Source organism: Crocodylus siamensis, chromosome 4 (assembly GCF_052110815.1).
Source record: "Crocodylus siamensis isolate JL-2025a chromosome 4, ASM5211081v1, whole genome shotgun sequence".
Classification (NCBI taxonomy): Eukaryota; Metazoa; Chordata; order Crocodylia; family Crocodylidae; genus Crocodylus; species Crocodylus siamensis.
The window spans coordinates 223,243,121-223,315,209 of record NC_143398.1 but is presented as its reverse complement, the minus strand read 5'-3'; the positions used below and the strand labels follow the sequence as shown (position 1 = coordinate 223,315,209).

The following is a 72,089-nucleotide window of genomic DNA, read 5'->3' as shown; positions in this document are numbered from 1 at the left end:
TCTCAGAAAAGTAAGAATAATAATATACAATTAATACAAAGTTCTTTCTACCCCAACTCAGCAAACAAATCTATTTTGCTCCAGGGGACTGTAATTCCCTGTACCACCAACACTAGGCTCTTTTGTTTCACTTGATATGTGCAGAAGCCTTAATAACAGCTACAATGTCACTGTTCATTTGTTGCCAGTTTATAACATTTCTAGCCTCTCACCAATTGTATTTATCCATCCCTTAACCTAAATGACCTTCACCTATTACGTTTTTTTGTAATGCCTTAGGGATCACACAGGTAAGGTCTTCAAGCAAAGTCCTATCTTGGACTAACAGCTTCTCCATGAATTCATGAAGGAAACACAGTGTTTTGCCACATTTTTGTAGTAGTTGTATTTAGTTTGTACAGCTTCTCATCCTGAGCCATTGCTTAGGCAAACACAATCTAGACACTGTCAAAACCAGGACAAGCATACTTTCTATTCTTTTTAATTGAAGTGCTCCACTACAATTTTACCAAATATTCTAAAGATCATATGTGCAACCACCAAACCTCTCCCAAGACTATATTCAATATGTAAATAATACATTGTATAATAAAAACAAATAAACGTTTATTTACATTACTTTTCAGGCTTCTTAATGCAATGATAGTAAAAAGGTTAACTTTTATTAAAAGAAAGACATGAATCTTTCATATCCATGAACAATGGTGAACACCACTATGTCTAGCCTTCATTAATGTTGTTTTTGAATGTACAAAGGGTACATTAGGTAGAAGGAGAGGAGTGATCTTGCCTTTGCGTACAACAGTGTTAAAACTACTACGACTAGACTTGTGCCACTTCTGAAGTTACCAGTTGGTTTTTTTAAGAGTGCTATTTACCTCTATGTCCATTTTTCAAACTCTTCTATTGGAGTTAAGCTCAACTGTGCAAGACCTGAGTTTTTCAAGTTCATTTTCCACTACCCATGTTTTTTCCCCTAATAGCAGTAGCACTGTTTCTGACAACACATTGACTTGTGCACTGCTGTCTAACTTAAAATTAATAAATGTCCCATTTGCTTTCAGGTTGACAGTCCATTCATCTTCTTCTGCAACAGTCCTCCCATGAAGAATTTCTCTGATCCAGTACAGCTGATGCAGTCTTCTTTCTCCAGGTTCTATGCACACTGCTGGGGGTGTGAAAAGTGATGTAATCCACTGCATTTCTTCTTGCATCTTTCCTTATATGTTGGAGACTGTCTAGGTTGGGTTGGTTGTCCAAGAACATGCTTCCTGTCTAACTCTGACTTTGAGATCTGCATGCTTTTTGTTTTCTTGTACTATTTTGGATTCTTAATAATGGCTACAGAATCTAAAATGCTATTTCATTTTTTGTCCAATTCATTGACAAATTCTACTTCTCATGACAAAGGTTAATTCTGGATCTTTGATTTGTCACTCACTTTGATTTTTGTTTCTTGATTCCAAACTCAGTCTGGTGCCTTATCAGTAGGGTGACCATATTATGGTTAAGGGAATCTGGGATGTGGTAAGGGAATCTGGGATAGGGGTGTAACCACTGTGTGTGCACACATGCAGACACCCCCTCAGCACCCCTCCCCCCCCTGCAGATGAACACATACACACCTGGATGGATACACACACACACACACACACACACACACACTCCAACCCCACAACTCCCAGGAGCCCTGATGACAGGGTGGGGCAGGACAGCATGGAGGCCTGTGGCCAGGCTCCATCCCCCATGTACAGAGGCTGGACCTGGCTGGGAGCCTCTTGCCACCGCCCAAGGTCACCACATGCAACCCAGGCCTCAACAATAGCCACTGCAACAGAGCACACAGCTGCTGACAGCAACCAGCCATCCTGTAGGTGCCTGACCCACAGCCCAGCTCCCTCCCCCAACCTGCACTGCCCTGGCAGAGTCCACCCCAGGCAAGAGGAGCAATGCCCATCCCAACTCTCCCCCTCGCTTCCAGCAGCTGCTCAGCAGGAGCTGGGCCAGGAATGGAGGATGGCAGCAGCTTCTACATGTAGCAGCCAAATCCTGGCCTTTTGCTTCAGTTTACATCAACTGTTTACGGGACAGCCTATGAAATCCGGGGTGTATGATCACCCTACTTATCACCCACCCTACTTATCACCCAGTCCCCAAAATTGCAAGATAAACTCTCTATGTTAGATCTGTCATAAAGTCTTCTATAGTTCTATTTTCCTTTTCTAACCTCATTAAAAACCTCTATCAGATGTTTAATCTTGCGTGGCATATAGAACTCCTCAATTATTTCCAAGACAGATTTGTCATTTGCTTCCTCTATCTCAGGCGGTTTCAACCTTTTTAGGTGGTCAGTTGAGAAGGCAGGAGTCCCCTGGTGGCCAGACAAGTGGTGGTTGGGGTCCCCCAGCGACTGATTGGTGAGCATTCTGAGTACCCCCGAGGCCATCCCAAGTACTCCCAGGGGTACGTATAACCCGGTTGAAAACCCCTGTTTAACTAATCAGTTGGAAACTGTTAAACACACCAAGTGGTTCAGAATCATCGTTTGTGAGAAATGCACAACTTTCTGATGACATTCTTTTTTGGTGCCACTGTTTTCAGATACAGAGTGAGACTTGTTTAAATCTCTTCCATATTTCCAAAACATTTGTTCTAGAAAAGAGCTTTTACCTGCTGCATTTATCCACTCAAACTATTTTATTCCATTATTTTTTAGTCATGGTACCTTGTGTTCAGCAATCAGTTCAGCCCAAGGTGCTTGGAAAAAAAATCTATTTATCTGGGGTACATGAAGAAATTTGTCTCACTTGGGCTGCCTGCAGACGTTAAAAAACAACAAAAAAAGCCCCTCCCCTCTTACCAGAAGAAGCAGCAAGTTATTTCAACCTGGCTCTGCATCATCTGTATAGATTGGGCAATTCAGCAGGGCTTTTTGGTGCTTTTAGCTAAAGTTGATTCAATCAGCTGTTAGATAAGAGTGCCAAAAAGACCCACTAAAGTGCCTGATCTTTACAGATGCTGGGTGAGCTGGGTCCAACTAAGGCACTGCCTCTTCTGACATGTATAGGGCTCAGTACAGGATTGCACTGAATTTAAAGTAAATCACGGTTGGTTTGTTTGTTTGTTTGTTTGTTGTAATGATATCTGCAAGCAGCCCTGGTCTACAATAACATAGCTTACTTTAAGCCATTTCATCATAGATTGGGCATGATATGTGCAGATGTTCACCAGTGCTGGGAGTGACACTGGGAACCTGGTGTAAGAAAGTTGGGGTGAGGGATGGGGCAGGCAGGTCCATGAGGCATTTTGGTGGGTCCAGGGGGGTCAGCAGGTCTGGGGGCATGTTGGCTGTCCAGGGGCAGGGTGGTTGGAGGGACTAAAAATTGCCCACTCAAGGCTGGGGAGGTAGAAGGAACACAGCCCCAAGGCTGGGAAAAGCAGCTCGGCTTTCCCAGCCCCAGGGCTGCACTCCAAACATGTTTAGGTGTTTGATAGATCCGGTTAACCTGTTCCCAATCTAAGTTTGCCTGAGTAGGTGAACTATATTACACTGCCCACTTGCCTCCAGGGCTTCTTGCAGAAGTTAAAAAAAACAGCCCTGTTGGGAGAGCTGGGGGAGCAGGCAGGGGTCGGGGGGGCTGGGGGAGCTGGCAGGGGATGGGGCCTGTCAGGGGTCGCCCATCAGTCCCCTCCTCCCTTCTCTAGCTCCCCCCTCTCCCGCCCCCTACTTACTAGCTCTGAGTCTGGCTCCAGCTCCCTGCTGCAGTGGCCAGGGACTGCCCGAATCATCAAAGCTCTCCAAATCTTTCCTGAATCGATTTAGAGAGCTTCGAATCAATTCATACCTGATTCGATTCAGATTTGGGGATTTGGCCACCAAATCAGCCCAAATCTCCTCCGAATTGAATCAGTACCTGAAGCTTCGCATAGCCCTAGTGCTCATCTCTTGGACCTTCTAGGCGCCAAATGCTTAAACCATTTAAAAGTATAATTTCCTGTACCACAAAAGCAACCCATAGTTTCTGCAGGCCTAGAATTTTTTATTGTCCTGACCTTGTATAATCTAGGTTAATTTTTGTAATGACACACAGCATTTGGATGTATTTTTTTTGGAAATGATGAAATGTAAAGAGTGCCTTTGCCCTTGAAATAAGCCAAAACTCCTTCTGGTTGATCTAGAGTTTCTTTTTATCAGTATATGGGACTTCTTTTACAAATACAATGAGAAGTTAAATCCCCTGTTTTTTTTCTTTTCCCCTAGACTTTAACATAACTTTACATACTCAGATTTTAAATTCTCCTCTAACCCAGGTGGGTCATGCCTGCCATTTGGACTAGTTCATTGGAAAGAGCAGGTCCAAAAACAAGCTTCAGGAATAAGCAACTTAAATGATTGCACTCCTATTTAAATCAGTAATGCGAGACTTACCCTAAGCTCTGTTAGCCATGAAACAAGATAGATAGGCAAGTTATCATCTAATCTCTCTTCGCTAGCATGAAGGGTACCTCAGGAAGCAACTCATTCCCATTTCCTTTGTGCCCCAGCATGGGGCAACAGCAATGATACAACCGGCCTGGCAAATGGGTATTTTAAGACTTTGGTTTCAATGTCACAATATCATTGGTATACCTGAGTGAATGCTAACACTTCGATACACACTTTGAACAGTCTAATACCTGCATAAGCATAATTGTTAGGCTCTTAAAACAGTTGCTCAAGTGGTAGAATTTTCAGCAGGTTTTTATACCTTCACAGTGAAAGCAAAGTAAGTTCACACTGAACTAAGGCTGAGTAGATGCCTGGCTTAAAATTTACCAAATGCCTGTTTGTTAGCGATCTGGTCTGTAAACTTTTCCAATTTTTTATTAATGATACTTTTAGCTATTCGAAATTAAATAGTATGAAATACCATTAAAAAAAGCCTTAAACAGCAATGTACAACTACAAATATCATTGAAAAAAGTGCCCCGCTTGTCATTTCTGTAAGATACTAGGAAGTACAAAGTAGATGAAGAATGAAAAAACCAACACTAATCTGCACAATCTGCACAAATTGGAAAGAAGATATTCAGAATCGGAACTGTTATTTGAATCAAGGATTGTATACCACACTGTGCGAAGCATTGTGGCAAAATGTCATGTTGCAAATACTTATAATAAACAGGTATATGCCAACTCACACTCATATGGATTTAAAATTGAATATTAAAATGCGCTAAGGGGAGCCATAATCAAAAGTGACATGGACGGGTGTGCAAATTGCACATTGTAAACTGTCTCACTGTAAAGTGGTTCAAGGTACTGTAATTTACATGTCTGGGGTGTCTCAAGTTGAGGAACTGTATTTCCAGGACTTTGCAGTAGGGAGCAGTTGCATAGAAGCAGTAGGAAATTGCATTGCATCTTTGTGAAAGACAGTGAACTGCGTAGTATCTGCTGCTTTCCACAAATAATTTCCAAGACTCGGGGTGTATTCACATTCAGTTTCTTGATGCTGAGTGAACCCTTGATGACTAAACATCAGCAATAGTTGGTTCTAATGGTTCTAGGATCCAAGCAGTTTTTAAGTGAGAACTGCTGGGGGGAGAAAACAATTTTCCAGTAGGTATAGAAATAGAAGCATTTTGTTGACTAATACAGGCAAGGACATAGCAGGAAAATATGCAAAAATATTTTCTCATTTCCAAAACATTTTTCAAAATACAAAAATGACTTTAAGTTCAATTGATACACCAGATGCTTTTAGTCAAAAACTGAAAACCCTCAAACCACTTTTTTTTCCTATGTAGAAGGGCAAAGGATTTGAAGAAGTGTTATGATGTTGGTCAAAATATGTGAGCAAGGAAATTTTTGTTTCCTGGCACGGTCTCCATTGTATGTTAAAACTAACAGTAGCAGCTCTGGAACCAATGTGAAGAGAGAAAGAAGGTAGGGTTTGCTGGGACCCTAGAGACTGACTGGTTCGGAGAGGCTGGAACCTTCAGAGGCAGCAGCTTACTTTGTCAGATGCTGATATGAGGAGCCGCTTCTTCCAGGGGATCAGAATTTCCTCTGTCAATAATTCACTGCTTGTGGCTGTAGAAATGTGACCATGGAGTCCAAAGAGCTAAACCAAATATGTTTAATTATGTAGTTTAATTATTTTATTTATCCTGTTAGTAGCAAAAATATAGAAAAGCCGTACCATATGCAGGCCACAAGCTATGTTTTGATAAGTTAAGAAAAATAAACAGTGTTCTGCATGTAGTAAATGAAAGAGACACACACCTTAAAGGCACTCTGGCTTGCTTTCAAAATGTCCTAAGGATACAGCATTGGCTCTTTACAATAATCACACAATTGGGTTTGTAGCCTTCTCTGAGACCCTACCTTTAAGACAGCGCCATTCAGGTTTCCACATTCCAGGCATTACAAGTGCTGTTCCTTTTTATTTGCCTGTAGGTTTCTGACAATGATATATATGAAAACCTAGATGTTCACATTGTGATTTTGTTTTCTTTGCCTAAAGTAAATATTATGCAAGTACCTTAAGGTTCAAGCAACGTGTTTTTCATTTGCTGTGGCACTAAGTGTATAGGTACGCCTGACCACTAACCTGACATGTTCCCATCACTGGGGACTCTAGGTTCTTTCATCTTCTTAATGGACATTCCTCCACAGATGTCTGTGGCCTACCTGACTATAATCCTTTAAATTTTAATTCACTTTACATTTAGCCCAGTCATAAATACCATTTAGGTACCAATATTCTGCTTTATGCAATCCCTAAGGTGGTGCTTTTATTTTAATGAAGCCATTTGCAACTTAAGAGGAAAAAAAATATTCCATCTTTGATTGAATATATTTGTCAGTTTTATTCCCGACTGGCATCTTCATGTGAAAACTTGAATAAAACTAAGGCATGGATGCTTACCAACTGGGATAAAAGTTTCAGTCTGTTTCTGCCTTCAAAATTAGCTGAATAAATGGTCTTTGAAATTCAGTTTGAAAACATCAAAGTTATCCCTAACCATAATCAAGAAAAAAAATCCAGAATCAAATTATATTACAAAAGAAAAATTGCATTGGCTGTTTCCTACTTAAAATAAATGATGTAACTATAGATAATGAACCTGCCTATTGGAAAATACTTGTTCTTTAGTGTCCTGTAAAGGTAGTAACATATTGCACTGCTGATATTATGTGAGTAGCCCAATGTTCAAAGTGTTCTAATATAATTTTTTTCTCATTTAGTGCTCTATTTCTTCTATTTTGCCAGTGATCTATTTCTAGTGAATGGTATAATTATCAGAGAGTAAGAATTTGTGTCATTAGTGGCACTGCTTTATTGTTTTGTGTGTTAATACGAAAAGAAAAGAACTAAAGCTATTTCACATAATGCAAAGAAATATCTCTAACTTGGATCTGCATAGTTGACTTCACTCTGATCATTTGTTCTTCCTATATGAAATGTGGTATAATGGGAGTTCTTTACAAGTAAGGAAAACAGAAAGTCAGAGTAAATGTTTCCGTGTAGGAATCCGTAGTTTTCTAGTAGAGCCACTTATTTAACAGGCTTTGTACAGGCTGGCAGTCAAGTTGTTTTTCTCTAAAGTACTTAGATAGCTCCATTGCTGAGTGCCGCATAAACTCTTGGCATTTATTAATGTTTCTGTCCTACAGGATATTCTGATATGTAAGAATTTTTCCTCATTCCAAAATTAGGTTTGGATAAAATATCAAACAATTTTAGAGAATGAAATGTTATGAAAGTTTGATAAAAAGAAAGTGTTTCAATATGCCCTCAATGTTGATAAGTTTTCTTTCAAGCTTCATCTGTCTGGGCTATTGCAGTGCCTCATGAAAATTGTAATTCAAGTTCATAATGACCCCATTCTTCTCTGGGACTGGGCTTTTAGCTGGCCTACATTTCCCACAATGCATGACATGACAGTCATGGTATTTCCATGATGCTCTGTGAAAGATCTACTAGAAATCACAACAATGTGCAGAAACTTCATTTTCCATAAAAAGCATTTAGGCATAACATCCTAATGAGCTTTTGTACTTAGAATTCTAAAATGTTTGAGGTAAGTAAAAAATAGTATCCTCATTTTACAGAGGTGAACTAAGGCACAGAGGCACAGATCTTCAAAGGTATTTAGGTACTCAATTCCTACCACACTCAATGCACATAAATACCTGGGGGACAGAGACTATGTGACCTGTGCAAGAAAGTCTGTGCCAGAACAGAACACTCTTCTTTGTTTCAGACAAATACTCTGACAACTGACCCATCATTCTTCTGATGAAAGATCACAGAGATACTGAAGATTTAAATAGGCATTCAGCTTTATGTCACAAAAACAAAACCAAGAATACCTGTTTTTTTTCTCACTTACATATAATTTTAGCGGTTCATTTTGATAGCTTATACTATGATCCCAGATATCCAGTACATATAAGCCTGTATCTTATATTATGCTTTAACTTAAAGCAGAAAATCTCATTTCATTTCTTTCTTTATGTCTATACTATTCAGTTATAAACTGTTACTGCAGAACATAACAGATGTTTTAGCATAAAAAAGGATGCACAAGCTCAAACTGAAGAGGAGGAGGGACAGGAGAAATAGGAACTTGATCCAATAAACTAATTAGTTCTATCATCATCTCCAGAACTTTCAAAGCTAGAGGAAGGTGCATCAGTGAAGGCTGGCCACAGTTTATTTGAATTATTGTGGATTCTGTGCCTGTACTAATGATGAACAAATTCTGAGAGAGACTCACAGGCTCTGAACATCTCTCTAAATGTATTTAAAACTATATAAGTAAGGAAACAGGTCTTCAAAACACAAGAAAAGCCATACAATGGAAAGGACGCAGGCAATATGGCTGTCCAAGAAGCAAAAGGTAAGGTAATTTAAAGTACAGAGATGTCATGGCAATCGTACCCAATCGTAGCATTGAAAATGGCATAAGCTCTACAGGAGCAGCTACAAAGCACAGCTCTTGTAAATAAACAGATATTAAATGGGCAGATATGGGGGATATAGACTTGGGAGGGTTGTTTGGATTTGAAAGCAACCTAAAACAGCTCCTGGCTGTTTTACATCAATTCTTCTTTTGCAGAAATATCTCCCCCACTCTTTACCAAGATCACCTGTGTTCTACAAAGTCATGGTCATCTTAGAGCAGAACTACTGAGGGACCTTGGCAAAGCTTTCCATAGCTACAGGGACACTGGTGGTATATAGAGACTCCGGTCTATGAAGTTGCAAAGGAACCATTTACAACTTATTCTCCCACTTAAACTGAGCATAACTATTGATGCAGTCAGGACCATACATTATACAAAAAAAGAGAAAACTCTTTCTTTAAATCTGTATTACCATGAAAAGATATCATTTCTTCAGGAACAGGAAAGGCTAAACATAAGTAGAGTTTAATTGATCAGCTTGAAGACAGTGAAAAGCAGTAAACAGTAGCAGGTACAAAATGGTCCCACTAGGGCCCTGGCTGTTTGTCTTTACAAAATTTAAAGGGCCACACCCTATAAAAGCATGCTGGGAATCAAGCTTTGGAAAAAAACTGCAATCCTATACTGGGGACAAAAGGGCTAGGTAGAGACAGTCAAAAAGCCCAAGGCTGAATCAAATCACTAAATTAAATAGCCCCACTAAACTGCACAGGTTAAATTGAAAGAGAAATGAACAGACCTTTGATTCAGGAAATGCAGCCACATGCCTGCAGTGGCTCAGGGCAGAAGCCTGGGGGGGGGAGGGCACTAAAGCACAGTTCTCTTGACTATGTGTTCACTTCCTCTTCCTGCTACCCCCAAGGTCTCTGAGGTTTGCAGTCCAAAATTACAGCAGCAAGTCTCTGCAGGGTTGCTCAGCAGTAAGTTTGAGCTGGGGAAGTGGTATTTAATCCTCCTCCCTAGCCCCAGACCATAGACAGGGTTTGCCTGGAGGGAGGAGTCTCCCCTGCAGACTGGGCTGCATCCCCAGCTGAGCTTGCCCCTTGTCAGCCGGCCCTCACTGCTCCAGCTAGGAAGCAGAGGGGTGGGGCCAGCCTTACTCTCTGGAGCAGACAGCATAGCCCAGCCTGGGACTGCAGAGCATGCTGGGATGCTGGGGGACTGTGGTATAACTTGAAGCAGGAAGGTGTCTGGGACAGACATTGAATAAACTGGTTTGACCCAAACCAATTAAGTCTGCTATTACATTCAACCAGGTTTATCTTAAACCAGTTTCAGCCATTTTGAAACTGGTTTGTATACACTGAGCTTCTGTTCTGTTACAGGTTTAAACCAGCTTCTGATCACTTAAACCAGTTTATGTGTAACTTTTGTCCTTATCCCAGGGGGTACAAGGTCATCCACCACAATGGACGTGTGCTTGGAAAAGTGTTTCTTCATCATTTTGTTTAGTTTAAACATACAAACCTTGAAATCTTCCTTGCAATCTTATACAGAAAAAACTAGTCAAATATAAGAAGTTGATATGTGACATTGTGGTTGGTGTGCTTTGATAAACAGTATATCAATGAATTAAAATATAGTCATTTATGATCTATAACATGCCTATAATGCAGAAAACATATGACAATCAATAATATGCAATTTTATAGTCATTACCAATAGCATAAGCTTCAGGACAGTCCTAATGAGGGATAAATGACAGTCTTAAAAGAGATTATTTTTCTAGAGTATTAAAATAAATACTCTTTGCAGCAATGTATAAGAGAAATACTTTTTCTTGGGTACATAAGATGAGACCATAATTACCAGACTAGATTTCCAAACACGTGCCAGGATATTTCTATGCATAAAATTGTGCATATTTAATTTACATACGTAAATTCACAACATCATTTTTTGCATCATGCATTTGCATGCTAACACAGGCACTTAGACACATTATGGGCTTTCTGTGCACATTAATAATTAAACCTCATATACGTATCAGTTCTATGTGTAAATACAATACATATGATTATACAGATGACAATACACATGTACTGGCCCTTAATCTGGGCCAATACTATCAGCACTATCATTATCTCACTTAATTCTATCGAGTGAAAGATTGTAAAAGAACATTTATACTTGTTATTGATTTGTTTCTGGCAAAACCCACAATGGTTAAACACTGTACCATCACAAAGTTGTTGGCTTCAGTGAATGCAATATCTGAATCATTAAAATCTTCCAAATTTGACTCCAAATAGATTGATCCAAAAGTCTACTAAAGTCAATGGAATAATTCCCACTGATAACAGTGGACTTTGAATCTGAATCTTATTTTTTGAACATTCAAATTAATATTTTCACTCCGCACACAAATTAATATTTTTTCACTCTAAAATGACAGATAGGTTTTTAAATGATTCAAGCACTTATGAACATTGTCTTAATATTTGCTCCCTGAATGCAATCCTCCTTTTATCTTAAGGTTAGCAACAATGCAATTGTCTTGATCCTACACCCTCCCAAGAAGCCTCAGCTCTCACCAGGGGGAACTTTAACTAAGGATGAGAAAGAAGCTCATGGTGAATGTTTATTCAGTTGTTCGGGCCCCTGCTGAGACTTCCTACCAGTAATGTTGTAGGCAGTAACTGTCTGTCCTAAATTTAAAATGAATGTGTACTGAAATACTGCCGAATTTTAGTATTTACATATTTGTCTGCTGACCTTATGGGTACTGTTGGCTAATAAAACAAATGCATTTGTTGTTTTGATTCCTTATATTTCAACTGCTTAGGGGTTTTAGTTTAGTTTAAACTGTTGATCTTTAAAGATACATGTATTTGGAATAAGGTCAAGGTCAGTACATGGGTAAATCCACTTCAAATAGTAGGCTGTAGCTAAGGAGTGACTAGATACTGTTGAAATTGTTGCCACATTGACAGATATACCAGCGACTGAGTTCTCATCAAGCATATATTGGCACATGGCAAGACTGAAACAGCAGAAACTTTCTGGTATGAATCTTGATGTACTGAGATCATGAAGAAATCTGAAGAATAACTAGTGCAGAAATACTAGGCAACTCCTGAGAAAAGAAAATTCCTGAAAAACTTTGTCTATCAAGTAGGCTCATAGAACTATTAGTGCATATTGCAAGTACTTTTTCTGCGTTTAACATTGTTTTACTAGATATTCTGTACATTATGGAGACATTCAGATCCGGTCTCCAGTGGTGGGGTATTTTCTTCACCCAGCACTGGGCATTTCTCTGCCATGTGCTGCAAATCCCATGCATAGCATCCAGCAGACAGCTAAACCTACCCTTTCTGTCCTGTGTTGAGAGTTGTTTTCTTGTCCCACTATGGCAGCCTGTGCTTATCATCACCACTAAATTTGGGGCTTCCTATCATCAGCAACAGAAATTGGCAGCAGTAGGTGGTAATGGTCAGTGCAGGCTGTGTTAAGGGAGCATGAAAGCCGCCCTCAACAAAAAGGATGGTTGGCAGGGGCTCTGTGGAGGAGACTCACAGTGGCATGAAGGTCACAAACAGTGACCCACCATTCTCAAAGGCTGCCAATTCTTGACTTAGAAGGCCAGGGCCCTTCCTTTACTGTTTCTGAACAATGTCCAGAATATGACTCCAATCTCAGTTGGGATCACTTTCTGTTCCTGCAATGTTAAAAAATAATCTGTTAATATCTACTATTTTTATGGACCAAATTTCAATCAATATCAGAGGATTCATAAACTTTCAGCCTAGATGATGCGATGATTAATAACTTTTGTTATTCAAATTATCACATTTTATATAGGTACTTATTTTGTAAACTTTGCCTCTCCCCTGCCAAAACTGTTAATATTCCCCTACACACTCACACTCACACACACACTTATGTATATATAATTATGTACACAGCACTTGAATTAATTCTCACAGGCCTGACTCAGTCATTGGCCATCAGAGCTAAATAAGGCCAGCAGGATTTGGTTCTTGAGAGTTTCAAGAATGTATAAACACAAAAATGTGCAAAACAGCTATATTTACCAGTGATGCGATTTATTGCTTTCCTCTCATACAACTATAGAATGCAATCTGCTAAACTTGAAACTGCTCTTAGGTACATAGCTATTCCGTTCAACACCTAATTAATTAGGTGTTGAAACAAATTTATAATGGTTTCTGAAACTTTCTTTTTGCCCTCACAACTACTCTTTTATTTTTATTTTTTTTCTGGATTTGTAATCCTCATAACTCTTTTTTACTGCAGTTACACACAAGGATGAAAATTTAAGGGCCATTTCAGACAGACTCTGAAAGATTTTTCTTGGCCTGTAAGGCAGCACCTTTCTACTCATCAAACCATTTCTCTTTTTATTTTTAGGTCTGTGGATCATTATTTTACCTTCATCTGTGTCCTGTTGCATTTTATCAAAGTCTAAGTTCTGACTGTATTTTAACCTCTTTCTAGCTTGGAAATCTTATATTCCCTCTATCTCTAGCTTGTCTTTGCATCAGTTTTTAGTCTAAGGGGTCAATCTTTCCTTTATGTCCCTGTGGTCCACCTTATTTCATAGAGCTTAAGGACCAAAAGGGAGCAGTAGATCATCTAGTCTGACCTTCTATATCACACACAGCAATAAATTTCACCATCACCTCTTTAGGGAGCTCAATAATATGGGTTAGAATGAAGCATTTCAGTCTCCAGAAACTAAAACTACTGTGCGCCAAAAAGCTCTAACCTACAGTTGTGTAGAGAATGCATCTGAGCTCCTTGAGAGCTGAGAATAGTGTGATAGAGGCAACTAAACTTCCACTTCTTCAGAGATGAGGGATAGTCCTGTATGGAGGGCTTCTCCAGGCATAGAACATGGAAGGGCCCCTGCATTAGTGGTTACAAAGTAAGAATGAAGGATTTATGTATTTTTATCTTACTTTTAATCTGACAGTCATGGTCATCTTCAGAAAGAGCATTCTTCAATGCACACCAGAACCACCATTCCCTTGCACATATGGTTATAATGGGCAGTGACAATGGGTCACCTTATAAAGGATTATGCACCTGTAATAGTATCAAAACATCAACTATTTGTCTTAGGTAGTTCTGGAACGAAGTATTTCCTGAATGGTATTTGGATGAAGTAGGGTTTAGAGATGCCTAATAGCCATGTAGAGGTTTATTTGACCTTAGAGTCTATTCCCTCTGGTACAGAATCATAGTGGTAGCTGAGTGTTTTTAATACTCATCAATCCTTTTCATGTTTATAATCTCTTACAAATTAACTATGCTGATCATGCTTTATTTCCATTCTGCATTACCTCAGATTCCCACTGTGTCTTGTCTTTGAGAAGCAGGTCATAGTTGTGTTTAAACTTGGCAATTTCACTCCAATGGTTTGAGGTGCACTATTTTCACTTCTGGCTTTTTACCCAATGTGTTTCTACAGTTTGAGTATCTTGGAATTTCAGTTTTAAGGAATAAACATGAAAGTAAAAGATAAATTGAATCCAAAATGCTGAATTGTACTTGGGTTTAGCATCCAAGCAACACAATCTTACTTTTCCATGATTCGGAGGGAAAACTAGGAATCAGCCCAAGTTTGCATATTTTAATGAGCGTTTTGAGTTAGGAAGCCCTGCAAGAGTGAAGAAGGTAGGATTTGCATTGATTTGGATTGCACTGTGTATGAAGCATTAGGAGAAGCAGTTTGAAGGAAAACGATCAAAAACAGGAAAACCAGAAGTAAGAGAACATAAACTAGTCAGGCAGAAGAAGGGAATGAAGCAGAGAGAGAGAAAAAAAAGGGACACGTGACACCACCACTGGTACATATCCCAAACCTATCCAGATTTCTTCTGGTGCATTTAGTTTTCTCAGCACAGCTATAGACTGCAGCTGCCTGGAAAAGTAAATGAACACATAGGAACAGGATGAATGAATGTCATAAAGTACAATGATGGCTCTCCATTATGTCAGTCACACATTCATCCCAAGGTGTGCATCTGTCATCCTGTGTTTACTAGTAGCTTTGGAGATATTAAGGCAGGTGAGGTCTGTTATCAATTGTGACAAGATGGATGAAAGCATACTTGCAATGAATAAAAATAGTGAGTCTAAAAGAAAGCATATAAATAGGCTGACATGTATTAAAAGGCCATAAAATCTCATTCCTCCTATATTTTCACTGGAGTTGAGTTTTATAATGGAAGTCTTAGGCAGACAATGTTCTTTGGGTAAATGTGATATTTTTTATTGGACCAACTAAACGGTTGGAAAAATTGTTCTTTGCAAGCTTTAGGATACAAACACCCTTCTTCAGGCAGAGAACCTTGTCTGCCTATGTCCATAAATCAACACAGCTACAACCAACACTCACAAATTATGGGAGTCTGATTGTTATCTAGGAACTTTTGTTAAGTACGAGTTTTATTGCCAACTATGTCCTGTCCTATTGAATCAGTCTTTTCTAGAAAGTCTGTCTTGATTTCGTGATCACTGTCTCAATTAACTTAACTGAAAAAATTTAATATAGTTTTAAACATGCACAGAAGCACTTACACTGAGGTAATGCAGTCTCACTGAGGTAATGCAGTCTCATACAAACCTGTGTTTTTGTAGGCTCTTATACTGTTTCCTCTGTAACAAAATATCCTCTTCACCATTTTCTCTCTTTAACTTCAATGCCTCTCTTTTTTGGGTCAGTAAAATGTATATCGGTGTCATCAAAATCTTAACATTTATTACCCCATGGTCTTTACCTCATTTACAATAGTCTTTATTCTTAAAATGGAAATTGTTCCAGCTATAGAGGTCATGTTCAATTTTGTGATTAGTACATGCCAGTATTTGATGTCATTAACTTGTATTTTTTATTATTAACTACTATTATTGGTCATTATTTGTATATTATATAGTGTATACCTTTCTATTTCTTCTTCGCTAAGAGATTGACTTTTATTAGTAAATGTTTAGGATTGGGAATCCAAAAAGAAAGATGACAAAGCCGGTAGAGAAATACAGATCGCTCAAGCAAGGGACTAACAATAGAAGGATGGGGGTGAGGAGGGGAACGCAACTAGGTTAAGGAGATACAATGTTAGCCAACTAAGCCCAGGGGTGGGGGATGGGGGGAAGGGGGAAGAGGAGGGAGGGGGTTCACGAAGCTGAGAGAGAAAGGAGATAGATACATACAAACCTGTTACAATGGTCCGCAATGGTGGAGGAAGTGGTTCGAGGGAAGCGTCTCAGTCCATATAGAGTCTCATCACGGGGGTCCTCTTCAGGTGGAGCGGGGCCGTCTGTGGTTGAAGAATCCTCTCAAAGTGAAGGTCCATCAGGTGCAAAGGGGGGCACGGTTCAGGCAGTCCCCTCTGGGTCCGGTCCGGTGGCAGCGGCGGCTCGTCTGGTGGGGTCAGAGTACTAGCCCATGATGTGTTCCATGTAGATGTTGCGGGACCAACGGATGGTGTTAGACACCGTGAGGCAGTGCATCAGCTTGGCATAGCGGCGGGAGACACGGCAGGCACTCAGGACGCTCTCGTTGCTGGGGTCCCAGGCTCCAAGTGTTCCCACGATGAGCGCATCGACCATCATGTCGTAGCTGCAGCCCCTCAGGGTGTTGGACAGCGGGGCGTACTTCTCCTGCTTGTGAGCCCAGGCATCGGTGAAGGCTTGGTGCTGGTTCTCAAAGGGGATGGTGACATCCATGATCATGACCTTCTTGGCCTCTTCGTTGGTGATAACTATGTCAGGTCGCATTTGGCTCTCGCAGCCCGGGACAGTGCAGTTCACAGAGATCTCCCCCGCTATGGCCAGGATGGTCCTCACCAGGCAGTCCTGAACAGCGTTGTGGTGAAGCTGTCAGGCTCTGGAGTGTGGCTTGCAGCTGCACAGCATGTGGGGGAGGGTCTGTGCTGCATAGCCACACTGTCAGCACCTCTCGTCCCAATGACCGAAACGCACGGCCCCGTTCAGAGGCAGGCAGTTGAGGTGGGTGTGGTGGAGGAAGTGCCAATCCGTGAAGTGCATGAAGCTCCCACTGGGCATGAAGTGATTGCTAGCATCCCACTTTGAGGTGATGTCAAAGACCTTGCCCTGGTCGGGTTTGGCCCTCAGGTCGCTGGCGTACTTGTTTTGGACAGCATCCTTCAGAAACCTCTCCAGGAAGGTCCTCGTGTGGGGCATCACGGTGATGCGGTCGGCATGCGGGGCTGGTTGCAGGGAGACTCTCAGCTCCCCGTGCTCCTTGGTCCAGGTCCAGGCGCAGCTGATGCATTTCCTGAGGCAGCGCATGGCATTGTAGCCTCGGCTCCACAGCGAGGCAAAGTCCCCACCGTCTCAGCTGAACTTGCCCTCCAGTGAGCCGCTGAGGAAGGTGGCCAAGTCTTGTCTGGTCGGCTGCCTCACGATCCTCTTGTGGGTGGTCTCCTCGAGGGCGGTGGTGGCGATGATATTTACCGTTGTATCCAGGCAGGTCAGGAGGCGGAAGGCGTGGGTGACCACCATGATGTTGCAAAGGTCTCCCATGCGGGGGACGTTGGCGCCTCCCTGCCAGTAGGGGATATGCAGGACTCATTGCTGGCCCTTAGCGGAAGGTGCAGCCACTTCTTGAGCAGCCACCGGATCTCGGTGTCCGTCTTGTTGAGGGGGGTCTTGGGGACTGCTGAGCCTCTCAGGACAAACGCAACATGGGGGATGAGGAAGATGTTCACCGCATCTATCTTCTGGCAGGGGGCCAGCAGGGACGAGTCCAGCTTGTGGGCATCCTGCACAATCCCATTGATGGTCTCCTCTGGCGTCTGCTTGGCTTGGTGGCCAGTGGGCATCCCCAGGTGGTAGTAGACCTTGCCGTCACACAGGTGCCTCATCGCCTGGCCCTGGATCCTGAGGGTGGAGTCCAGGATGTGGATCTTCTGCCTGCCGTCGATGTGCAGGGAGATACACTTGGCGACGCTGAAGTGCAGGCCCATCCACCTGGCCACCTCGAACGTCACGTCCAGCATCTGCTGCTGCTGGGTGGCGTCAGGATGAGGTCAGCCAGATATAGGTTCTTCTCTGTAATCAAGATCAGAATAACTGAAGCTGTTTGATCAATGCAATTCAGAGAGAAATATAGGGACATACTTTTTAACTAAAAATGAACTAGGAAAAATGATTTTTTCCCTCATTTCGAGTGACAAAATTAAGAAATGGTAAATGTCTTGCCAACTATAACACCTCAAAAGTTCAGGAGTCAAGTTCCCCATCATTACTAAATAATGCAATTAAAAGGAAATAATAAATCTTGGATCACTTTCAGGTTTCATCTAGCATAAGAAGGTACTAGCTATCATATTATATTAAAGAAAATGAGGCATTACAGTCGCTATAAAAATAAAACATATAACCAATAGGTTTTAACACAGAAAGTACAATAAGAAAGTAAAAAAAACTATAGAAGGGTTTGTAACAGACAGTGAAGAGCTAATCTTGCAATTTTGGGGGCTATAACCAGGGTTTGGAACAACAACAATAAAAATAGACAAAAATCAGAGGCAAGCCATTGGAATACTAACCATTAAGCCTCGACAAATAAAATTGAATTGGTAAAGTAATGGAAGTCACCCAATGTAGCATGAAGCTGATGGAGGATATGCACTGCTCTGGCAACATTGACATGACAGAGAGTTAAAAATACTACCAGAACAAAGATGTGAGCTGGAAAGATAGTTGTGATTTATATTTAAAATGCTAGCAAAGTCACAAAAGGTTATATGCATTCTGACCACCAGCATAAATTAGAAGAAAGCTGCATATGTGGGATAAGATGCAAGAAATACAGTGAACTGCACTACTTTGCAAGTTTGCAGGTACCAGAAGAACATACATAGCATAAAGAACAAGAACAATAGTATCCCACTAAAGGAATGGTTTCTGGGACCAATGGACAAGGTTATAACAGGAGATAATGAATCAACTTTAAAAGAAGCAGGACATTTATTAAATTTAAGTCGGACTCTAATACAGAAACCAATGTACTTTCAGAAATGGTGATTTTAGCACTAGAAGAAAGCTACAAATATTGAAAGATAAACAGCTCAGGGTTTATGTTTGCATGCTTATTCCCACTAAAAGAATATGTGAATCAAATGTGTTGGCAATTTACAATTTAAAAGATAATACTTGTAATAGTACCAGGGACCAATCCAACATCCATTAGTAGATAAAATGTATGTTCTGGTTTTGGTATCATCAATGACACATTCTTTCTGGGAGGCCATAGGACTAAACCAATTGATTAAGATTTTTAGGCCATCTTCTAGGGCAGTGATTTACAAATGGTTTTTGGCTGTGTATCAAATATTGTATCAAATATCGTGTATAATATTTTATACAATATTTGATACTGGTTTTTGGCTGTGTCTAAAATATTGCTGCTTGACCCCTTGCACTTGACACGTTTCTGCCAATGGTGACATCAACATATGGCAACACCATTACTCACCATGTGTTGACCAATAAGAAGCTCCACTGCCATTATTAACAGTTAGTCATGAACTTTTTGCTCTGGAATTAATTAAACAAGTAGAGAAAAAAGGAGAATAGGTATACCCCTTGGTCACTATAGGAAAAAAGAGCCAATAAATATGTAAAAAGGGAATGTTTTCCACTATGTAAAAAAGGAAAAAGGTGTAGGAGAGATGGCTGATGCCAAATATATTTCTACACTTGGTGGATCAGCAGGATTCTGGCAGATGCCCTTAGATAAATAGGTCACATTTTGTACACTTTACACACACCCATCAGTAAACCTTGTTTCCACAGCTGACCATTTGGCTAGTGTTTGACAACTACTTTTTCACTGAAAAATACAAGACTTGGATGATATAGGCCATAGTTATGTTCATATAGGTAATCTTTTAATTTGGAAGAAACAGGGTAATCAGAGCATTAAGAAACTGAAGCTCCTAAAGCTAAAGAAACAAAACTGTAAATATCTGTCAAGGGAAACAAGACATCTGGAAGAGAAGCTAAAACTCCAAAATACACTTAGATCACAATCTGGTTGAAGCCATCACTAACATGTCTGTCCCAATGAAAAAGGGGATTAAAAAAATCCTTGAAATGGTAAAGTATGTAAGAAAATGTATGTTTTGCTGATCTGCCCAAACCATCAGCCTGTGACTGATACTGTGCAAACATCTAATGAAACCTGGGATGAAAATTATGGTAAAAATGTTTCTAACCTGAAGAAGCTATTTCAAGAGTCCCTAATCTGGAGGCATTAGGTCAGTTAGATTAAATTTAGTTGTCCCCAGACAAAACCATTCAAAACCAGGGACCAGCGATCATGTCCACTCACAAGAACAAAGCATCTGTATACTCAAGTAAAAGTGTCTGTTGGAGTCGCAGTTGTGCTAGGCCATTGTTATGCTAAACTATAGTAAACTACAGTGCCAAAAAGCAGTATGGGAGAAAGGGGACTCCAGACTGTTGAATGACCCAGTAAAAAAGGAAAACAATACCAACACACTAATGAACAAAAAGACATTTAAGGGAGTAAGAAAGCAGCAGCTAAAAATGTAAAAGTTAGAACTTACTGATGATAGTGCAGGTGTATGAACTTCCCAAATGATACAACTAAAGATGAACGTCTTGACAGAGGCAGAGATGAGTGGGCACAAGATTTTTTTCTTAAGGGGTGAAGGAGGGGGGCTTTCAGGCTTAAATGCAGGAGTTGGGAGACCTTTCCCTCGTGGAGTCCAAGGGGAATGTGAATGACATATGGTTTTCTACTGGTCACGGACAAGCTTCACCAAGTCAAGCTGATTGTTCATCAGACCAACTGGTGTTCTGTCCAATGACAATAAACCTTTCTGAGCTTTCACCACTGGACACATATCCAAGTTGTGTTTTCTGCATTGCCATTGAGATCCGGAAGATGGCTTGCCACCATCGACCTTCCAGAACATACAGATCCCAATCTGTATAACAAAAGCGACAGCAACCAGATATCACCCAAGGAAACACTCCACATGCTTCAGAACAACAGAGACCACTGTCCATGAGCTTCAGAGTAAAATATTTCATAATTGTATTTATGGAAGTCCTATGATAGCCGCAACTGACCATAAATCACTTATTGCCATTAAAAAGAGGTTTGGCATCACAGCCCTCAAAGAAAAAAAAAATATATATATATATTCTTTTTAGTTTGTTACAAATCTATACTCGGTGAATTGAATCCAAACCTGGTAAAGATTTCACCTTTGCAGAGATACTCTCTAAATTCAGGTTTTCCAGATATCAATCTGCTTTAAAAAAAAAAGAAAAAGAAAAACTCAGTACACATGTGAAAAACTCAGTACACATGTGAATTATTGCCAGAGTTAGTGCTCAGAATGATAACCTGGAGAAAGTAATATACCTGAACAACATATTCTGAATATTAGTATAAGATGAAGTCCTCTGACCGCCATCTCTCAGATACAACTTTGTTAAAAGAAATGAGAAATATCTTTTTGGTGTTGCAGAAAAAAATTAGATTAATGTACTACTGAATTACTGAAAAGTCTGAGTTTAAACTCCATGCAGTGAATTCCCATTTAGATATTTTAGTTATGTTTTAGACCCCATTAGCTGCAATCCAATGGGCTGATGGTGAATGCTGCCAAAATTAATAAAAACCCCAAATGGGTGCAGAATCAGACTTTGATCTACATTTAGCACTGCTTAACTTTGGTCCAAGTATGCTCTGTACTCCATTTGTAGCCCTGGGATCCATCTTATTTGTTCACAAACTCACTCCTTAATTGCCTGAAGTAATGCAAGAAAAAGCTCCTTATTTCAAGAAATAGAGCATATTGTATCAGATGTTCAGCCACTGTGGACCTAATGAGAAACCCCTGGGCCTAGTTAAAGAGAGCTAGAGAACATGTGACTGGAAGAGGCAAGAGAGCATAGCAGGCAGGCCTGACCACCAGAGAGGCGTCCGAACCCTCTGGTGAACCCTGAACCTGCTACCATGCCAGTTATAGGCACCATATTCACATTCTATGCGTGGGTCAAGGAGACATTAATATGCTATCTAGCTAGAGAGGTACCATCCTTCCTCCTATACGTACTCAAAAGCTTAAATAGCTCCTAGTAGACATCAATGCAGGGATAGGGACTTTGACAATACACAGTTTTTGGGGAGTCCAATATTGTCCTAAGGAGTCCAAACATTGTGATTTGCATGTGGAGTGTGGGAGAAGATGACCACAGCATGCTGCCCATGGATACTAGAGGACACTGATGTGGAAGAATGGTAAATAGGTATCACTGGTGTCTGTGTAGTTTTCTGCAGTAGGGTCTGTAGATTCCCCTCAACTGCATTTCAGTTACAGGAACATAAGTGAGTTGGCCACCATCACTGTGCCCTTCTAGCTTACCAATCCCTACTCCCATGTTGCAAAAAGAACCAGGCTGTTGTCACTGTCCAGGCTAGTCAAGTTGCTTTCTTCAAACTCTCCTGAAAATAAGACTGCAACAAACTGTAGTTAAATGCTGTCATCCCAAGAAATAATCCTGCATAGCTCACAGTAAAAGAGAAAAGTGGCCCACCTGGCAGCAGATATAGAGCCATAGACCATGTTCCCAGAAGGGGGAATGGGCACTTTGCAGTACCTCACAGGCTTCTGAGGTGCCACAAAACACAAATGACACATGTGAATTGGTTCAACTGTGCTGCATATTTGCAGCATGGTGGCAAAATCAAATAATGGGAAATCTCAGTATCTAAAAAGACAGGGGAAAAAAGCGACTTTTGGCCAGGCTCCATGCACTTGGATCACTGCTGCTGAAGTTCCAGGAGGCCCCCAAGATCCCAGGTAAAGCTCCTAGAGCCAACCCAGATGCTGGCCTCAGCCTCCCCTACCCCATTTGGGGTAATCTGCTGTGAGCCAGCAGCATGCACAGGGGCATTCCCTGAGGACAACTAACAGCAGCACAAATGTAGGCTGCTAGTTGTTCCTGGAGAAACACATTTGCATACTCATGGGAATGTGCCCATAGAGTCAGAGAAGTAAGGCTGGGACGAACCTCCAGAGGTCATTTAGTCCAACCTCCTGCAGGCAGGATCATCCCTATCCAAACCACCCAATACAACCATAATCTAAACTCTACATATAGTTTCATAGTTGGTAGGGTCAGAAGGGACCTAAGCAGATCATCACGTCTGATCCCCTGCCATGGGCAGGAAAGAATGCAGGGATCAAACGACCCCGGCTAGGTGATTGTCTAGCCTCCTTCTGAAGACCCCCAGGGTAGGAGTGAGCACCACTTCCCTTGGAAGCTGGTTCCAGATCCTAGCCACCCTGACTGTGAAGTAGTGCCTACTGATGCCTAGCCTGAATCTACTCTCAGTCAATTTATGACCGTTATTCCTTGTTAATCCTGGTAGTGCTTGGGGGAACAGGGACTCTCCCATTCCCTGCTGGTCCCCCTTGGCAAGTTTATAGACAGCCACCAGATCTCCTCTCAGCCTTCTCTTGTGGATGATGAACAGGTACAGATCCCATAGCCTCTCCTATCCTGCTGCCCCCTGATCATGCAAGTGGCTCTCCTTTGGACCCTTTCAGTGTTGTCCACATCCCTCCTGAAGTGCAGCATCCAAAACTGGACACAGTACTCCAACTGCAGCCTGACCAATGTCACATGGAGAGGGGGAGGATAACCTCCATGGATCTACTTGTGCATGACAAGGTGTGGTTAGCCTTCCTGACCGCTTCCTCACATTGGCGGCCCATGTTCATCTTGGTGTCAATAGTGACTCCAAGATCCTTTTCTGCCTCTGTGCTGATGACAAGGGAGTTCCCCAGCCTGTAGGTATGCTGCTGGGTCTTTCTCCCCAGGTACAATACCTTGCACTTGTCAGTATTGAAACCCATCCTATTCTCATCTGCCCACCCCTGTATCCTGTCCAGATCATGGGAGTTTCTCCTGTCCAGATCGTGGGTCACATGTGTGGAGATCATCAGGACCTGCTGATTTGAACACATTTAGCCCCACCAGAAGCTCCCTGACTAGGTCCTCACTGACTCTGGGCCCATCCAGGATCCTGGTGGTGGGGGATGTCCTGGACCCTGCTCAGAAAAATGGAGGCAAAGAATTTGTTAAAGAGGTTAGCTTTGTCATCTGGTGTGACCACCAGATTTCCAAGCATGTCCTGCAGAAGTCCCACATTACCTGGTACCTTCTTTTTACCTCATATGTATTTAAAAAAGGACTTCTTGTTGTCTTTGATCTGGGTCGGCAGTCCCAGATCCATCTTTGCTTTAGCTTTCCTAACAGCTCCCCTACAATCTTGAGCAATGGAGGTATAATCCTACTTGGTGATGGACCCTCCCTTCCATTGGGTGTATGCCTCCTTTTTAGCTTTGAGACATTCCTGGGTGTTTTTAGTGAGCCATGGGGGCTTTTGAGTACTCTTGCCCCCTTTGATCCACATTGGCATTGTCACCCTTTGAGCTTATCTTTGGGGGAGAGGTGAAGCCCATCCCACCTGAGTGTGTCTTTTGTTCTGAAGTATGGGTCATGGTCCAAAAAGCAAAAGCCCACCTCAAGACACCATTTCCAAAGCCACAAGTTGACCTCCCTGATGCAGGTCTCATGGTGTCATCCACATCCACTCACTGGAAGGACAGATGAGAATATCACCTGTGCCCCTGTCTCCTTCAGTTTGCCCTCCAGAGCTTGGTAGTCCTTCATCAGGTTATCTGGGATGCTCCTGGCTGCATCATTAGTGCCCACGTAGATTAGGACCATAGGGTAGTAACCAGTGGGCTGGATAAGGGCCGGGATCATCTCTATCATGTCCTGAATCTTCACTCCGGGCAGACAGGAGACGCCATGTGTCATGGGATCCTGGCAACAGATGGGACCCTCTGTTCCTCTCAGGATGGAATCACCTATGATGAGTACCTGGTGTCCCTTCTTCTGGGTCAACTTGCCTTCTTCAGACTGTTCTGTGCATGGAATGGCCTCCTCTCCAGAGGTTTCCTCCTTTCCTTTCTCTTCCTCCAATGGCTCCAGGGCCTCATACCTGTTCCCCAACTGGATTGGGGGAGCTGATACTGTACCACCAGAAGCAGCCCTGGCTCTAGAGGGAATCTTCTGCCATTCCCCTGTGGAGGGCACCCTCTGGGGCTCTTCTCCCTTTGGTGCATGGCCCTGCAGGGAAAGGAAATATCCATCAATTTCATCCTCTGCTTCTCTAATCCCCCTCAGCCTGCTAACCTCCTCCTGGAGTTCCCTCACCTGCTTCTCCAAGGCACTAAGATGGACACCTGTGGAACAGGTGTGGGAGGCCCCATTCCCTGACCCCCCAGCTCCACCAGGCATCCTCACACTGCAGCCCTGCCCCATGCCCTCACCAGTGCTGGGACATGCAGCCCCAGCCTGGAGGGGATTCTGGTCCCAAGAACCACTTGGCGGGGGGCGGTCAGGGGCTGGAGGGAGGGGTAGAAGTGGTGGGAGGGGTGAAGGTGGCAGCAGGGGTGTGTGTGACAGAGAGAGAGATGGGGTTTGGGGATGGGGGAGTGCTTTGAGTAGTAGAGGCCACCAGAGCTGGGCCTAGAGACACCTGCCCTTATAGAGCAGCCTGTGCGGGGGGAGGGGGGGGGCTGCCCAGTCCAGTCCCTGAGCCCCAGTCAAGGGCTTCCTAGGAAGGCATGGGGATCAGTGGGGCCTGGGAACAGGTGCAGCAAGCAGAACAGCAAGAGCTAGCACTGCTCAGAGCCACAAAGCAGTGGATGGGACAACTGCAGCTGGATTCATGTCCTGGTACTGGTACAGAGCTGCTGCCGTGAGTGAGCTAGTGGGGGCAGGCAGGGGCTGTGGGTCAGGCCTGAGGGACACTGGAGGGTCTGTGGGTTGGGAGTGAAGGACAAGAACATGGGCAGGGGCAGGGTAGTGGCATCTCAGTGCAGCTCAGCTCCCCACACCCTGGTACGCAAAGGCAATAGGGGCAGCTCTGATTTTTCTATGATAAAAAAAGAAAGCAATGTTAGAGATATTTAGAATTAATTTTATTATGATGATAGAGGTACTGGGAAGTTTCTAAATTGATTTAAGATTGTAAATATATCAATAAAACATTGCCCAAATGATCTCTCTCTATATAGTGGCATTCCTTTTTAATCAAGAAGAACATGGATTTGGAGTATTTTAATGAGAGAATCTGGGGGCAGGCGGTGTTAATCAGAGAATTTGTAATTTTTAAACAGGGAACACCAAGATCCCTGCTAGTGAGGCAAATGGTGGGACCCAGGCAGAGGAACTTGCCAAGTGGCAGCACTGAGGACCCAGCTGGAAGGAAGACATGCTGGCAGACCTCCTGGACATTTGGGGCCAGGACAACACACTTTGACAGTTTGAGGTGGGCCACTTCAACAAGCACATCTTCTGGGTGAAAGATGCCCAGATGGCAGGTTAGGGGCACCAGAAGACATGATAGCAGTGCCAGACAAAGGCCAACTGCACAGCCATGACCCATTGGCAGCTGGCCCAGAGATGCAGGTGGCTCTGCTATAGTACCCATACCACAGCCCAGACGGCTGTGTGGTCCCTGTCTGTGTCTAACAGGTGCACAGCCATGGGGCTGCAGGGGGGCCTCAGACTATATGTCCGCCCTGCATAGACCACCAGTTGGATAGCCATGATCTATATTTCAGAGATTTCAGTAGGTCTGTGTCATGTGTCCATTCTGCTTTTACTGCATGGTAAATTTGATTCGCTACAAAGAAAACATTTCTATGCGTCTTTAGACCTCAGTGTCTTTGAAAATGTGGAATTTCTTCAATCTGTCTCAGCCTTCCTTCTTCAGGAAGCAAGCATGGAGAAACCACACAGAGTGAGATCACTTGGTTTGAATCTGCAAACAGGCTTAGACAGGGCCACTTTTAACTTTTGGCCAAACAGCTTTCTGGAGTACAGTTGGAAATACTGAGCCCTCTTGGAAATGTCATGGAACCAGGCAGCTCCAGTGCAGCTGTAAGAACAATTTACAGAGTGAGTTTCCCACAGTGATTTTCTTGACATGCTGTACAATACTGAGAGACTGAACCACAGATAGGTTTATAACAAAAACAATATTTACTTCAAGTCATTTTAGTTAATACTTGCAAAGGATTAGTATTGCAGACAAGCCATTAGGAGCAACAGTGACTATCTACTGTGTGTCATGAGGTCTAATAAAAAATGAAGGTTGAGAATTAAGCTCCTTACTCCAAGAAAATTTCTGTTTTAGGTGGCTACAGAGGGATAAAGGATAGATTATGTTCAGTATGTTACCTTGTTAAACAAATATTAAGGATAGCTATCTGTCATGCATGGCCCAGAACAGTTATAGGGCACGTGTAGCCAATGCCATGAGTGTGTAGAATGCCATGAGCAGAGAAATTGCCTTATAATAGCTTTACAATAAACAGATAATATGAATTATTTGGAGCTGCTGAAAAGATTATAAATTAGATATCCCTGAATTTTATTAAATATCAAGGTTACTGAATCTTTTGGCAGTCTCAGTAAAAGGTTACGTCATGTTTTCGTTGTAAAATCAGTCTCTCCAGTGGATGGTAAGGATGTCAACACTTGTTTTATTTCCACCTTGCAGATGTGTACTGTAATACACAGCTTATAAACTAGCTCACATACTTAGTTTTTGAAAGGTGACAGGGTAGAAATTAAACAAAAAAATGTTAGCAGTTCTAATCAAAAGCATCCAGCCATGAATTACTGACCTGCAGTAAGCCTGAAACTACCTTCCCCTGATTTTTGCTTTGAAAGTACAGTATTACTCAACTACTGTAAACTAGGGACCACATTTGTTGCTATTATAAGTAAGCTACTTGCTGCTTCACATTACATACGGGAACCAAACATGGCAGAAATTTCCCCAGTTTTCCTCTGGACATACTGGAGACTATTCTGATCCTGAGATGGAGGTCAGTGGCTCTGGGATATCACTCTTTCAGCTGACAAACTACTTGGCTTGGACCTGAAGCCACTTGGACCAGAAGTAGCTTCCTATATAAGATCTCTAAGGAAGTAGGTACTAGTGGTGCAGTTTTTCCAGTGGTAGTAAGACTCTTCAATCTTGTTGCTATGCTGAGGAATTTGTAGTACTTATTACTTGTTCAAATAAGTATGAATAAGGTGAATAATGTAGTAGCATATGAAACTTTACTCACTTGCCCCTACTGAGAAAGCATTTATACATTGATCCTCTGATCAAAACCCCTCTGAATGGTGACACAGTAGAAACAGATGATACTATATATGGGTTATAGAAGTGGTTTTCACCTTTTTTTTCATTTGTGGACCTCTAAAAAATTTCAAAGGGAGGTGTGAACCCCTTTGGAAATTTTGATGGAGGTGCAGACCCCTATGAATTGTAAGTGTGGGCATTCATATACCTTTGATTGATCATAGTCATCTTTCGCAGACCCCTTAGACTAGCTTGTGGACCCCCAGGGGTCTGTAGACCACAAACTGAAAACCACTGGGTTATAGTGTTAGTCATAACAAAGCTATGCCCTTGGGTTTGTTTTATGTCCCCTTCAATTCCTGCAAAGATACTTGGTATTCAGTCTGTTCTTGTGGGGATGGAGATTTTACTTTAATAAAACATTGATGTGCCTTCCTACTATATTTACTATGTTTACACATTGAGAATAGGTATGTTAATTGGACACTTGCATCAAGTTAGGGCACATGCAGTGGCTAGTTTTCTTGAGAAATGTCTGTGTAGTCAAATCCAAACATTTTTTTTCTAACTAAACATTGATTTACATCTTGAGGTTTGCAAAGAGGCTTTAAAAATGTATTATCATAGCACCCTTTGCTGGATCAATGAGTCAGAGCTGGATCGCTCAGCACACAGTGCTATTTGGTTTTGGCTCGATTTTGGGGCCTCTTATTTTTGTTACTGGAACACACCCATTTATTTCCCTGACCTCTTTGTTCTAGGTTTTAGCATGCACAGATCCTGTGTCTATGTCTTCCCTATACCAGTCTAGATTACAAATCCCAATGGCTAATTGCCCCCCTCTACCCACAATTAATAATAGACATCTCTAACATGGAATGGAGGTATTGAGCGTTCATGGAGTCTGTCTATTCATCAAGTTAGTGTTCCCAATACTGGCATTTTTTTTCTCCTTTTAAGAATGAAGCTTTTCTTCTCACTGATTCTGCATGTATCCTTGAGCTTCATACCCACAGAAGACATTTACCCTTATGTCAGTACAAGACCTATACATCAAGTAAATCTCAGTTAAGCCCTATGCTAGCAGTTCTCATCCTTTTTAGACTCAAGCCACTGATTACGCCCTCATATCTTGACACCCTGGTTAAGAATCACTTCCCTATATTGAAAACTCAAGTGATACATGAGTTGTTTAGAGGCCTTTCTCTTGCCCTCAGCATCAGAATAACTCTCACTTTGTGCATGCTCATATTCAAACTCTCTCGCTCTTTTTAACTCTGCAGTTGTTGGTTTGTTCTGAAAGGTCTCTCAGGACTCCTAGACATTCATGTATCCTTAAAAGTGCAATGGAATCACTTTTAATGAGAACCGAATATTTCAAAAGTTTCTGTTTAAGTTTAAGAATGTATCAAGATCTGAATAGGTTCGAAACAATTATACCTCAGTGTGTTTTGTTTCCTAATTCTTGTTGCTGGGAACTTGCTGTTCCTGCAGTTGTATAAGTCTATGTATATAATAAACTCAGTAGTGGAACACAAACAGTTCTCCTCTATGTTCTCTAAGAAAAAAAAGGCATGAGCCATATGATTTTTACCCAGTGGGAGCATGGCTCCGAAGACACCCATGTTGTTATGCTGATGAAGCCGGCAGTCCATACTATTTAAGTAAAAATGAATGTTACAATAGCTTACTTACTGATGGCGAAATCTTGCTCCCATTGCAGAAGCATCTACACAGATCCTTTCAGAATGGTGAACCAATGAATACAGATGCTGTTATGAGTTATGTTCTGAAGCGCCATTCATACCCTGCACACATATACACACGCACGGACACCACCGCCCTCTTCTTCTATGGAAAGTGGTATGACACATACACCTTCACAGTAATGCTCATCTCTCCACAGCTAAAATAATATAAAGTATAGTTTGGTGTCCTAATTAACTGCTCCCTGTATCTAGTCATAACGAAGTTTTCTCAGTGCATCTATGATTTCAGTTAAGAGTAACTCAATGCAGTTTGTTCTTTCCTAGATGTAGAGTTAGAATGGTACCCTTGCATTGAATTTTATGCTACATATTATGTGTTTGGGATTTACCTATAACAGCAGTCTTAGCAATTGACATTGATGAAAGCTGGCAAAAAGGAGGAGGCAATAAAATCAAATTTGATTAGAATAATTGAATTATTTGATTTTTTATGAGTATTTATAGGAAGGAAGGTATTTTATGTCTGCCACCAGAGCCTTCACCTATAAAAGACTAGAATGTCTGCATTCATTCACTCTATTCACTGCACCTTCCATCCCCCGAAGCATCTCCCGATACATAAATTTTACTTTTTTTTAACATCCTGGAAAGCAGAATATAAAAATCCTGAGTGTTCTTTAGCATTGCTACAGGGGTTAAATTGTTAATGCTTTACTTTCACTCTAGTTTTTTATCAAACTTTGCTTTTTCTCTCCCTGGGGATAAACAAATGGACAGCTTTCCTCTCTAGTATTCCTCCTTCCATTACCATCACAGCAGAATGCATCTGAGACTATAATAATTCAGTGATGAAATACAAAATGTCGCAATGCCATCTCTCTTAAAGTGAACTGAGATTTTGTTATGCCATTTTAGGTGCACTAATAGCTCCTAAAGTCCCATGGAGTATCCTAATGTGAATTTAATGAGCTGATAGCATATAAATGACAGTACTGTGAGGGTGAAGGTGACATAACCTTTTTCCTTCTATTTGATGTTTGTCTTTGAAAAAATACAGATCTTTTCAAAATGTACTGCATTATTACTAAGTGCTGCATCATTCAGCAAAGAGGCTACCATTGTTTTATCATTTAGAAGTCTAGCTTTTTTTCTTTCGTGAGACAAGAAGCTAGAGCAATTTTTATTTTATTTTATCATTAAGCCAATAAAAAAAGTCTAAATACTTTGAACACAGTTCCATTATGTGGCACTCTGGTGTTTATGTCTCTTTTATAGAGTGCACATCCAGTGACAGCTACTCATTTTTAGCATTCATGTTCCTTCTGATGTCAGTATTAGTAATATGGAATCAAGAAAATTGTGTATGAATCATACTGAAACCATCCATCTTTATTTTCTGGGCGTAATTTTTTCTGCTATCAAGGATAATGTTAAGGGGGTCTACTCATCATTGCTGACTCCCAAACTATCTGTGTCAGTACAGAAGCTTTGTCATTTAAAATTAGTTGCCTCCCCCTGCCTGCCTGATTCATTCAATGATGTCACACTCCATTGTTTGTGCAAATCCCTATCACCTTCATCATGGTAATGAACTGTGATCGCATAAGCACTCGGTTGTACCATCACTGACACTATTAGGAACAGGGGAGGACTAGACCGATGGTTAAGGATAAATATATTGGTAATCAAATGGGAATGGATATACAGAAAACATAACTGACAGATTAAGGGGGTAACAGAATGCATTAGGCTATTAATGTTTGCCAGAGTGTAGCAGTGGGCTCTTCCATTACAGTTTGAAACTCATAGTGAAAGCTGAGAGAAACATGTACCAATTTCTTTTTTCACTGGATAAAGCTAATAACTAGAAATAAGGCAGTTGATATTGCATCAGTTTTCTTCTAAATACCATGCATCTTTAAAACATACAACAAACAAATTAAGACATTGCTACCAATGTATTCCTAAATCTTTATCAATATATTGTTCCCAGTTTATGCATGCAGTCTTGGTTAATTTGGTTTAATTTAATGATTTTGGTTTGTCATAGGCCAGGCAGGTTTTTTTGTTTTGTTTTTTTTTAATCAAGGGCAGGACAGTTTATAAGTGAGTTTTGAGCTCAGTATGTTTTTAATAATTTTTGTACAGTGCTTAGGTACTGTTGTTATAGGCATTTTGTAAAACAGTAAATAACTCAATTAATTAAATTCGTCCATTGGCAGAAAGTATGAAACACTTCACACAATCACAGAATTTGCTTTCTGACAAAGATGTACCTTGGGTTGTTTCTGATGGATGCAAAAAAATTGAGAAAAAAAATAAGCAGCTTACGTGTTTCAAGAAGTTGGAATTTTGGCAACATAGAAAATTTGTTTAGAAAAACCTTTTCGTTGCCAGGTGACAAGGCAAAACATATCACATATGCTTAACAACCAGCTTGTACATATTTTGTCTTTCCAAGGTTTCTAGGGCTGGTCAGGCATAATGATGCATTACAGCTGAAGGAGATTCCAGCAGGGACAAATGTTTGTCTGTTTCCAAAAGCATTTTCCTAATCCTTAATGAAAACAGCCAATATTTCTCATTGTTTAATGATTGAGTAAAGATTAATACTGTTCAACATTCATTGTATTACAAGTTATAACATCTGCAGTGGTGTGTTTTTGAAGATGTATACCACTGGCATGCCCTATTTGTTTGGTATTGTACAGTCCAGCTCAAGCAATACTTTTGCTGCTATAAATTTCTTATAATAGGCTGACCGTCTATCACAGCTCTATCAGTCCACACTGCAACCGGTACAAAAACCTATTAATGATTATTAACCAAAAATAGTGAGCTTAGTTTTTCAAGCAGATACTGCCAGAAGTTCATGTTTCTTCATTTAGCATGAGGTATAATTTCATATTTGTTTCAAACTGAAAGTTTGGTTATATAGCTGGATAAACACACAAAATAAATACCATAAAAGTATAGCCTGTGAAACAGGTGAAGGATTTTCACAGGTAATACTTTAATACTGTTATTTAATTTTATTAATACATTCCATTTAAAAGGAATTATATATACATACAGTTTAAGATTAAACCCCAGTTGAAAGGCAGAAATAGTTCAGTGTCTATACTACTGAAGACAGAGTGATGATGATTATTAACTGCTTTACCAGTGTCACAAAGAAAGATACATTAGCCATTGTATAGACAGTGCTCCCACCATCAGCCACCCACAGTTATCCAACTGAGACGGGAGGGGGATGGAGTTAGGAGTTAGAGCAGTGGTGCTTAACTTGTTGGTCTCACAAGCTGGGTGAGTGCCATGGGGCGGTCTGCGTACCACGATTGGGTGCCAGGGCCCAGCGCTGCCCTCTCTTACCCCTCACATCAGGATTAGGCTCTAAGGTCTGACACTACCCCTGCCCAGCTCTGTACACAGGATTGGGTGCCTAATCCAACACATGGGTTCTGGGCAACCCATGAATCTATAAATTTGGCAGCAGGACAGCAGTGCCACTTCCGAGTTAAGCACCTTTCAGCTACAGCAGGAGAGTAGGAACTCCAATCACTTTCCCAAACTTCTTTATATGATGCCTTCCCCTAATTCATTTCCAGTTCTTGTTTATCATGGAATCAGACCTCTTATGGAATAAGTCCTTGCACTGGATATCTGCCACCTACAAAACAGCGAAAATGTGAACCTAACCTCCTGATGTGCTTCATGGGTCTCTCAGCTGTTTTAGAGATGGCAAAAATTCCTATACCTTCTCAACCAATCTGGCAGTGAGGGTAAAATTCCTTTCCTGGCTCAACAAAATGACTGGCACAATGCTCATGGCAGATTTAAAAACCTGGACCTGTATTTAAACTAATCCAGTTTAAAACAAATGCCAGGCAGTGGCTACTAATTCAGGAACATCAGGGACAGATCGATATGCACAGGGGCCAGTGCCTTGGCCGACTCTTTCTGGTTAGCCCCCTGCTCAAGTCACCCTGTTCTTATTTTAGTCACCCTCCTTTCCAAACTCCAAAGAGGAAGACTGTAAAAGAGTCACTATCCCCTTTTCTGGTAGCAGCCCCACCCTTGCAATTGATGTTAGAAGCATTGTATTATTTTTCTTGACTCAAAGATTGTGACTTTTGGAATCCAGTATCCAGTAGAAATGCCTCTGTACACACATTCAGAATTTACTCGGCCTGCCAGCAATTTCCTTTTACCAATAAACTAAGTTCCTAGAATCTTCATTAAAAGGCAACAGCAAAATGCTGTGATGATGGTCAAATCAAATTAATATAGAAAGCGGGGGAAGACCATTTGTAAAAGCTTTTATGCATTATTCATTCAGCTCTAAAACCTGACTACCTGCAGTCATTTATATATCCCAGTACACACCAGATTTCTATCTACCTTGAAAATGCAGATTCTTTTGATTTTTTCGCCTCTCCCTTTGTTTTAAGATTACATCCAGTTGCAGTACATGGCATCTATTCACACAATGTAAACTTACACTGTGAGATATGATCCTAGATGAGGTATTGCCACAAAAAGAAAATGAAAAATATTCCATGCATTTTAAACATGAATCAAAGATCGTAAGTTAAACAAATGTGTAATACATTTCTGCATTCCCTGGCAGGAAAAGAAAAAGAAAATTGGCAGCTATTATTACTGGATAACTGTAATTATTAAGAGAAATAATTATACAAAAACCTGTTCACATTATGTTTGGTCTGGAACAAATCAACAAAAGGCAGAGAATTTAAAGTAATGGTTAACCTTAATGTGCAATACTGTAAAGTAAAAGCAGAAAAACAAATCAGTCTCCACTGATGGGTCATCTTTATAATTTAATAAATTGGAAGCTGTGAAAGGCCTAGCCCTGTGGGGTGGGGGGGATCATGTGCCCCAGTGGCCAACTAACCTGTTCTCCCCTCCCTTTCTAGCTCCTCTAGTCCTCTGCCCTCGATCTTTCCTGCCATGCCTTGATAGAATTCATTTAGCAGGAAGCATGTGGAGTCTTTGAAAGAGGGTGGGGGTACCTTCAGGTGACTTGGCTTCCCCCTTTCACACTTGTCCAGGCCCTGACTCTCTTGGCTGGGTCCTGATTTGCTCCAGCTGCTCTTTTCAGCCCTGGGCCCACTCAGTCCAGCCCCAGATCTCTAGTAGCAGCAGCACATCTGGGAATTAGGCTCCACAGTAGGGCTGTGGGCCTCCTGGTTCCACCAGCCTACGAGAAGGTAAATCCCTCACCCCCCCACTGTGACCCCTTATCTTCAAGGGGTAAAAACACACAGGGGCACTCTAAAGTGTAACGTGAGCTCCACCTCCTCTCGCAGTCGCTTTCAGGCCGCAGGTGTCTATTAAAAAGCAAAAAGGAAACAATCCCAACTAAAAGTTTTTCCCTACCTTGGAGTAATGGACACAGTCTTTACTCTGGGCTTCACCCCATGAGCCTGCTGTCTAAACCACCCAGAAACAAAAAGAGAAAATTGCAACTCATCCCCCATTCTGGGGCTACATATAATGTCTGTTCAGCCTTCTTCTCCCTCTGGCAGGAACCACCCTGCCCTCCCCATGATCAGGACTCTGCTGCTCCTCCAGGCTGAGGGCAAGCCTATTTACCTCCAAGCCCTGCCCCTTCCAGCCAGTCTGACCTGTTAGCTGACCCAGTCACAGGGGCTGCTCATTGTTCCCAGCCCTGGCAGCTGCCTTTGCCCAGGCCACAAAAACCCTTCTTTTAAAGGGCCTTGCTGGTTCTACTGGTTTCGTAACCCTCCCCCAGTAACAAGTCGAGAGTTCCCTGTTACAGAAGCAAGTAGCACTTTGTGCTTGAAATGTTAGGCCAGGTTGGAACTGGTTCAGAAGTGAATAACACAGGATTCCACATCCCAAGCAAAGACCTCATGGCTGTAAAACAAGGGGAAGAAAATCAATTAATGGCTGTAAAGAAATGATGGTTGTTTGGGGAGCAGAATGTGTCTTTCTTAGACATCATCTTTACAGTTCTCCCTGAGGTACCGTTACTTCCACAGGAGGAGCAAAGCCCTATGTAGCTTCCAGTGTAGGTCAGTGCTGCAGTGGGACACTTTGGATTTATTATTGTTTAATTCTCCTTGAAATGTGGTATGCAAGACTTTGATACGTTGCCTGCACATTCCTTTTGTAGCTTTACCAACAGGTAAAATGGAATCCTTATATATCAGGGGTTCCCAAACTGTTGTTTGCATACCCCTGGGGGTACACAAGACATTTGGGGGAGGGGTACACTAGAGAAATTGTTTAATGGAGAATTTAATTTTCATTATAATAATAATTGACATGTAAGGGGTTAAAATATAAACTATAGGCTGATGGGGTATGCAGGCAGCTGGTAAATCTGGAAGGGGGTATGCAATAAGAAAAAGTTTGGGAACCCCTGCTTTATATGATTATAACTTCAGCTCCATTGTCAGAATTCCCACTGAAATTCATGAGACATGCTCATGTAGGACTCATCTAAAGGAAAACCTTTGCCTTATGAAAAGAGTTCCAAGTAAGCCATGATGACGTACAAAAAGCTGCCTACAAGATTTGTGTCACTGTGTATGATTAGCACACATTTCTTTCTGAGCTCTCTCATCACCTGTTGGCAAATGTGAACTTTTAAATCTTGACCACTCTACTCCATGTCTTTAAACAAATGCTAATTTTTTTAATCTGTTGTCAATATTTTTGCAAAAATGCTTATTTAATAAATGGGAAAATAGCTTGCTTGAGTTAAGGCTTAACTAAGTGGCTTCATCATGAAGCTTCCCAATTTCATTCCAGGCAGAGGAACGGCAGCATGTATAAGTTGTGCAGAATGTTTCTTTTGGGAGTGAAGGTGGAGAATACTTATTTGGAGCATTTAGGGCATTTGTACATATACCTCTTTGTTCCATGACACATTGGAGATCCACCACTTTGCACTCAAGCTGTTCTGCATGCAAGCTGATGCTAAGTGCGCTGTGCCGCATGCAGTTGTATAAGGGGTAAAATCTACAACAGCATGCAGAAAATGGTGGTGGTGCACATTTGAACTAAAACACCTTCTATGTGTTTTAGTTCAAAAGTGCGCCACTGCCATTTTCTCAGAGCTGCTGATGCACATTTCACCCCTTATACAACTGCAAACAATACAGCACCAAGTCATTTTTCAAATGTGTAAAAATGGCCTTAATGAGTAAAACTAGTCAACCTGAAGTAAAAATAGTCAACCAAAATGAGGCTAATTGTCAACCTGAAGCTCTTGCATGGTGCAGAAAATCTGCCTAAATGATTTTGCAGAGAAGATTTGCTGTGGACAACCAAGGCCACATCATCAGCAAACAGAAACTCTCTCAGCACTGCCATCATTGCTGTCCTTATCTGCCTCTCCAGCAGGGAGGGGAAAGCAAGCTGCTGGCAGGCAGAGCAGTCCCTGGGCTGCAGGGGGAGGGGGAGGCTGGTGCTTCCTTCCACAGCAGCAGTGGCCTCCCCAGGTGGCACCCACCCATAGGCACTGGGCTCCGGTGGTGCCAGGGGACACTGCAGCCATGGAGGGAAGCATTGGGTCCCTGTGCAGCTCAGGCAGGCTGGCATGCTTCAGGGGGGAAAAAAAAGATCAGGCTCGTCAATTTTCTTGGGTGGAGCCTGCTTTCCCAGGCTTCTGCCAGGCTGTCTGCAGGGCGTTCTGCAGAGCCGTGGAGCTGCACGGAGCCCAGTGCTTTGCTCCATGGCTGTAGGGGCAGCAAACTAAAACTAAAACTCCTTGAAGGAGTTTTGGTTTGGTGTGGCCCAATTCATTTAAAGCACATTATGCCACCAAATTTCCTACAGCAGCTGGAATCAATGTTCAATGTGCCGCTGGGGCATGCAAACGCCGACACAATTAAAACAGTGTAAGAACATTTATCCCACGTTAAAGTGTCATGCACACACAACTCTTGTTTTGTCTACACACAGCCACCCCCTCCCCCCCATTTTACCCCGTTGTTGATATCAAAGACGTTTGATTCTTTGTTTTCATACACTACAGTTGCCTTGACCACCTTGACATAGTGAGCCTGACATCACTCTGGAGGGTAAATCTCTTGTCTCATTGACAACTTTTACTACTTAGGTTCTATGATTAGGCAGACTGAATTGACTAATAGAATTGGAAACTCAGCTAAGAATGTGAGGTTATTACAGAAACATGCATGGAATAATAAAAAACTATCAACTAAGGTGAAGACTTACAAGACTTATGAAGGTGAATCTACAACACTTGAGTGCTGTCATATTTGCTTTACGGTTCAGAAAGGTGGTATAAATATGCTGAGCACATCAGGAGACTGAACATCTTCCACATGACATGCCTGCACAAGATCCTGAAAATAAAGTGGGAATACAAACTGCTAAATGCAAAAGTGCTGGAGCTTACAGGACTGACACACTTAGAAACCACCATCAAGAAGAAGAGGCTTCAATGGCTCCGCCATGTCAGGAGAATGGGAGGAAACCATGGGCTCCTATACACATGGGAGTGTAGGGAGGCTGCTCTGATGCACTGTAATTACAGTGTCAGAGGAAACTTGATTAATCAAGTCTGCTGGAGTGTGATAATTACTGTGCTCCAGGAGACTCCAGCATCATGTGTATCAGCATCCCTATACTAAAAAATGGCAGTGGGGTGCTTTAAACTAAAGCTTGTTCAATAAGCTTTATTTCAAAACATCCTGTCACCATTTTTCAGCATGGGAAATCTGATACACATGACACTTCAGGCATTTTTAATTAGTACAGCTTTCAGAGCTGCACATATTAAAGCACCACCACCCCATCTCCCAGAGTGTGTCTATAAACACCCCATATACCCAAGGGTATTTTGTACAGCAAGATTCAAGATGGCTCTAGAGAGCAGGGTTACCCTCTTCGGCGGTACCATGACATGTGCAAAAATTATATGAAGTTATTCAACATCAATGTTGTTGAACAACAACAATAACAGAAAGCTGGGAGGCATGCACAGAATCCCATTTGATCTGGAGGGAACATCTGGCACTGGGTGCACCTCAACATGAAGCAGCTTTGATCCAGAGGATGGAAGCAAAGCAAGACAGAAGGAAGCAGCATGCTGTAACCTTGGACTCCAACTCCAACTCAGCATGGTTCCGTGAAAGCTGTAACAAGCTGTGTCACTCTGAAATTGGGCTTTTCAGCCACAAGTATATTCTTCAGGCACTTAACTAGGAATTGATTAGACCTCTTAAATATAGGTGTGTGCAGTTGGCCATATTCAATTTGGATTCAGCCCGAATCAGGGACAGTGATCCAATTCATTGATTTGGATCACTGTCCCTGAGTCAATTCAGGCAAATCCAAATCTAAAGATTCAATGCTGATTTGGATAATCAGTGATTCAGACATAGATATGGCTTTAAAAATTTTTTCTATATACCACCAGGTACCAGTGTGGCTTGTGAGTGCTGTGATGCTGGGGCATATGGAGCACCCCACAGGACTGTAAGGGGGTTCCTCCACATGCTCAGCAGTTAACCCGGAAGTGGACTGGAAGTACTTATGGTCCACTTCTGGGTCCCCTGGGAAGCATGCAGGGACTCCCCTGCATCCCTCTGGCTCAGTGATTGGCCATGGGGGGACCGCGGATGCCCTCCCCAGACCCAGGAAGCACCAGTTGCTGACCTAGCAGGTGTGGGGGGGGATGGAGAGCTCAGAGAGCACTCCGGCAGACCCAGAAGTGGACTAGAAGTGCTTCTGGTCCACTTCTGGGTCTGCTGCCAAGTGTGCTGAAAACCCCTGGCACTCCTGTGGGACACTCCATGCACCCCTGAATCACAGCATTCCTAAGCCACCTCCTACCTAGAGGTATGTAGAAAAAACATTTAAAGCTGTGGCTATGTCCAAATCACTAAATCTTTCCAAATCTCTTCAAATCGATTCGGAGGGTTCCAGTTTGATTCAGAGAGATTAAAGGGTCCTCTGATGCAGTCTGGATTCAGAGAATCAGCCACCGAATTGGGCCAAATCTCCACTAAATCAAATCAGGGACCGAAGCTGCACGTAGCTCTTAAACATACATCATGATCCAGAAAATTGACGGCTGCTTAAAAACATAAAAATACCCATAAGAAACATATTTCTACTAATATCTTTCTGGTGCCTTTTATTAGTATTAGTGCCCAGTATTACGGGCAAGTTATTTCAAAGCTCTTGCAGTCTACTAATCTACATATTAACACTCATCAAATTCTACAAGCTAATGAACTTAGGTGGCCACAATAAATACATCTATCCATCTGCATCACTTCATAGAATTGGCACCTTAAACATATCTATTTTATTTTAAATCAACTATTATCCTTGGATGCAGGTACTTTTAGATATTAAAATACTGTATATCACCCAGAAATATAATTAGAAAATTAGACAGAGAAAGCTTTCGCCCTCTTCTTCAGGCTAAGCCTAAATTCTCTGCAACAGTGCTAAAATCTAATAGTATAGTTCTGTCCACACAGGTAAAACTCTTGTCCAAATCATCTTAATAATTTAACTACCTTTCTTTCTGACACTTGACACTTACATCATACACCATCTTTCATACAAGGCATAAAACACTCAGCCGTTACAATGAGCCTTCTTGGTTATCTTATTGATTGTTCCCCTGCTTTTGTATCTCTTAGTTAGCTTCTCTTACTTTGTCCTATCAAGTTCAACTTCTTTTCCTTTTTTTTTCCAGGCCCTTCTTTTCCTCATCTGTCCTTCTCTATTATCCATCACTTGTCCCATTATTATTACACTACGCCTTCAACCTTCTCCTTTTTTTTCTAGTTTCTACAATGTAGGGAGGATCCTCACCTGAGTAGAAGGGTCAAACCAAATGATTTCATGTGGTCCCTTCCAGTACTATCTTACTATGATTTTCTCTTAATCTGCTTCTGCAATGGTCTTCAGACTTTCTTCTGTAATCATTCCAGGGGTGGTCTGACATTCGTGTGCCAGTCTTCAAGTTTGCTACTCACTTTACATTTAAATTACTTATTAGAACTTACTATTCCCTTGATGTTTAAAAGAAATCAAACTAGACATTTATGTCATTTATATAAGCCTCCAAATACCCAAACTTTCTTTATTAGATTATATCTTCTTTGTACTGACGTTGTCCCTTTCTTGCCTTCCTATGCTCCTCCCTATTATGTAGTTACTTCTCTTCCTGCTGCATTGAATAATAGCTGAAATTAGCTTGTAAGCAGAAGGCATGTTTTGTATTGTAAGGTTTTAACATACATTTGGCTGCTTCCAAGTGAAATAATTAATACTAATAAATAAAAATGCAATTGATTGCCTATCAAAATAACACCAAAGATAAAAGACAAGCCAAATTAGATTAGTTTATTTATATCTGGTTTGCATGCTACTAGCTAGTTCAATAGGTAAGTTTACAAAAAGCAATCTAAAACCCTGAGATGAATCATTAGTATGTGGTTATACAAATCAATAAGAAAAAAGAATAGTATTTACACAATGACTCCAGTATTTTTTTTCTTTGCACAAGTATGTATTTTAGTTACCTATAATGGCAGAACATAATAGTAGCTATGTTATAATACTAGAAACTTTTCTCCAAGTTTGTATCCCACGAATATTCTAAAAGACTTTTTAACGTCTATGCCACACAGTAGATTGTGGGCCAAATCTGCTAGATGGAAAGTTTGATTTCCAGCACATCATAGGCCCATGGGAATTTTAAGAGATGTTGATGATGCTCAAGAGGATGCTGAGAACCTTGCTACAGCCTATGCTATCCCCATAGCATAAATAAATAAAACCTCCCTATTCTCAAAAGATAGATACCTACAACATGCTCTAAGTGCTAACCTCACTTTAAAGAAAGAAAAAATGATACATAAAATGTCTGAACCAGGATGTTCTGTCTGCATTAAGGATGGCGAAGGCTAGAACCACACTATTATATTTTCATCTCCAGAAACACTAAGATTAGAGACTAAAAAGAAAAATTGAGTGAAAAGGAAAATATCTTCCCATTGTTTTAGAGCTCCAACCAACCCAGTGAAATTAATGAAGATTTTATTTTTGCCTTTAAGAGAAGTAGCACTCAGATCCAAGAAAAGGTCTTCTTTGGTACTGACTTCTAACAGTCCTCATATTATCAAGCTATATTTAACATAAATATGATACCAAAAGGACTAACTGGCAATAAATACTTTAATCCTGACTTCTTAATGATCAAATATAAAATCGGTTTCCTTTTCGTGGCACTCTGTTTCCATGTGTGTAATGGAAACAGTATTCCAGATTTCAGGAGAGACTGAAGAGGGAGGCGTTTACCATTAGCTCTAATCAGATGGACGCTCTCTTTTGTCAGGTGTTACTATTCATTTTTGACCTCATCTTCATGGACCATTTCATTGTATAGTCAGAATTTCAGATCTGGTATCATGTTCACAATTGAGAGCACTACACAGAACATTTTAATAGCCAGATTTTGATAGCCAAGTGAAAATGCAATAAGAAAGCTGACAAAGACTTCAGGAAACAAGTAAAAATGTCACAAGGAAACAATATAGTGCACTGCTGACAAGCAAATTGTAGACAGAATGACTTACTCAATTCACTGTACTCAGAAAGTTGCTTTTCTTGAAAAGAAAAATATTAATATTATTTAACAAGGGTCACTTACAGTGTTGTATTCTGAAAGGGTAGCAGTGCAGAGCACAGCATAAAAAAGATATGGTAGGTCTTTGGGCAGAGGGAGAAAGGGAGGCTAGTTTATAGGATTTATAGTTAATACAACTATTTCCTATGGTATATGGATATCATATTTATTTCTCTAACACACATAATCAGCTCATTGTGTCCTTCCTAATTAAATTAGTATCCACTATACAGTCCTTCACAGTTACAGTATATTAACAAATAAATGTTTCTGCCATCTAACCAAAATTCTACAGTTGAAATACTATCAAATTAGACAATGAGCAGTAGCTCATTTTTCACATTTAAAATTAGGGCGGTATTTGCAAGAAGGATGATAATGCACATTTTATTCATGTTAGGTAGTCCCCAATATAACAGTACACTGTTTTTTAAGCTATTATCCTCATGACATCTCTTTGAAGATGGGACATATGATTATCCTTATTTGATAGATGGGGAAGTAAGGCCCAGAAAAGCTGAGAAACGTGTGCTAGGTTACACTAAGTCTATGACAAATTAGAGATTTAAACCTAGATATTCCAAGCCTTTAGCTACTGTTCTGACCACTGGACTAGACTACCTTCCATGACAGATAAACTGCAGGATTTTTTTTTCAAGCACATTGTGCAGAGTGAGTGCGATATCTGTATAATTTGGTTGAATATTTTATTTATCTCAGTTTCCTTGCCTGATATTATTCTATCTGACTAAGTAGAGTTAAACCACAGGAGGCTTTTCTGGGGTGGGGGGAGGCATGAACAAGCCAAAAATGAAACAATAGTAGAGAGAAACTATCTGAAGGAAAAAGTACAAATGGCCTTCAAAGAATAATGTGGGAGATCCTAACTGGAAGATGCCTGCCTGCCTGACTCTAGACAGACTAGCATTTTGTTTTCTCCAGACCAAAGCTAGCATCAAATAAAAGCTAAACTGTTAAAAACTTCTGACTAGAAAAGACGGGTGAGATGAGTGGACAGCAGGTACTTAGGGAAGATACTGCATAAAAAATACGGAGGGAGAAACCGAGGGGATGTTTGTCTTTCTCAGTGCCTAGACTGAGCAGAACTTAGCAAGAATTCCAAGGAAAAGATAAAGTTTCGGTGAGACTCAGGCACACAGGCTTTCTCTTATCCTAACTTACTTCTCTGAATGAAAGTATTCTGAGAAACTTTAATTAACCACTGGACTCAGGTCCCAAAAAGAAAAAGTCTTGAATACGGAAAATATTACAGGGCCTGATATTTTGTTCATGGATGATTTACGGATCGCAGCCGAGAGACTCTGAAGGAATGCACGATTCCATCCAGAGGAGTGACGGTATCAACACACATCATCTGAAGTGTGCACTCAAGAGAGAAACCTAGGATTTAAAGCTCAGCTTGTCCTGTACACTTGATACTAGAGCCCATCCAACACTTCTGTGTTATGAATAACAAAGAGGGTGAGACAGGGCAAACATCAGGAATGCAGAAAAGCCCTCACTTTTAAACCATCATAAAGGCCAGCATGAAGTGAAAGCCAGCACCTGCATGTGCACACTCCACCATTTGCAAGGTCACAATAAGTCTAGGCTTAGAAGTCTTGACCATACAAGAAATCTTGTACCTTATTTGTCACAGTCATCATCATCAATTCAGTCACATCAATATTAGGAATAATAGGGGTTTTAGTATAAACAGAGCTCCCTTTCCAACATTCATCATGCAAATCAATTAAATCTGCCTAAAACAAGTCGAAGCAATGTGATGAAGAAAATGGCTGCAGGAGCGAGGTGGTTGTCTGCAACAGGTTTTATAGAAATCTGTGCACTGAATAGGAAGTGATAGTTCAGGTGTGCCAGAGGCCAAACCTTGGCTAGACTCTAGGAAGGAGGGGTAGTTGAGTCTCTATTCTCATGTAGGCCCTGGACACCAGTTTAGGAATGCTATTTCTAGTGCTGATCTTACATTGTGAGCTTCTTGGGAAAAGGTCCCAGTTTTCCAAGCCCTCAGCTTTAATAAAATGTACTCTTTCCTTGGCTCTGTGCTCTTTTCTGAAGATCTTTACTTCTCCCTGATATGGACCCCCAGTGGCTCATCACTCTTTCAGAGCTTCTTGTCAGGTCCTCTTCCCAGCCACAGTACTTTTCCTTGTTTTCTGCCCAGGGAGAGTTATTGCAAAACATAAAATTACCTTTTTCTAATTCACCCAACGTCTGACTTGGGCATCTCATTTATATTATATGGCCTTGTACCCTTCTCCTCCTACTTCTTTATTTTGTTCATTTCCTTCTCGTAATTATTAGTTGTATTAAATGGCTTGCTCAATACCCTAGCCAACCTGAGGTTCCCACTGTGCTACACAATGTAGAAATACATAATTGTATCCAGCCCCTGACATCAGTTTACCATCTAAATAGACTGTATAAAGGGCGATGAAGAAAAAGAGGCAAACAGAGGTGAAGAGACTTCTTTAAGGTCATCATTAGAGCTGGCAGTTGAATCTTGGTCTCTTATATTCCACGCTAATGACCTAAGCACTATGTAATTCTTGTCTCCTCAGTTTTATCTTCAAATGTTCTCTGCTTCCACCTCCTTATTTTTCAACATCCTACCTGCCCAAAAGCAAGGCCCCACAAGAATAGAACAGGAGAGAATTATGCCTGTCAACATACATATCCAGGACATGCAAGATTGAATGATAATGGAGACAAAACTTATCCCTCCTGACTAGAGTCCAGGGTGAAGCAACCTGATGGGCAGCATGGAAAACCTAAATTCTGAGGAAGGACCCTGATTCTTTTGGCTTTCTGCTGTATTTTTCATCAAATTGGAAATTATGCTGCAGATTCAAGTACATTAAAAATAGAAGACTGTACAGAGTTATATATGAAATTGAATACTACAGGCAGTACAGTATTTCTTGGTTTATTCATTTTTTTATTAAATACTATACATTGCTGACCATGGTGTTTCATTTCTCAATGTGCCATGGATGTATGTAATTTTTATTGACAAGTGCATCAAAGAAGTTGTCAGGGGCCAGCTGGTAGGTTGGACATTAACAGCTTTTGGACTCTGGTTTGGACTTTTGTCACAGGGGAAATAGATGAAGCTTTTTTTGGACAGTGAGAGGAGGCATCTGCCTTTTCTTTTACTTTTGTGGAGGAAGAGTGATTTCAGTTTGGGGGAAGAAGAAGTTTGAATTCCTGGTCTCGCCCTACTAGCAGGCAAACATTGCCCTATCCTCTGTCCTAAAAACACAACATAATTGAACAGATATATTAGCTACATTATTAGGGTAAAGGATCGCTAATGTGACAGTTAACATCATTAGGGTTAATACTCTCTGTAAAGAACAATCTACTTTTAAGGCATGCTATAAATGTTTATACACTATCCACTATAAGACATCAGCAGTGGTGTTTTTGTGATGCTACTGGGGTCCTGGGAGGGATCATAAAGCTCACATGGGCCAACCATTCATCAGGTGATATCAACTTTGTTCCTTACCCACCTGGATTAGATTTGAATAACACAGGCTCAGAGAATCCTCTAACTGCATTCCTTGTTATTGTAACTAATTATAACAGTTTTTGTACATGGTAGCATGTACTGGATTGATGGTGGGGCATGGGGTGTTTATAAAAGCCATGATGCATATTTTATTATCACTGCCAAATGTAAATCAGGTTAGATTGCTTATATAAATCCCGTAAAAACTCCCCTGGGACAGCTGTGCATTGTGCATTGAATTCTGGGTCTCAAACACCTTTATAGCAACACAAACTGCTCATCAGTGGAAGTTTTCCGTGTGTATGTTGTGTTTACTTGTTCCTCAGCAGGGTCTGCTGATGCTAATGGACTCACAGCAGTACATCCTACTTCTGTTATTACAGGTCTAATTCAGTCATTAACATTTCATTAATGGACTGGCTTCCTAGCTGCCTGCATGGCTGTCTAGATATTGATGAGTTTTCTAGTATAGGAAATTGGTATTTAAGGTGGACTCTTTAAAAAGGGTTTATTAAAGTATTGGTGTATCTTCTAAAATGCATACATGATGCTGTCAAGATAAAAGCCAGCCCCTTGAAACAGAATGAAATTGCAACGGCTATCAGTATAAACAAGTAGTAACATTAATTTAACAAACATTGGAGGAAAATAAATGTACAAATTCTGCATACAGTTTCACCTGTTCTTACCATCTTAAATGGCATATTGCTCTGCACTGGTAAAAAGCTGCTGTGTTCCACCTTATAAGACACTGCACTTCAGTGGTACATGAATTAATTTCTTTATCCACCTCACAGGAGTGTTGCAAGGCTGAACCAGCTAATGTCTTCCAACTGTTTGAGCCTAATTCTGCCACCCTTCTCACATCTTGATCTACTGTGAATAGCTTCACTGATGTTACTGTGGCTACTCACAGAGTAAGGAGCTCCTCAGCCACAAAAAGTAGCAAAATGGGGCCCTTCAAAACTGTGACTGAATAAGAACTATTTCTAAACATATTTTTACAATACAATATCTTTTTCAGCCTTCAGAAAGGTTTAAAATCTGTCTTATAAGGCCAAAGTATGTAAAATTGGCACTTCTCTGGAAGGGAAAGTATCTTTAACAAATAATTAAACAGCCTCATCAAATGTTACAGTGTACTGCATCTCTTATTTTCCTGTTAATATGAATGCGTGTCTTAGTGTGGCACAGAAAACTGAAATATATTGTATCATCTCATATGAGTGTCTAATGCAAGTGCTTTGTGAAAATTACTAATTTGATACCATAATTATGCTTGTAATATAAAATTATTAAGCACTGTCATATTGCACAGTAAATGGAACTTATATTGATGCAATAAAATGTATTTCAATTCCATTACAATAACTTTATTGTATTATTTAATGGTATCCACAGTTAACAAAAATAAGACATAGCCAGAAAAAGGCTGGTTGATGGGTACTATAAACTCCAAAATATTAGGTCACAATAGAGATAATTTGTGAGCTTCATATATACACTTTTTTTCTTTTATGGACACCTGCAATTTGTTTTGTTTTGTTTTGTTAGCGAAAAAGATGCTAAAGAGAAGAAGCAGTATTAGAGGTTAGTAAATGTAAAATCCCTAGAGCAAGTTGCCATAATAAATTCAGCATTTTTACATGTTTTTGACGTCTACTTTGTAAATGGGGCTATAAATATTATTGATCCTAAATTCATATTTTTAGGGATCTTACTAGCTCAGTTAGTCAGGTCTATGCCAGGATGACATGAAAATAGATCTCTTCTTATTATGAAACCTGAAGCTTATTATCTTGATAAATGTAGCTATGTTTGAGAAATCTGGCGAGGGGCAGCATTGTGGTTAATACAAATGTGTGCAAGTTTTTTTTTCTCCTCTGCAGAACTGTCACATGTAGATAAGCCGACCATGTATGAACTACTTACTTAACAAGAAAGAGAAGAAATGTGGATTATAGGAAAGTATGCCAAAGCCTCATCTAAACATATTCATCTAGGCTCCTTTTGTCTGTCAGGGTAAATAAAATGAAGAAACAAACCACAACTGGGGGAAAAAAAAACCAGTCAGCTAAAATGTCATGACTTGCTTCTCTGCAGGTGTCGACTTGACTTCACTGAAATGGCACATAGCTTTGATTTTCTCATCAGGAAAAATATTTACTCCCTTTACCACAAATAGGATTCCAAATATAAAGGCCTAAAAGATAAGAACATGCTATGTAGTGTAGCATATTTTGACACTGCTGATTTCTATGGAAGGGGTTTTTCAAACAATATTTTTGCATGTATTTTAAGAATAATTTGTTATGTATGTTTAATGCTAAAATGTTATCATGAATTATTAACCTGAGCTTGTTATTATTGCATTAAACTGGCAGCCTTAATTATGTAAGCGCTGGTCTCTAAGTGTCTTAATATACATTGATAACCTTCAGAGAAAGCACTAGAATTGCTTCTGGTTATGTCTCCCAATTATTTTCTATTTTTCTTAAATTGTTCTCTCTCATCTATGTCATTCTATATTATGCATTATAATATGCATATAATATTTTATCATACTAGACCCCAGAGCACTATATTAGATTTATTATCTAAAGACAACATTTCCATTATACTGTAGGTCTCTAAATTCAGGGAGTTATATTGCACCTTCATTTGTAAACATTCACTTTTTTCCTAGGATTTAACACAGAAAATCCTCTACTAAATTATTATATAGGTGTACATGACAATTTACATTAAGCATGATTTTTTTTTTAGCTTCTTTTTGTGTCTGGACAACACTTGATGGTTGGAAGGAAGACAAAAAAACACAGCAGGTGTGAAATGGTCAAAGCTGTCACTTGAGCACTTCCACTCCATCCCTGCAACCAAATCCTTGCCATCATCATAAATAAATCTCTTTTTTTGGTGTTGGAAACAAATGCTCTGTCTGCCTCAACTACCTTTCTTTTGCTAAAAGGGAGTTGACAGAGTTCCAAATATTTTGGATCCATATATTTTGTTTGCAATTTTTTGTCTCGTTCTACGCTGGCAGTTCTTCTAGGGCCCCATCTACCTGTTACACTTAAGACATGATTAACAAGTGAATCATGTGTTAAGCTGTGACCCACCAGATATTCAGTCAGTTAATGGCATGATAAAACCAGGAATAAGCCACAAAGTTATTCCACAAAAAATGTGTAAAAACTTTATGGCTCGTTGTTATGATGCCATTAATTGAATGTGTGGCCACTTCTGTGGCTGGAAGTCCCATCAGCTGACACGGCTCCCAGCTGCAGAGGTTCACCACACATTGCAGAGGTGCACTACACCACACTGCATCCCATGCAGTGCCACAGCTGTGAGGTGCACTACACCACACTGCATCCCATGCAGTGCCACAGCTGTGAGGTGCACTACACCACACTGCATCCCATGCAGTGCCACAGCTGTGAGCCCCACAGCTGATAAGGCTTACAGCCAGGGCCACAGCTGCAAGCCTCACAGCTCTGGTAACACATGGGATGCTGCCATGTCTGTGAACCTTGTTGGCTGTGAGCCTCATTAGCTGTGGGGCTCACAGCTGCAGAAGCTTGCTACATGGACGTGTAGGGGGAGCCCAACATCAAGATCCCAGGCTCTCTCTGCACCAGCATTAAGGCATGATTGGATCTGATGTTGGATCCTGCAGTCACACCTCTTGCCATGCGCATAAAGCATGACAGGAGGTATGATTGTGTGGAATGCACATCAGATCCTATCATGCTTTTACCTGAATGGCTAGAGGGGCCCTTGGGTGAAGAACTTCCTAAATTTTACTGCAGTTTCAGAGTTTTGGAAATGACCATATTCTGTAGTATGTCACATCATTGTAATCTAGACTAATGTCATTGACTTTGATAGAGAAACTCAGGATTTTTACTGGTGGAGCAGCATTAGGACAAAAGTATTTTTCATGTTGTCACATGTTGAGTTCTTCACCTTCCATAATTACTTGAAGACATGGAAATAGTTACAAATATTTTAACAAATTGTGAAACCATTTTAATTTTCTGCCTTTCTATTGCTGGGGATGACTCTGAGTTATCAAAAGGCTCCAATTTTCCAAAATAATATTATAATGCAGAGTAATTTGTGCTTTATGTACCAAAAAAATGAAAAATACTGTTTTTTTGGGGGGTAACTAGTATAGAAATTTGGGATATTCCATAAATCATTGTATTTTTGAATGTATATGTTATTTGGAACATTATTTTTAAAAATCAAATTTTGTTATTAATTTTTTCTGCTACTTCTTTAATTGGAAATAAATAATGTTTTTCATTATTGGCATTTTCTATATTTAGACAATTTATGGAAACCTTAAATGTTTTTGGTTAACGTTAAACCAGTCCAAAATTCCTGTTGTATCCCCTAGTCAGTATTCTGTAAGCATTCAATGAACATTTGAGAGCAGCTCACTGAATTCCATACGCGGTCTCACCAGTACTTTGTATAATGGCATTAGTATTTTCTTGCCTCTATTGGACTTATATCTCCTGATGAGATTATATCTCCTAAAATCAGATTTGCCTTCTTTACACCTGTTTCACTTGGGCAGCACAGTCATCTTGTAATAAGCTATTATATCCAAGGTCTTTTTCACGTCTTTTGTTTCCGGTGGATCAACTGCCAGGTTACTACAATCTAAGTGCATAACCTTTCCTTTTATACAACTAAATTTTAAACAATTTTTATTTATGCAGTCTAAAGATCACCCTTGTTATGTATCATACCCCGACTCACCTGTAAGAATGATAGTTCCTAACTTTCCATTATCATACTATGTCTTGTGACAAGATTATTCATGAAAATATTAAACAAGTTTGGTGCAAGGAGCAAACTCCAGCCTGTTTCTTCCACTTTCATCCTTACCTATTGTTATCTCCCCTCCTTATTTTGTACCTTTCCTATATTAATCCTCATTTTCTCCAGCTTGACTGGTTTCCAGTGCAACACCCTCTCAGAGGTTTTAGTGAAGTCCATATAGATGAAACCTACTACATTTCGTATGTTTAGCATATAGAATCGTAGAATCATTAAGTCGGAAGGGACCTAGACAGATCATCGAGTCCGACCCCCCTGCCATCTTTTATCTTGTCAAAAACCTGTCAATTTAGTCTGGCCTGATGTACTTTTGGTTATATTTTTATTCCTTTTCCATATACTTCCATGTCTTTAATGATCCATTTCTTCATTATCTGTTCTAATGACTTGCGTACATTCTATGAAATAATGAACATCATAGCAGTTATACCAGATATTCTTTACCATCAGGATTACACAACCACTGTCTCTACACTAAGTTTCAATAGTAGTAGTGCCAATCAGACCACTCCAGTGGCTCATGAACACAACTGCATTCTGCCTTTATCTGGGCAGATGTATTTGACTGTTGCTGATGTCAAACATGATAAATGTGGGGTCTACACGAGGCCTAAAATATTTCTGAAGAGAAGGTAACAATGTCTAATGGGCTAAGTGCCCTTCCTGATTTGCCATTGACTTGTATTATCTGGGTCAAATAACTTAAGCTCTTGGCACCTCTGTTTACTCATCTATGAAAAGGAAATGATAGACACTATCAGCCTTCGTAAACAGCTATGACATTGTCACATTGTATATGTAATAACTACAAAGCACAGTAATTATTCTAAGGAATTCAAATCTTTCTAGTGTCAATAATGGCAACAATTGTTAATATTAGCAATATTTACAAGACAAATGGTACAAACCTAGCAATGTCCCAGATGCATAAGGCTACAGCTGCTGTCTCCTTATAAAACTCTTCCTCCTTTACCAAAATGACAGTGGTAACAGTGATTTTAGCTACTACCTATGGTAAATCATTCCTATGCCAGTCAATACATTCACAATATCTCCCTTCTACTAATATCTTCAGCTCATCCTCAAGTGATAATGGTATGGACTTTCCCTTCTTTCATGGAACATCCCTTCGTGTTCTACACAAGCTAGAACTGTTTGAATGCTGGCTCGTGTTTTATCTACCCAATCCACTACTGTACTCCATTACCTACCACCTAAAATATGTATTTTGCAAGTTTCAGGCACCACATCCATTTTTTTTGTTTTTTTATAAAGTTCTCTGAAATCATGAAAGCACCAATTTTCAAACTGGACTTTCAAACTAGCTGATTTTTTTTTTCTAATAAAATATGCTGTATGAAATTATTTCAGTAACAGATTTGTAGGGCTAAATTACGTATCACACTCAGTAGGGTTTGAGTTGGAACATAAAAAAGAAGACTGACTAGACATGTAGAAGTGAGTAAATCATTAATTCTAATCCCAGAGCTAACTCTGTTTCTTTCTGTATATACATATACCACATTCCTGGTGCTCTCAAGCTTCTGCCAATGGGCATGAAACTACTGTCTTACTCACTTTTGATGTACCAAACTTGGAAATGCAGCAGTAAAAATGCACTTGGGGTTCCCATGCCAACACTCCCAAGCATGCTGAAGACAGAGAACAGTGCTAGAGCATGCTGACAGGTTGTCTTCCTTGGCTACATTCTTCCTTGGCGTCACACTTCAAGAGCACCACCTCTGTGGTTAAAGGGTAAGGCCCTTAACCTCTCAGGGTCCCAGGCTCACTATGCCAAAGAGACAGAGTTGTTTAAAGGAGTCTTTGTATACAAGAGAGAATTAGTACGCTAATTTCATTCTGCCCTGGTGCAAAACTGGAGATGATGATAATTCTATCATAGGTTTTTGACAGTCTGTGGCAAGGCACCACAGTGCCTACCACTTTAAGGGACTTGCGCAGGCTGTGCAGCAACTGGCAGGTCCAGTTAGGCCCAATTAAACAGTCATCCAACTGCAAGAGGGCCCCCGGATTGAAGGACAGCCCCAGTATAAGCCCAGGCCTTAGGAGCTGAGCCAGCAGTTACACTTAGGGAACCACAGGAACAACATCTCTGACAGAAGCTGCAGCTCCCAGAACACCTGGAGGTCAAGGTAGGAACTATGGGGATGGAGGAGGTTCCAGGTCCTGGGGCATGACCTCAAAGTACACCCTCTTGGGGTTAGATGGTATGGTGGGGCTGCTTGTGGTGGATCAGTCTCCAGGAACTGCTATACCTGTGCCTCCCCAGTGAAAGGTGAATATGGGGCACTGTATTGCCTCAGCCCCCATGACCTGGTGGGTTACCCTGTAAAGGGGATAGGCTTGGGGTCCAAGCACATTGATGGAAACCTGAGTGGTCTGTAGGCTGATTTAGGGGTCCAGGCACATCAACAGACACCTGAGGCCCAAGGATCATAAGGCTCAGTGGCCCCAGTAAGGGGCAGAGTAATGGCCCAGATTGGGGCTAGAGGCTGAGTTCAGCCCAGTGTGGGACAGGGAGCTGGAGGCCACATACAGTAGGGTCTGTGGGGGCCTGAAGGGCCATACATAGGCCAGCTGGAGTAGGGGCTCCAGTGAAAGGGCAGAGTACAAACCCTAGTGGGGGTCGGGGGTGGGCATGAGTAGTCTGAGGATGTTTAAGGCCAAGTTTGGGCCAGAGGCCGAGTGCAGCCCAGTTAATGGGGAGGGGGAGTAATAGTGGATTTAGATGCTATCTGCAAGGCATGGGATGTAGTGTAGGGGTGGTTTGGAGGCACATGTTATGCACTTGGCATCAGGTTATTAAATGGGCAGCTTCCCACATAGAAACAACTTTTTAGTTACAACAAAGGCATGGAAGGAGAGTCAAGTGGGTGGGCCAATAATGTGACTGACCTTGTGATGGCCCCCTGTCAGACAGTTATTTTTTTATAAATAACACTGATGCTGTACAGAAGTGATACTAAAATAGCACATTTTTCAAAGCATAATAGCTAAAAATAGGAAGATTTGAAAATGCCAAGAAAAAGCAGCTGTAACATGGATGGTTTACTCCTATTTGGTGGCATATTTTTGAAGGACACAATACTGATTGTCCTTGTGTCTTCATAGCCTCTTAGTACACAAATGTGTTACATTATGTGATGACATGCTTGAATATACCACAAAATGTTGATTTATATGAAAAGCAAGACAAAATATAATGATACTGGAGAATTATCTACCCACTGTCCTGTGCCATTGAATCAAAAGATAAGGCTTCTTGGCTATTTACTTTAGCCTGAATCCAAAGTTATAGACCATGGATATACCTTTCTATATAACATGAAACAAACGTTATCCTTTATATAAATTCAAGAGGCTCATGGGACAATTTTTATTTTAATTGATGTGAAGGATATTCATGTTTAATTTTCTGCCTTGGTCTGGAGCAATTTTTGTTCAGGCAACTGACATTGTTCTTAACAATACAAATCAAGTGATCAGTTTTTGTGACTATTTCACTTGATAGTGTTTGACACAACTTTCAGACGATCTTCGTTTAAACAAGTAGTTCTACCCTCTCTCAAAATACATCACTGAGTCATCATTGCTGTAGAGGTTCAGCGATTACAACAAACAATGAGAAATTATTCTTCTCCCATAGCCAGACACTTGCATATCAAAATCTAATATATATAATAAAAAGGAAATGCTCACTTTGTCCAGTTTGTGCTTTACTGCTAATTAAAATGATACAGGTTGTAAAACATATATTCTTTCAGTCCACCACTGTAAAGGAGGGGTTTACTACCATCCACAATAACAAACTCACAATTTAGATTGTCAGCATCAGTGTTGTGTGCTTTATTAGCTTCCTAAAGATGTAGATGATGTCAGGCACGTTGCAGTTTACAGGAGCTAATTTTCATGAAACACTATCAAAATTCCAGAATTCTTATTTACTTATTTACAATATGGAATTTATTTCCCTTACAAGACAAAACTCCACACACTTCCTGGAAGTACTCAAAATCCAGAGACTTAATATGATTGTGCTAAGACAGGGCTTTCCAGCTGATGGCCTATGGGTCCCTGAAGTTGCCTCTGCACCAGCTGCACAGAAGAGAAGGACCTGGAGAGCTCCCAGAGCACGATGACACCATCCATAAAGCCCGTGTGGTGGAGGTTACAGGGCTGTACACTGCCAGCACTGTCCATGCAGCAGGGGTGGGGAAGGTAATCCTGGAGACTGTGCAGTGCCAATACTGCCCACATGGCAGGGGCGAGGGGATTCCAGGGGCTTGTCTCTGCAGCATAGATGGCATAGTGTGCAGCTCCTGTCCATGGGGAAGTTAGCCCTGTGCTTGATAATACCATTTATGAAGAACATCATGCAGTCTTTGGTGTTTTGGCAACAGTGGCTGTGTCCATGTGAGTGTGGACATTTGTTTCCACAGGGATAAACAGTAGCAGGACATCTTGTGCCACTGCTACTTGTCCTTGGGGAACGCCTGTGCCATGTACCCTCTGTGCATGACAAGTTAACCCAGGTGGGGTAGGGACAAGTTACCTCAGCACTGGGCTGGCCCCAGAAGCCTTACCTCCTGGGGCTTCAGCAGTAGCAATCCTCCCAGGGTCAAACCTCCCCTAACCCCTGCACTCCTACCCTGCACTGTGGAGAACAACTAAATGTGCAGTATGTAGCACCACAGACATGTCTGATGCACCACATAACACATGGCTGTGCTCTTATGGACATGGCCAGTCAGTTTTTTGCACTGCTAAACTTACCAATGCTACTAATTAGTGCTTTCCTGAGTTAAACAAATCCAAGGAGATCTATATAGTAATATCCCAGGTTTCCTACCTTGTTAATTCACTGGTAGTTCTTGCTTTACTGTCAATGACATTGAATAAGTTCCAATTTCCAGTTCTTCTTTCTGGCCAATTAATTGCATCATTATCATCAACCTAATCAACAAGATTCACCCTTTTCCATGATTTGCTTTATCCTTTTTTAACTCTCCTTATGAAAACAGAAAACTGTTTAAGTTTCTCTTTCTTTCTTTTAACACATGTTCCTCTTGGTCAGTTGCCAAGTCTTTGTTGACGTAACATGGCTGTTAACATAGAAACATGTCAATAACTTTTTTTGCAAGTAAAGGTGGAGTTTCTCTTTAAAAATTATAGTTTTCTGAAAGCTCTCCATCCAGCCTAATTTCTTCTCATTTAAAGTTAGCATGTGGACTTCTTGGCAACCTTATAGGTCAAACTATTTAACTTTATAATATATTTTTATTACTTCATACATTTCATTGTCATGCTGGATAACCAACATCTCAATAAAGTTTGTCTACAGTTAGGCAAGATCAAGCTATAATCTATTCAGTACTCTAATGGGCACAAGCTTCAACCTTCAAAATTATTTAGCATCTTTGTTACAAAGGATTCTGCAATGCAAATGATCACAAGATGCAAATAAAAAAATAAAGGTTTTTTTGCTTGTGATTCAAGAAAATGTATCAAATATTTTACTGTTAATGTCAGATAAAGTTGATATTGATTAATTTCAGCAATCCCATGGATAACAATAAGGGTCACAGGGAACGTTCATAACTGTGATGGATGTGGAATAACCCAATGAAAAATAGTCACTCATAATAGAAAGTTGCAAGCCATAACAAAGGAAGAAATAATATGCTGATATACTGATAATATGATGATATGTCACAAAGTTAAAAGAAGCTAGGTCAAAGTTAAAAGATGCTAGCTCTCCAAATGTGGAGGGAAACCAATGAGTCCTACAATTTAAGAGTCAAACATCCATAAAATATCTTGCACTCAGTCCAATGGATGCTGGCCAGGGAGGAAATCTTTCTTTTAAACTCCTTTGGACTGTGAAGGAGCCAAAATGGTTCTGAGTCCATGGTGCCACCACCTAGCCTCTGACAGACATGTGGGAGAGAGTGAGAAAGTGAGAGGGAGTAGTTGAGTGAGTGTGTGAGTGGTGAGTGTGGGAATGTGTGCATGTACAGTAGTGATATGTTAGGAGTGTGTAGGAGAGAGAGAAGCAGTGGTTGCTTGAGGGTAGAAGAGAAGGAAAAGGTGTGGAGTTTCCGCATGGAAGAGCTGGAAGTCATTCTGTGGATGGCCGGTACGGTGGTGTGCCTTGTGATCGTCCGGTGTTGTTGCTTAGTCTACGGTGTGTTCTGCAGGCCCTGACCAGCGATAGAAAGCACCTCCATGGAAACTGTTGAACTGGACAATCTAGCGGAGGTCCACACAACTATTTAACTCCAGTATAACTCCATCCTCTACCTTTGGTGATCTGCAGCTGAGGGTTGTTCCAGTCGGCTCCCCAGAGTTCTTTCCCTGGGTGTGCCTTGCACAGAAGTAGCGGCTCACAACACTCTTGTGTAAGTATTACCCCTCTCCTTAGGATGTGAAGGGATAGGGAACCCGGTTCCTTTAGTGCCAGGTGAAATTCACCTAGGCCATACATTCATACATTCATGTGTTCATTAGGATTGTTACAGTTCTTATTAGGAATTCATTGTTGTTAGGAAGTACACGAGGCTGTTAGAGTTCAGTGGGTTAGGATCTATTAGCTTGTGTTACCTTTCGTCTCCCCTGCCATTGCTGTTGAAACTTACCTGTGTGTTAATAAACTTTTTAGTCTTTTTAGTTCATTTTCCCTTGTCTGTAAGTTGTATTAATTAGCCATAGCATAGGCCGGATCACTGGGCTAGTAAAGAGGTGATAGATACGTCTAGCTCACCAAACACAGGAGGGGTCAAAAATCACTCTCATTGACCCAGGCTATTAGGTCATCCATTGATTGATCCATTTTAATCAGATACTAATCAAGTTCGACTCCAACAATGTCATTTAGTTCTTTGAGTTTTCTTCTTTTAATGATTTTATGAGCAAATTTATTTTCTGTCAAAAAAGTGAACTACTCAAAACTGAATAAAACTGAGGTTTGGGACAAAATCTGAAATAGTTCAATAGTGCAGTGCCTTGTAAGAGTTGCAGGGTTTTTGGTTGTAGCCATGTTGGTCCAAGGACATAGGCAGGCAAGCTACTTTGGGTAGATGTGGTATCTTTTATTAGACAAACAGAGTAGTTGCAAAAAAAGTTCTTTGCAAGCTTTGGGGGACAAGCATCCTTCTTCAGGCATAGTCTCTGCTGTTCCAAGATTTCCTTGGAGATATCAGAGACTCCCTACGCCTGAAGGAGGGTGATTGTGTCCGAAAGCCTGCAAATAACTTTTTCCAACTACTCTGTTGGTCTAATAAAAGATATCACATCTACCCAAAGAAGCTTGCCTGCCCTTGTTAGAGTGTATTTTGGCTGCTTAATGCTCTTATTCTTTTCTATGGACTAGGCTCCACAGTTTGGCCTCATCTCCTATGACAATACAACTGTGTACCAAGAGCTGACACAGCTGTGCATGAAGGAGATAAAGCTTAGCCAGGAAACCTGGATTATAGGGAACTATTGTGAGGTGTACAGTTAAGAACAGAAATATTTCTTTCATCAGAATAAACCCCCATTTTCTGACCAGCTCTACTGAATAATCATTGCCACAGAAGAGCTCCAGGGTTATCGTCAAAGGAATGTAATGACTACATTTCCTGCTTTATTTGAAGTCAGTCAGAACATTATGAATAGCGGTTTATTTAAGGTAGCATTTAAAAAAAATCCAGTGCATCTTTTTGGTAACATTGCTAACATTGTGACATTTCATTCATCTATTTAATGAATCTTATAAATACTTACTTGGATAGTCTTACTACACATACAATGTACACTCTGACATGCCCTTGATGAAAATGGGTTTAAAAAGCCTGGCTTCAGGCATTCCCGTTAGATGCCATTTGGGGGTTTAAATTTGTGACATAATGTGGCACACCTGTCAGCTCACATGAGGTTATGTCAGCTTACATTGTGCCACTTGGTACCTATATCTTCTTGCTCAATGAAAAAATGATGTGTGCATGATATAACATCTTTTTAAGCAAAAATACTGGGACTTTTCAGATATATAAATGCAGGCTAATTATCTCCCATATTGTATAGGCTATATATTTCTAGTCTCACAGAATCCATTCTGATCTAGTTCTTGGAGCCTGATACTCCAGGTGTAGTCATCTTCACTTATGCGAGGTGCATATAAACACGCACATTCTGATTTGGTAGCATATATACACAGCTCAGCAAGCTGTAAAAAAATGCATGGGATCTAAGGCAATAGAAAATCAGTCCCATTACAAAAATGTGTACATGGATATAATGGAATTTTCTTTCTATTGCTGTAAGAACATTTGAAGTAAGAAAAAAATGTTCAAAGGAAAATTTCAGATGGCATCATTCTTCAATGGGGAACTGTATAAAAGACCACAAAAAGGTAGCTAATTAGCAATGAACTTCATATATGCCCCAACTAAAGACTACTGAATTGTTTTCTAAATGAAACTGTGGAAATCTTAGCACTCACTGGGTCATGTAAAATGAGGCTAAACAAGTCACTAGAAAATTCACAACAAAAATCAAATTTTTATCAGGAAATCGATACACAAGTTAACCCAATTGTCTGTTCCACTTCCTTTTATTTTGCAGCCATTCCTTCTACTAAATCATGTGTCTGTGGGGATTCACTGTGGCCGTTAACCTGCATAGTCACAGGTGCAAATAAGTATTTGCTTGTACACTTACCTAATATGGGCCCATATAATGGGAACTACATTAGGCCCTTATGTGTGTGTGAACACCAGGATTTATGTGAGGAATAGCTGACAGCAAATAGATGCAGCTGTTTCTCATCCCTGAATGATTTGAGGTCTCCAGAAAGACACTCTGGGAGACAGCAGTACACTACACAGGTGGAGAGAAAAGTATCACAGTATCCCTTTTTTAAAATCCCGCTCAGCCTCAGGGTTGAATATTGCATTCTGGTTTTGTCTTGCTGGAAAGCAATTTTTTTTTTCCTGTTGCATAAAACTACCTTCAAGGTTCACCCAAGCTGTCTTTCAGGTTCAAGAAAATTCCACAAAATATTCACACACAACATGCCCTGGCAACAGCTTGCAGGGTTCATGCCAACAATGGGAAAACGTTTGTTGGTTTTAATGGAAACCAAATATTTACAAAGGGCCTTGCTAGTATTGGGCATTGAAGGAAAGGGTGAAGAAGCCAAAATATGGTAGTTTGGCCCATACTTGAAACCAGAACTCTGTTAATTTAAAGTCTGTATTGCCACAAAAGTCTATCTCCAGAACATTAGCAAAACAGAAAGTCATAGCCTAAAAAGCAAGGTCTCCTTCCTGCAAATCAGGTAGCATTAAAATATATCCTGAATTCTTTATAGTGTTAATATCCATTTAACAAACTGGATATAGCACAAAATTTTAAATGTCTAATATTGAATGTTTAATATTTCATGATCTGTTTATGTTTCACAGTATAAATCTGAAGCTGCAGTCACTTGGGACACTACTGCATAGAATTCTTCTAAGAATAATACCATATTAAACCCAAAATGAGGGTTTTTCCCCCCCCCCATTTAACATGGGGATAACAGGCGTTTATTTTAGATTAGAGTATGAGGTGGGAGAAAAGGCAGCTGACTCCAGCTCCAGTGCCAAACTGGGGTCAGGGCCAGAGCCACATATGCTGCCTGCCTCCCCTGTCCCGCACTGCCTCTGCCCCCTCCCACATCTTCTCCTTTGCCTGTCCCCTACTCTCCCCCACCACCTATCCTTGCTCCAGGCTGCCACTGCCGTCTCTGACCATGTGTAGACGGAACGAGAGGCATGAGTGCATGACACTTTAAGCAGGCTAAATGCTTTTGCAGTGTTTTAATGGTGTTGGAGTTTGCACGCTTTGACAGCATATTGCGCATTAATTGCAACTGCTGTAGGAAATGTGGTGGCATAATGCACCTCTAATGACTTGGGGTGCAGCAAACTAAAACTCTTTGGAGAAGTTTTATTTTGTTGCCCCTACAACAAAATGGAGCAAAGCCCTGGGCTCTGTGCAGCTCTGCAGCTCTGCAGAAAGCCCTGCAGGCAGCCTGGCAGCAGCCTGGGAAAGCAGCTCCGCCCAAGAAAAGCTGTGAGCCTGATCTTCCCCAACTCCTGCCCCAGAGCCTGCCTGCCTTCCTGAGCTGCACGGGGGCCCAGTGCTTCCCTCCGTGGCTGCAGTGCCCCCCAGGACCACCTGAGCTGGGTGTCTGTGGGAGGGTGCCACCTGCAGGGGGCCACAGCTGCTGCACAAGCCCCCCTGCAGCCCAGGAACTGCTCCACCTACCGGCAGGTCGCCCTCCCCTCCCTGCTGGAGAGGCAGGTAAGTCAGTGGGGTGTGTGCATGACACGGGGGGTTTCAGCCCTAAACTGAAGCAGTGTTTTTTAAAATCCACAGCTTCTATTTAGGACCCCTGTTTCATCTACATATGCCCTCTGCTACCAAGGTAGGCTGAGGCCAAAGGAAACATTGCTCGATGCCCCAGGCTGGAGTAAATCCAGAGCTTGTCAGAGCCAGCACAAGGGTAACCAGCAGGGAGGAGGTGGGGAATGCCAGGTGGGGAGAAGGCGATGGCAACGGAGAAAGGGAGATGAGGGAAAGGGGCTGCAGTGGGGTAGCTGGCCTGATACTGCAGGGGAGAGGCATGGGGGGGCCAAACAGGATTGGCAAGGGGTTGAGGGAAGTAAGGAGCAGGGGTCAAGCTGCTTCATCCCCCTCATGGCCTGAATGCCCTGCTACCTGCCACAACATCCTTCCCCCCCCACTGACTTCCCAACCTCATGCCCCACCACTGCCACCTCTACCACCTGCTGCCCTCTGCCTGCCCTCCTGCCACTGCTTTCCCTGCATTTAAGATGACCCTCCAATAATTAGATTTTATACATGGAAAATTCTAACAATGTTATACATTTTCCACGTATAGAAACTAATTATTGGGGAGGCTGTCTTAAATTCAGGGTTGTCTTAAAATTGTGTAAATATGGTAAATGTTTGGTTCATCATTGCTATGACATTTTCCATCCAGTTATAACACAACTGGATGGAAACACAATGTGGCACCAGGTCCAATTATGGTAAAGCTCAAAAATCTGGGTGTTTGGTTTACACAGTTATTATGCCCTTCAGTCAAGTTATCCTTATAAACTTCATTAGGAGTTTCAAGCATGGGGCACGCAGCCCATAAAATGTTGTCCGGGCACAAATAGTGAATTCTCATCCTAATAATAGAACAAGAAATGACACAGACCATGGGGTGTAATGAGGCAGGGAAAGAAAGAGGTACAAAGGGTAAAAGCTGCTTCCAGAATCATTTTACTTTGGTTCATTTTTAAAGTAATAACTGTAATAATTAAAGTGTTCTGTCTCCAAAATGATATATTTCTGCTTTTTTAAGGGATGTATCTTTTTTTAAGGACATAGTTTTTACCTGTTTAAGCTTTCATCAGGAACTTACCTTTTTTCATTGTTTAATTCTGTCATATTTACAACAGAACACCATAAACTGCCTAAGTAATGAAATGACAACTTCCTGAAAAATTTAAAGAGACATACCTACCCATTTTAAATTAAAACAACTGCTATTGCTATCAATTTAGGTAATTACTTTTCCAGCTGACAGATGCAAAGCTATCCATTCAGATAATGACTTTCCCATCTGACAAGATGCAGAGAACAGGAAGTGTATGTAGGGGTAAATGTGCATGAAGTAGAGGACAGCCAAAGTTTGCAGCTACCTGAAGTATTGTGAATGCATTCAGCCTGTTTCTAATAACAAGCATTAGGTAAAGACTATTTTTTGTCTACAGAGGTAAAGCATAGGTGAAACATAAAATGTGCAAACATGGCCAGTACAGTACTTCACATCCTGGAGCAGGGGGCATATTTCAAAGTTCTTGATTTTCTGCTTAAGAGTGACTAATCGCATCAGCCAGATCGTCATAGTTTTCAACAGTGCTTTAGAGAGTCTAGGGAAATAGTACGCACTAGATTGCTGCTGTCTTCACGTCAGCCAAGAGTGTTCTCTGATTTTCACACACATCCCACATGGCTTGTTGAGTCTTGTTTCCAGTTTTGCCAGTCTTCCTATGTAACAATAGACCAGGTTGCTGTTTCCCCATTCTGTAAACCAGAAATATCAAGGTATACGTGCCTGGCCTCTGGCAAAGCAAAATTTCTTAGTATTTCTAACATGCTTTAAATGTTTTGGACTTTCTTTGCATTCAAAGAGCATGTCCCCACATTCAGGGGCATGTGCTTGTGGTAGGAAAAAAAGTAGTGGCACCCTTATGTGCTGCTAGTTTTTGCCACAGTGCACACACCTGCACGTGGGCTTTGGTGCATGGCAAAATACCCTGCTCTGAGAAACTGCCATTTCCCTGCTCTTCTTGGCTTCTGGTGTGCTGGAGGAGCCACAGCAGAACTAGAGGAGGGGAGACGCTCTGGCTCACAGCCAGAGCATCTTCTGAGAGGACATAACCTCCAGTTGCTCTGGTGCACACTTCTGGAGTGTGTGCCCCACTGGTTTTTTTTTGCTGTAGGTTTTTTGTTTGTTTTTTGATATTACAAATTCCTGGTATCAAATTCTGGGACCATGCTGCAATTTTGCAGTGTGGCAAACAGTTGTACATGTGCTGCATGTGGTTTCCAGTGCCTCAGACTGGCTTGAGGAACCATCAACCACATGTGAGCTAGTTCACCCTAAATGTGAAAACAGTAACAACCTCATATGTTACATAGTTATAAGCACCCCCCAATCCTACACAGCATTGTAAATTAAATTTTCAAAACCTTCGCTGTGATCACCCAGATGCAAGCAGTCACATTTAGAAACACAAGTGACGTTGTTGTTTTTCTAATGCGACGAGTTGCCGAAAGAAGAATTCAAGGTTTCAAGAGAGTTACAGGTACCAACATCTGCAACTGACAGTAAGGGTTAGTTAGGGTTTATCTTGGATAATACACCCAACCAAACAGACACTCAGATGGATATGGGGAATACTGAGTCCCCAAAGCTGTGATCAGTAATGCACCTACCTGATTTCTAGTCCACACCATTTCCCTGGTTTTGACTCATATTAAACTAAACGTTCTGCACAGATCATGTACAAACTGTAGTGTTTGCTTCACAGGGAGTGGCTTCACTTACAAGAAAATTGTGCAACATCAATTTGAGCAAGAGAAACAAATTGTAGTAACAGTCTAACCTACAGTCTGGAAAACAGCCTGATGCTGATGTGGCATACTTCAAGGGAAAAAAAATCAATAAACAGGAAGACTAAGTCCTAGCAATACCTAGCTAGCACATGTATCAATAGATTTGATTACATATAATTTCTCAGTGAATAAGGCCCACAAAACAGGAAGGGACTATAGGTCACTCTCGCTATTTGCCAGTAAAAGAAGTTTTTTCTAGTTGTGGTATAGAGTGGTCAGGTGGTTATCTTCTACTCTGTCCCAGACTTATTTCTTTTTCTACTGGGCTCCATAATTCTGCTGCCTCATTTCTATATGGTATTTTTTTAAAAAGCTGCTAACCCAGTCAGCTGTGCAGCAGTCCGGCTCTTGTTTTCATGAGTCCACAGCTTCTTTTCATAATTTCTATTGGATACCACTATATTTTAATGCAGGTGTGCATATTTTTCAAACATAACAAAAATTCCTGGACCATCAGTTCACGAACAGTTTCCAGTCTCTCCATGATAAAGCACACTAAGAGGTTACTTACTTATCTACACAGAGGAAAATTATAAAGAAAGGTTTTTAGGATTATCAGGGGATCAGAGAGCTTGACTTATTTAGTGTAGTAGAAGGAAGAATTAAAGGGGATATGGCATCAAAAAGTACAATGACAATAGGGAGGGGAAGGAACTACTTAGCTAAAGGATGATGTTGGCACATCACAAATAACAAATAGGTATAAACTGACCATCAACAAATTCAGTCTGGAAATTAGAAGAAAGCTTCTAAGTGTGAGAAGAGTGACGTTTCCAAATAGAGTTCTCCTGGGAGTAATTTGGTAACAGAAACCTGTGTAGTTTGGGGATGGAGTCTGATTAGTTTCTGAAAGGGATTATGTGACATGGTTGTCTAGCACAGCAAAAGACTAGACTTGATGCAAGAGGTCTCTTTGAGATCTATGTTCCTGGAAATAACTCCTGCTACCAAATTCCCAATGAAAGTTAAGAGGAGATAAGTACATGTATAGTCTTTTTGTGCCCTTGAAACCTAGTACAATTTTATACAAAATTGTCCCGCATAACTGCGCGCAGAGCAAGTAAGAGTAAGCGAAATATGATCCTAAAAATTTGCCAGTATCCTAAGAGTTAAAAAAAAAAAATGCCTCATGCATTAAATTTATAGACTCAGTGCTCACCTGTTTGGTGAAAAGAAAATCCAGTTAAGGTAGATTAAGTTAAGAACATTTTCTACTTCTCTTATGGATTTATTTCCCAGGAGGAATATAGGCATTTTTTTGTTTGTTTAAATATATGTAGTTTAAAAACATCATGTATCATGAGAGCTGGAAAACAATGGAACCAACATTCACTTACTGAACCATTTCTTTACTACCTTTAAAAAATAATGTGGATTTAAGCCAGCGTACCATGTGGCTCGGTAGCTATACTTATAACAAGAGTTGAAAGAAAATTGGAATGTTTGTCCCTCAGGAAATTCCAATATTTCAGTGTTTGTTTTCATTATGACCTAGCACAAAAACATTGAAATATGAAACTTTATTCATGGAATAAAAGAGTTTTAAACAATTCCAGTTTTGATATGCCAAAATGGTTAATTTCATGTAACTATAAAACTTCAGCTCCCACAATGCCTCATAGGAGCTATAAATTGGGGGTCTCATGGCCTGAGTTTTCCCTCTGGACCCCCTCCAGTTCCCTCTGGACTACCTCAACCATGACATCCGAGAATAACAGGAATCCCAAAATGCAGCAGTGGCTCAGCCAGAGGAAGGACCACAGTGTAGCAGAAACTGTAATCAAGCAACACAGACCATCTCTTGCAGAATAGGATGCATGAGACACATGGCCTACAGTCATTGAATGCAGGAAGGCCTATCCAGTGAATACCAGTCTGAAATGAAATGTTTTGATTCATTTTGACAAACTAAAATGTTATGATTTAATTTGACTCAAGACAAAATACTGTACTTTGATTTTCCTGATATTACATTTAGATTTGCATGGAGAACATTTTGATTGGAAAGAAATCACAGTCAGAATAATTTTACAAAAAGGTATTTTTCAAGAGAGAATTCTTAACCACCTCCCTGAATAGCTTTCTTATGAAGTATCCATCCATTTTATTTTAAGGCCCAGGAAAAATCACCAATTGAGGTTTTAGCTTGTTTGTTTAAATTGTGGTGAAGGTTTATCAACATTGTTTCTATTTTGTTTTTATTTTATTTGCTTTGTTAAAATTAAACTACTCATTTGTTATAATAATGACTCAAACGTGAAGTTTCAACTTACTGTCTCTACTTTCATATTTGGCTTAGAAGAAACTGAAAAAGGAGCATAAATCAGAAAAAAGTAGGATCAGAATGAGCAAAGTGGAAATACTTAGCATAAATCCACTATAAAAAGCATGTTTTTCTATTAAACATTCTTGCAAGGGAAAAGGGTGGGTAGAAATGGATGGAAAACAGAAATCACAAACTGGCAATGTGTATCAAAAAAAAGCAGGTCAAGAGGTTCCCAAAATCTTCAATCTTGTCTGTCATTAACACTACTTTTCTGAGTTCTGGAGGTCTCAAAGCATGCCCCATTAACCAGACATGTAAACTAGTGCAAGGGGTGGGGGGAGTGGACATCACCTGGTGTTTTATACACATTTGAAAGCAAAAACTGCTTTGAAATATGCCTTTTGCTTCACACCCATGGCATTACCTGTCACACATTGTTACTATCTTTTGAACTGTACCCCTGTAAATTTTAAATGGCTCTCTCTCCAAATCTATAGTATATACAAACACTTTAGGGGTTAATAAACTCTTACAATATACTGTAGCACAAGTTTTATATTTCAACCATGTACAGTTGAAAATCCTGAGAGAGGAATAATCGTATTGTAGTAACATTTAAGTTTGATTTAGAATTCTCCATCGGCAAAATAAAGTGTGTCTTACTTTTCAGGTGTGAGACTTGGCAGGTCTGTCTTTCACAGTATATTATCACAACACTGTCAGAAAGAGTTCAACAGTGCCAATTCTTACTAAACAAGGTGTGCTTTAAATCCAGGGTAAGCACTGGATTTCTTATCCCAACAATGCATTTCAACCTTTACCATATTACCACACTTTTTGGCTGCTGTGAGATAAAATCTTTTAAGCTTTTTACTGCTTGTGTGTGAAACAGCAGACAACGTAGCCAAATGCAGAGAAAGTTCAGGGCTGTTTTACGACATTGTTTTATCAAAAAGTTTGATCTACAAAGCCCAAATGCACAAATTCATTGCTTTAAGATGAGGTCAATTAAACCACACCCATTCCCTTGACAGGCCTTCCTTTTCATTTAGTAGACAATTTTATGTGGGCTACAAAAATATGCCTTGTCAGACGAGAAACACTTGCCCTAAGATTGAATGCAATGCCAAGTAAATTGGGAGCTTTCTGCACAGCGGACTTCGGCACTGTGTGTGCTTAAGACACATTATCTGTGAGTTTTGGAGGTAAAGTCATCTTGTAATGAGATTCAGCTGAGCAGGAACTAACCTAGAAATACTAGAAAGAATGTCGAGGTCTAATGACAAGACAGGTTTGGCACAGAAGGCTGCATGAAACAAAATAACCACAGTGAAGATTTCCAGAGAAAAATGTTAATTATCTCATAACAGGGAAAGTGTGTGACATGAGGAACAGGAAGTAATGGCAAACATATGTCAAACAGCATACTTTCTTTACCTTTCATTAGAGTGTCTTCCTAAGAGAAAGTTAAATATTCCAGGAGAGGAATGGGATTTTTCTTATGTTAACTAATCCAGACAAAAGTGAATGAAGATTTGCTTTCTTCAGCATTTATTGATATTAATTGAACTAGCTGTGGGAACAGGGATTTCCCAATGCCAGCATAAAAGATCATTATTTATAAGCTAACTGATCCCACAAATTCTACACTTAGCTCAACATTTCCGTTGGAAACACTGAAAGAATCTGTTAAAAATTTCTTATTTCCATCTTTTACATTAAAGCCCAGGAGCTAAATGATACCAGTTTTCCAGGAAAAGAAAAACAAGTTTTCAAGTCTCACCAAAGAGTTTCCACATCAGTTTTGAACTGCAGTGTGTTATTACATTTTTCCTCCATTTATTTTTCATTCTTCCCCTTTGCCCCTGACTTACAGGTGTCCTTAGTTACTACCATCAGTAAAAACAAAACACATATGTAGGCTATAAATCTGTTTTTGTGTACTAATTCATAAGAGTAAAATATCTTCAGTTCCTCCTTCCAATTTCCTTTTCCTATTCAATTCACAATCACACTGCGATATACTGGGCTTAGACTTTCAGGAACACAATTATGTCCCAGAAGATTAGTTAACATTCATTTTGACCGATGTAAAGAAGTAAGAGAGAGAGCTCCATGTTGAACAAATGGAATAAAGATGAATAATAAGCAACATTTAACCAATATTATAAGTCCTTACTCTAATACTTTAGATGTGGGTCTAAATAGTTTAGAACATCTAGGCCACATTCAGACAAGCAGGGGCATGTGCCTGCAGTGACACAAACAGTAGCAGCACTATTTTTTGCTGCAACTTTGTACTGCAGTACATGCTTCTGCACGTGTCCTTTGTTGTGGGACACATTGCCATGCTGTGAGCAAACTGCCCTTGCCAAGGTCCTCCTGCTGGAGAAGCTTGGTCACAATGAACCATAGATGCTCTGGCCAGGAGTCAGTGTGTCTCACCAGAGGACCTAACCTCTGTTGCACTGCTTTTTTTCCTGACACTTTTTTTTTTGCTACTGGGAAATCTGAGTAGCAAATTTTGCCCCCGTGCTGCAAATTTTGCAGTGCAGGGCAGATTTTAATGTTCCACACGTGCAGTCTGTTTTCCTGCATTCCTTCTCCAGAACACAATGATTAAAGTCTCATCAACTCAAAAAATGTATTTGACAGAATATTATAGATGATCAATAGACATACTCCAAACAAAGAAGTAGTAAGCTTTATTTTTAGAGTTGTTCTCATTAAGGTTAGGTACAGACATTCAAAAGGCCTGATGCAGAATCGATCTAAGTTACACAGTTTTCTGTAAGTGGCATAGTTTAGATCAGTAGTGAACAGAACACACATTTGCCCTTTGGTGGATAGATGGGCGAGGATCTTAGACCAGGTTCCACAATTTGTTAACCAGTCTATGTGTGCTGAACTTCTGTTCTGCTATGAGTATTAACTGGTTTTGTGTGGCGAACTTTTATTCTGTTATGGGTATAGAGTGGTTTCCAATCATTTATACTGGTAAAAGTGTAATATCCGTACCTGGCCACAGGATGACATGAAGTCCCCTCAAAGGATGCTTGCTTAGGACCACTGCTGCCTTTCCTGGTGTCTGAGAGCTCCCCCCTAAACTCAAACCAGGCAGGCTTCTAGAGCAGGGGGTGAGATTCAGGACTCTCTTACACTTATTTATACATATCCACCTTTCTTCCCTTCTTACTTTTTGATAGCAATGTAACAAGGAATCACTGTTGATAATTCTTGATATGGATCCTAACTGGGCCCCAAATTCTATATTTCTGTCTCAGACATTATAAGGTAAATCAGTATGATATACCATTTTAAACTAAAAATATTGTTTACCATCTCAAAGCTTCTTCTGTATTCTAAGAGACTGTTGTAAAGTTTCAAAATAGGATCCTATGTTTTGTTTCCCCTTAATGATAATCTCTAGTCCTTTCTGTAATGTGTTACAGATTGTTTTTGTGCACCTGAATTATTTACATGTGTGCACTTCTGGTGTATGGCTAAAATTACTACTACACAGCAGATGAAAAATATGCCTGCACTGTAAACTGGATGGCTTCCTCAAAATCCTCATATTCCTTTCAAGCAGGGCTGTCAACTTCAGGTTATCAAAAAGAACCAGTGAAGAACTGTATTTGAAGAAAGTCTGTAAAAAACCCTTATATTTCTCATTTGAGTGTAGGCTGGCATGGAATATCGTGTTCGTATTGCACCTATTTGAGTCTGTTTCTTCTGTTTGTGGATTAGTACAGATGATAATGTAAAAATATATTTGCTTTAAAAGGAGTAACAGATTTTCCATTTCTCATTCTATAGTCTTAAAATCATGTACAATTTCTATAATTAAAATTAAAAAGAACTTAGAAGTTAAAAATTACTTCGACTTCTCTTGCATTAGAGCTGCCATTATAAATATTGTTTTTCCTTCATTTACTTTGTTTCCTTTCTTCATTCAAAATTTCCTGCAAAACTTGTGTTGGATAATGCACATTCAGGAATGAAAAAATCATTTTTCCTCAACCCCTGTTCTAGTCTTGAAGTTAAAATTCATATAAGTGCAAGGGTCTGCCCATGTGGCAGCCTGCCCTTGTGGCACCCACTGGCTGCCCACAAAAGAAAAATGGTTAACAAAATGGGCTTCATCATTTTCAGTCTTTCCTTAATAACAATCCAGAAAAGTATTTAAGTACCCACCTAACTTTAAGTCCAATTTAAATCAATGACACTTCTCACATGCTCAAAATGGGCATGTATTTAAGTGCTTAAATAAGTACCATAAGCTGAACATGAGGCAATAGTGTGCTCTTGTTGCAAAAAACCCAACAGCATACTGAGTTGTATTAACAGGGATATCTCTTGTAAATCTAGGGCAGTGATTTCTTTCTACTCTATTTGGCACCAGTGAGGCCTCATCTGGAGTACTGAGTCCAGTTTGGAAGAAAAATGAGGACAAATTCGAAACAGTGCAGCAGAAAGGAACAAGAACAATCAGAGGCCTTGGAAATACAACTCATGAGGAAAACCTATTTAACCTAGAGGAGAAAAAATGAGAGGGGATTTGATTACAATCTTGAAACACCTGGAAAATGATTATACATGAATATAGCCCTTTCTCTGCAACGGTAGGAGACAAGACTTTGAGCAATGGCCTCAAAGTGCAGCAGAGGAAACTTAGGTTGGAGTTTAGGCAGATCTGTCTGACTATCAGGATAGTAAAACATTGCAACAGGCTACCTAGCAAAGGTGTGGCATCTCCATCTCTAGAAATTTCCAAGAATAGGTTACAGACAAATTCTTATCTAGCATGGTTTAATCAGGGATGATTCTGCTTTGAGCAGTGGGCTAGACTAAGGCTAAGTACAGAGAGTTCAAAAGCCTAAGGTGAATTAGCTTTAACATAGGTGATGTGTAGGGAGGAAACAGGGGGGCACTTGCTTCCCCTGAAATTGGCTGCTGGCTTCTGTGGGTAGTTGGCATTCACCACCCACTCCCACTTCACCGCTGGTATCTCTGGGTGGTTGCCGCTTAGCACTGCTGCCACCACCAGTGGCATCTTGCCACAATCTCCCCACCACCATGCCACTGACACTGGCGTCTGTGGGCGATCCCCACTCGCTACTCACCGCCAATGCTGCTGCCTAGAAATGGTGCCCGCCAGTCTCAGGAGACACCAATCGTTCATGAGCTCTGAGTTTTCCACTTTTAGTGTCCTAGGTTAGATTGGGAGCAAACAAAACAGATGTTCACCTTTTGGGGAGGCACAGAGGCTATTTGCACTGGCTGAGGCCAGCAGGTTGGGAATGCTCTTGTACACTTCCCAGCAGCTAGCCCACCTCTGATTGGCCAGCCAGGACAACCTTTCCCCAACTCAAGTTCCCCCCTCCCACACACACACACCAGCAGCTCACTTTCAGCAGCAGCCTGGCAGTGAAGCAGGCCCTCCCCAGCTGTGCTGGCTTGGGTCGGGGTGGTGGGGGCAGTCAGCATAGCAGAGATCTCTGCTACCCTCTTGCTGCTGTCCAGTGCCACTGACAGGCAGAAGTGGTGGGGGAGAAGTGGTCCCCCACTGCATGTATTTGGTCCCAGGCACCCCATCTTGGCCCAAGCCAGCACAGGTGCTGGTGGCCACTGC

The 72,089-nt window shown here is 40.8% G+C and overlaps 1 pseudogene; it reads right to left on the bottom strand.

Moving 5' to 3' along the window:
• Positions 1-16,306: 16,306 nt before the first annotated feature.
• Positions 16,307-17,817, bottom strand: LOC149867611 (uncharacterized; annotated as a pseudogene).
• Between the last annotated feature and the right edge of the window lie 54,272 nt (positions 17,818-72,089).